This window comes from Chelonoidis abingdonii, chromosome 1 (genome assembly GCF_003597395.2).
Source record: "Chelonoidis abingdonii isolate Lonesome George chromosome 1, CheloAbing_2.0, whole genome shotgun sequence".
NCBI classification, from domain to species: Eukaryota; Metazoa; Chordata; order Testudines; family Testudinidae; genus Chelonoidis; species Chelonoidis abingdonii.
This window is the reverse complement of record NC_133769.1, coordinates 305,762,203-305,834,291: the sequence shown is the minus strand read 5'-3', so window position 1 is coordinate 305,834,291 and position 72,089 is coordinate 305,762,203. Positions and strand designations below refer to the sequence as shown.

The 72,089-nt window shown below is 41.2% G+C and overlaps 1 pseudogene; it reads right to left on the bottom strand.

Moving 5' to 3' along the window:
- Positions 1-29,969: 29,969 nt before the first annotated feature.
- Positions 29,970-40,619, bottom strand: LOC116815134 (DNA (cytosine-5)-methyltransferase 3B pseudogene; annotated as a pseudogene).
- Between the last annotated feature and the right edge of the window lie 31,470 nt (positions 40,620-72,089).

Below are 72,089 nucleotides of genomic sequence, written 5' to 3'. Positions count from 1 at the left end.
GAAAGTCCTATCAGGCATCATAGCCGCCAAGCTACAGGACCATATGGGCCAGTACATGAAGCACAGCTCAGAAGGGCATTGGAACAACACCAGAGGCTCAAAACACCACTTGCTCATAGATAGAGCAGTCGCCCAAGACTCAAGTCTAGACAGACCAATCTGAGCACAGCCTGGATTGACTACAGGAAGCCCTACGACTCAATGCCGCACACGTGGATCTGTAATGTCTGGCGCTATACAAAGTCAACAGGACACTAAGGACCTTCCTCAAGAACTCAATGGGACTATGGAAGACAACACTAGAAGTCAACTCAAGCAGCTTGCACAAGTGGGCCATCAAGTGCGGCATATACCAAGGTGATGCACTGTCCCCGCTGCTGTTCTGCATAGGCTTAAACTCCCCCTCAGCCAATAATCACAAAGGACTGGATACGGGTACAGGTTCATGGGAGTGAACTACCATCAGCCACCTCCTCTACATGGATGACATCAAGCTGTCTGCTAAGAATGAACGAGACATCGACTCGCTAATCCACACCTGACGCGGATCTACAGTGAGGACTTATCGGGATGCCTCATTCGGACTGGAGAAGTGTGGCCGGATGGTAGTGAAGAGAGGGAAGGTAGTCTAAAGGACTGATGGGGTGTGAACTACCAGCAGGGCCACATAGCAGACATACAGACCAGCTACAAGTACCGTTGGCGTCCCACAGTCACATGGAAACCACGATGAGGAGGCAAGGAAGACAGCAACATCCAAGTCATCACCAAAGGATATAGACAGGTCCTGAAGAGCCAGCTCAGTGGGAAGAACAAGATCCACGCCATCAACAGATACGCCCTGCCGGTCATCAATACCTGCCGGTATAGTGAGCTGGCCAAAGAGGACATTGGAAGCTGCTGATGTGAAGACCCGGAAGCTCCTCACAATGCACGGAGGTTTCCACCCCAAGTCCAACACCCAGAGACTGTATACAGCCGGAAAGAAGGCGGGGGCTTGGTGAGCGTCAAAGCCACTGTCCTGGACGAACCCGGAACATCCAGGAGTACATCAGTAAGATGCCCAAAGATGAGGCTGGCTGATGAGAATGCCTGAGGCGCAGCAGACATGGGAGGGAGACCAAGCAGAAGAAGTGCCATGGCAAGACAAGACCCTGCATGGGATGTACCATCGACAGATAGCTGAGGTGGCTGACATGGGAAATCTACCAGTGGCTGGAAAGGGTGCGACTAAAAGACAGCACTGAGGCACTGATCATAGCAGCACAGGAACAGCACTGAGCACCAGATCCATTGAAGCAGGGGTCTACCACACTAGAGAGGACCCAAGGTGCAGACTGTGCAGAAGAGGCCTCAGAGACAGTCCAACACATAGTGGGCAGGATGTAAGATGCAAGGCAGGAACGCATAACACTGAACGGCACAACCAAGTGGCTGGCATTGTTACAGGAACATCTGCACAGCGTATGGGCTAGACCCTCCCAAGACCAGATGGAGAGATTCCACAGAAGGTTGTGTGAGAATAGCAGGGGCTAAAGATTCTGTGGGACTTCCAGATCCAGACACGACAGGCAGGTACTGGCCAATCAACCAGACATCGTGGTAATAGACAAGGACCAGAAGACAGCGGGTGGTGATAGATATAGCAGTGCCACGTGACAGCAACATCAGGAAGAAGGGGAATATGAGAAGCTGGAGAAGTACCAGGGCCTGAAAGAGGAACTAGAGAGGATGTGGGAAAGATGAAAGCCAAAGTGGTCCCAGTGTGGGTAGGAGCACTCGGGGCTGTGACTCCTCTAAGCTGGAGAGATGGCTCCAACAGATCCAGGATACAAACATCGAGCTCTCTGTCCAGAAGAGTGCAGTGCTAGGAACAGCTAAGATACTGCGCAGAACCCTCAAACTCCCAGGCCTCTGGTAGAGGACCCGAGGTTGAGGAAGACACATATCACCCATAGGGGTGAGAGGGGAATTTTTTTTTTTTTATGCACAGAAATATTTTAATGTACCCAGAAAGAGATCACAATAAAGAGGTTTTGCTATGCATAGTTATAATGAGAAAGAATATTAGGCTTATAACATTAAGAATGCAAGCATCTTAGCTTAATTATCTGTCTCCTATTTACTGTATAGCACCTAGAAGGCTAATAGATGTTAAAATAGTTAATACATAATATTAATACAAACAAAACCGTGTTTCAATCCTAACCATGAAGTTTCTATTCGGCAAGTCCATATGCAGACTAAGCATATCTCAAAAACAGCTTGAATAATTGCCTTCATATTTAGTTGGAAAAAGAAACATTTATAGGCCATTCTGCAATAAATCTATTGCTATTAACAGTTAGCAGTTAGCCCTCACACCGGCAACCATTGGTCACTTTAGGGTCAAAAACACTAGTATTTATCACATGAGATGAAAGAGAACTCCTGTTACTGCCACAAAGAACAGGCGATCCCTCTAATAATGAAGCTGCAACCAGCCCCAAGAAATCAAACTACTTAGACAACATATGATAATAATTTAATACATAAAATTGTTAACAAAACTTTCAAATCAGTGTAATAGCTGCATGTTCAATAACTAAAAACAATTACTTTTTATTTTCAAATTTTACTGAAAAGTTCTCTTCCACCACAGGAAACGTTGAAATTTGTCAGGCCAAACCATTTCTCAGATGAAAAGTTATAGAAGGGCTAAATAGAGGGTGAAATGCTGGTCCATTTAAGTCATCAATTCATAGATTTTTAAGGACAGAAGGCATCTCCTTTATAACACAGGCCATGTTATTTCTTCCATTGACCCCTGTATTGAGCCCAATAACTTGCGTTTGACCAAATAATATATTCCAGAAAGGCATCCTTGAGCTGAAGACTTTAAAAGATGGAGACTCCACCACTTGGCAGTTTGTTCCATTGGTTAATAGCCTTCACTGATAAACATGTGTGCCTTATTTCTATTTTTAAACAATTTGATTTCATGAGAGTTTTGTCACTATGTCCATTGGGCCCACAATTTCACCTGGAGTTAACAATGCAGCTTGCTTTCAACTTTAATTATAGACACACTTGTTGATTTTGGATTGCATATATGTGGTGAGTGTTGCAGTTATCCCACTGTTCATTCCATCATCTCTCAAACAGCAGCTTGCAAGGGTATTGTAATCCCTGAGCTGCTGGTACTGTTAGTGCTGCTTGGGGAATTTGGGGAGTAGCACAAGGGAAAAAAAGGAAGTGAGCATATCTGTGAAAATAGACACAAGCAGCTCAAAAAGCAAATGCTGAATAAATCTGCAGAGGAAAGATGCTCCTGTGCAAAAGCTCCCACTCAGAAATTTCTGGAGCTGTAAAGTTCCCCAGAGTGTATGCTAGCGTATACTCCCTAATTAGCCTGAAAACAATTCCTTTCTCAATTCTGGTACTTGGATGTCAAGGGTTCTTGCTCTATCAGCTAGTAATCCACTTGTCTGCTTGTCTGCTTTTTCTTCTCTCCCATCTGCACAATTCCTTATTGGTTTTCACACACTGTACACATGCAAACATGTTCTGTGACTGAGATCCTCCATACAGTATCAAAGGTAAACAGATTGTATTTCCCATGGTCTACGTGCCAGGTAGTTAACTGTTAGATGTTGTTACTGCGTGAGGCCCCTGCACATTACATTTACAAGGGACCATGTGATTAAATGCCAAATCAAGAAATTAAAAACTTATGAGTCAGGTCCCAAATATTATGAAAGTTTAAAAATAAATACATTTTGGATTCTTATTTTCTTTCTAGTTATGAACTTTATGACATTTTCAAGCTTTTTCTGCAACCAGGAGGACTAAAAACTTTCTTTTTTTTTAAATGAAAGTTGAGAGTCTCATATGATCACATGACTCCAGGACCCAGTGCTTAAGAAAACACCAAACAATGACAAAATGGCTAGAGTTGGCAACATTGAAAAGCCTCTTGATTGCTTTAATTTCCACCAGCAACTTTCACCAAATTTTACACAGATTATAGTCACACATATCCCTATTTGGCTCAACCATGCCCCTTTCACAGCTTACTCCCTTGTTCAAAGAGACAGCCAGTCTAAATGCAAATATTTTTTCACCAGAAAGGAATTACCTATGAGGCATAGATTGGGATTAAACCATTGGTTAAGTTTAGTCACCCAATTTACACAGGTTCAGATGCTTACACAACACAACTAGTGCAGAACTGAGCCCAGTTATCTTTCCATTATAGACAAACAGACATAGAACATCCACCGTCTCTGGCTACCAATAGGAAATCCAAGACATGTTTGAGTGTCCTCAGTATAGACAAACTTTGAATCAGGTAATTGATCCTGAAACACTTTTAGGTTTTAGACGTTATGAGGTGTAAAATAAAGAAGATTCCCTATATATTTTGAGGAAGAGAGATCTAGCTAGATACTTATATGGCTGTGATCATTATAGGGTCTGAGTGCCATAGAATCACTAATGGATTGTGATCCTCACCACACCACTGTGACGTACAGAGGTACTATTCTCATTTTACATATGGAGTGCAGGGCAGATCGAGTGATTTGCCCAAGTTGAGAGAGCTGCTGTGTGATTGAGTTGAGAATTGAACCAACATCTTCCAAGACTCAGTCCAGTGCCTGTTAGACCATTAAGCCTCATATGAACTAACAATCTTTATGGTATGGTTCTTTTATGTGGATGAAAAGTCACATAGATTACACTTCCTTATTCATATGGCATATGAAAATAAATTACATAATCCCAGATAGAATTAAATAAACACAGGAAGAAAAGAAGTAAATATAAATGTTTGATTCGTGTGTACCATAGATTTTATACCATTTCATTATCATATAAATAGCTCACATATATAATCTTCTGTATGTAAATTCTGATTAATGTTACAGTAAAAATTAAGATTAATTGCAGGTGCTCTGGAAGATTTGCTACTTTTTAGCCTAGTTACATTATGTTCCAAGAAAGTTTTGGTATTCTGTTCATGATTTACAATATCTGCTTACTTGTATTTTATAGAATGCTAAACTGTGTAAACCTGCTTTTTCTGTCTTATCTTTTGAGGTTTAGAAATTTTTTTTGCAAGGTTTGAGACTTCAGCACACACACTGATCTGCTAGAAGACTGAACTGCTAAGTGTTTTGCAAATTAATACATGATAGCTGAGAAGTTCTAAATCTGCATAAACCTATAAAACTTCACAGCTAAAACAGGTTACAAAAAAGAAATTGAAGGGCAAACATGTTTTGTTGTCATTGAAGGACATTAAGTTTTCTCACAGTCATAAAGGTATCTAGGGACATATTAATTCTTCCTTTGGATCTTACACATATAGATGTACTGCATATCCTTCTGTGTAGGATTCAAATAAGGCTGTAACCGAGAGGAGGCAAAGAACTTTATCTAGCATATTTAACGAAATGTGCAATGAAAAACTAAAAGCCTGATTCTTCACTGCCCTCCACCTGTTTGTAGATATTTATCCCAGTGTACAGTGAATGCAAAGTGCATGTAAAATACAATCAAATCTGAATACAAGGAATTCTACATTTACAGAATGCCAGATGCACAACTGTGCTGAACTACTAAAAGGTAAATTTCAGCACACAATCAACTCGTTTCATAGATATACCTGGAATAGTATTTATTTCATAGCCCAGGGGAAGATTTGGGTCACATTATTGTAATTTGAAAAATAATCCATCAAATTCATCCCTGGGGTAACTCTATTTAGTAGAGTTAGACCAGGGATAAATTCAATCCCATTGTCTTTCAGTGGCAGTTCCACTGTGAAATTTCATGTTAGGCATGAAGCTAACTTGGGTCTCCACACCACTGCATTTGCCCTTTCTTCTCCTGTTTACCGTCGATTTTCCTTTAAATGTCATCCATCCTGATGCGTCAGATCACTGGGAACACATCACATTTCATTGCATGGCATTAAGACACTCTTGACACTTGGCATCCAAAATAAATAAGCATAGTGAATCTTCCGTCAATAGCGCCAAGCACCAACTTAAGCTCAGGAATGAAATTCTCCCCAAAACTGAATAAAATATGAAAAGCATTTATCCCATTTTCAGTGAGTAAATGCTGTGTCACAAAGTTAGTGCCGTACTTAAAAATCACACAATAGCATATTAATGAATAGTTTTTTCCTTAATTCTACTTCACTCTCTTTAGTATTTTATGATGCACATCATGTAAATGTTCCTCTGGGGTGAAATAGCAATAAATCTTTAATAAACTGTGAACAACATTTCTGTTGGAGTAACAAATACTTTGCTACAAAAGTGTTACAGATAAATTATATTTAAAATAAAGAGAGCGATATTATTAAAAGGTTTGCCTCTTTCACCAGAGATATGCCTCACATTTGAGTTTGCCAGGAATTAAACACCAATAAATCTTTAATGAGGTATGAATGAATATACCAATCACTTGAGAGTTATTGACACATCAATATCCATAGGATAGTATCTTATTAAACTATTGCTGTGCCTTCCTTGTTAGGCTTTATATATTCAGTATTAATAATGCATGAGCATTTTAAATTCATTTCTGTTGTTACATCCTGTCCTTACTCCTGCAGCAACATTACTAAACCTGATTTTATAAATATCATTTTCTCAAGACACATATGTTAAGGGTGACTGATACTGAAGAGTAACAACTTTAGCCCAGTTTAAAATTCCTGATTTATGGCTGATACATAATGTATGGTTTAACAAACAAATGAACATTTTTAAATGCTCTTCTTACGAGGTGGGCCCAAGAAGGAAGCATAAATCTCTCCTTTGCAAATTTGAGACATATTTATTGATTACAAATTTGCTAAGATACAAGAGCGCTACAGGTGTGCACGCTGATCTTATCAATCTGACAGCAGCTTTCAGAAAACTCCCATTGCAGTAGCATCCACGTCTCTCTTTCGCTTCCACCTGTCAATTGCTGTTATAGTGAAATCATGCTCCTATACTGATTGAGAGCACACTGTGTCCCTACAGATAGGGAGAACTCTGTTCCCTTTGGCTTCTGTCTTCCCCTGACACTGTGCCACTTTCAACTGATTTCTACCAGACCAAGACAAGGAGAGGTTCTTCAGTGACACTGCCCTGCTGCTGTCCTGCCAAGTCATTCAGTCAAGCATGTGAAGCAGAGTTGGTGAGAAATGAAGCAGTATGAGATTTATGCTTAGCAGATGGGAGATTTAAACTACTGGTAGGGCTCTTATTCCCATTTTATGGAGTCTGAGTCCTCTATGGCTTGTTTTAGCTGCTCGCCTACTCATTGTATCACCCTACACCATATTTCTATTATTTATTCATAGACTCTGCGCTGGCAGTTGAAGGATTCCATATCACTTTATAACTATTGATCAATTATTCTTCACAGCACCTGTGTAGGCTAGGTCAGTATTATGTCCCATGTCACAGATAAGGACACTGAGGTACAGTGAGTTTAAGTAATTGTTCAGGTTCACACTGGTAGTCCCTAGAAGACTCAGGATTTTCTGAATCATAGCTAAAAGAACATAGTTAAAATCATCTGAATCTTTTGTTAAAAATAAATCTTTCCCCTTCCAGATATGGGAGTTTTATTGTTAATTATTAATACATCTCTCTCACGATTTAACGCTGTCCTCAGGAGCCAAAAAATCTTACCGCGTTATAGGTGAAACCACTTTCTACTGAACTTGCTTTAATCCACCGGAGCACACAGCCCCACACCCCCGGAGAGCTGCTTTACCGTGTTATATACGAATTCATGTTCTATCAGATCGCGTGATATCGGGGTAGAGGTGTATTATTATTATGACCACACTTTACATTAAAGGATACATTTATCAATAATTTATAGACAGTTAATAGATCATTAATATTTGTTTTAATAAATGGTTAATAGTTATAGAATATTGGAGAGTCCAAATGGTCAATGGGTTGCTTAGAACCTCTATAATAACATCTATCAAAGTTTAGTATATAATCATATATACCACACAATACTCATATCTGTATCATACCTCGGTTTCTATTAATCATTTATTAACCTTTTATAAATGGAACCTTAATATAAAGTGTGACCATTAATATTATTTAAATTGTAGTAGCCGAGACACCTCAATTACGAATGTGCTAGGCTTTGTGCAAAGACTCATAACAAAAAGACAGATTGTAAGTTCTTTGGGGCAGAGACTAAGCCTAAGGTAAGAGACAAAAGATTGGGGAAGCACTTGGTATCAGTGAAAATTATAAGCAGTGTTGTAAGTAATAATCACAGCACCCCAGTTGCCTTCTTCCTGCACCTCACAAAGGTACATTGTGTGTGTCACACAGGGAAAGAGACATTTTTATTCAGTGATCAGTCAAAATTTGGAACAAGCTACCCAAAACAGTGTCAAAATTAGTATCAAGAGTAAGTCTGTGGTAACTCAGATGAGAACAAAACAGATGGAAAGGTTTCTTCCTCTTGAGCATCTTTCCTCTGGGTCTGCTGTGTGGTTCTAATGGCTATACTGTTGAAGACAGTGAATCCCTCTCTCTACCAAGGTCCAGCCAAGGTTTGCACAGTCCCACCCCTTGCTGCTATACCCTGGGCTCCTTCCGGCCCAGCCTTTCTCAGGCTTTCTTCCCCACAACTTCCCTGGGTTGACTCAGCTTTCAGTAATAGAATCCCATGGCTTATTCTCCCCTGCAGACCCTCTCCAGGCAGCTCCCTTCTGCTACAAATTCCCTCTCTTTAACCATCCTGTTCCTATCCCACAAGCCTTCATGATCAGTTAAGCCTGAATCTCTGTCCAGGTGCAGACAGGTAACATAACTGGGCCTCTCAGGCCCACATCAACCCATTCAGGGCCTGCTTGGATACACATCCTATCACACCCCCTTAGAAGGGCAAAAGCCCCTCTGGGCACATACACACAAGAAGGGAGAATGTGGGGCTGACAGGTGGCCATGCTCTTATTCTTCCCTAGTTATCTTGCCACTCACCCCCAATGTACCACTCTGCTGCTCACCCTAACCCCCGTGCTTCCACCTGAGCCCCTCCAGCCTCTCTTCCCCTTACCTACCACCCATCTCCACTTCCCCTTCCCACATAACCCCTCTTCCTTAGCTGCAACCCCACACCCCCTCCCTCTATTTCTCTACTCTTCTGCCCCATAATTTCTCATCCTCTCCCAGGAAACAATATAACGTGGGGGTGCTGGGTGGTGTTGGTGGCCTATGGTATACAAGAGGTCAAACTAGATGATCTAGTGATCCCATCTGGGCTTAAACTCTATGACTATGTCTATAAGCATTCACATGTCTAATTTTTTTTCCTCAAAGACTTTGAGGGGTTAGAATGCACTGAGGAGCTGGCGTTCACCTGACCCCCAACTTCTATCCACACCCATCACGATCCATCCCCCTTCCCATAACTCTTACTCTTTTACTGCAGCCCAAAACCCCTCTCCCCCCCCTCCTCAGCTCCCTAATATGTCTCCCCTCCCAGGAAGTATTACATTCCCCCCAAAATAAAACTGCCACCCACGCATTGAGACCATTTTAATCCACATCACATCAATAGTTTGTTCTCTAGCTCTGCACAAAAAAAAACCACTTTGAAATATTTTGGGGAGGGAGGGGCGAGTCCAGGGCCACTTACCCTACCCTGCACCTCCTGAGGCACACCACATTTCAAAGAAATCGGATTAAGCAAGTTGATTTTAGAAGACTTAGAAAAGGTTGACCCTATAGTCAGTGCTTAATTTGTGCTGGGGCTTCCCAAGGCTGAGCCCTGCCATCTGTGGGCTTGGCAGTTCATAGCCCCAGTACCTCTGGGTTTGCCATGTCAATTATGAAAGTAAAAAATTTCATGAGTCCCTGCACCTCTTTCATTACAAATTAAGCACTGCCTATAACATTTAGGCCCAAATGAACTAGGTCAAGGGCTCTCACTTAGTGCTATACTGCCGGGATTCTCCCACAATTAATCTACATTGTCATTCCATAAAGTTTTATCAAGAATGCTGTAGTAATTCTAACAGAATTTGAACCAAGTGCCTGATCAAAGAGCTGGTAGAACAGAGTTTGGATAGATGGTGGGCAAAGCGTGAGGTGTGGGGGAGGCCTGGATGGAGATTATCAGTTTCAGGCTCTGTTCACTCAGCTCCCTTCAGACACCTCCAACAGGTTACTTATCCCACCTCTTAAGATGTGATGCAGCAGCCATCTGCTGCCAATGGCTTCTGGCACCTCAGATTCAAAACTCATTTATTATGATTCACATAACACAACCTGGGGGGCACCTCAAACCACAGTGCAGAGCAAAGTTTATAAAAACTGTTGTGAGTATATCTTGCATGCAGCTGGATCCCACAGCAAGCCAGAACAGATCTAGAACAGCTCCAGAGGGCTATTCATGGGGTTGACACAGTAAGCTGTAGGGAGAGAGGGAGAAATGGTGTGTTGGGGGAAGGTAATGTCTCTCAGGAAAGGATGGGGATAAACTGCCAACTGTCCAGAATTGCGGCATTTATCGTCATGTTTACATCATTTCAGTTTACACGAGTGTGTAAATAGACAATACTGTACATAAAAACAACCTATTTAAATACATACAAAACAAGCTGAACTCCGAATATTAATCCGTACGGGTGACTTTAAATCTTATTAAAATATGTGGAATCTGTTTGGCCCACACAAGTTGTACATAGGTTTATGTGGCCCTCCTGTATAATAAGGTGGGTATCACCATTGTAAATGAAGGGAAGTATGACACTGTAGTATTGCTGTAGTTAATGCTCAGGGATTATTTCCTTTCACCATAACAGGTGACCATGTAAACTACTGTTTAGATACAGATCCGTTGAGGAATTTGGATATGATTTCAGAGATCAGAGGGGTAGCCGTGTTAGTCTGGATCTGTAAAAGCAGCAAAGAATCCTGTGGCACCTTATAGACTAACAGACGTTTTGGAGCATGAGCTTTCGTGGGTGAATACCCACTTCGTCAGATGATTTCAGAGAGGACATTTTCCTGGTATACTAGACAGTTCTGTCAATAACTGTGGTATTTCTCTTATCTGCTCATAAAATCCCAAATACTGTGAGTCTTTTTTGAAGTTATTTGAGGCTTTGATTCCACTTTGTGTGAGACTAGCTTGTTTAGCATGTTTAGTTTAAAGTTGAGAACATTCAGTTCTAGTATCTTCCTGCATGAGAGGGAGTAAATTTTTTATACTCTGCTCACTTCTAACTGTGGTTTCTGCAGAAGGAGTGAGGTGATATGTAACAAATTTACTTTCCCGAACAAGGGCTACAGAGAAAGGAGGAGGGATACTTCAGCAAACCTTAGCCCATGTTTATTTGCAAGTTTATTCATGCAAAGACCTACTGTTCCAAATGAAGCAACTTTATGGAGGATACATGCTTACCCTTTTATTATTCTGGTTGCAGCTGTAGTGTCTGGTTTCCACTCTATTACTAGTAGGGGCAAAGGTGAGTCCATTGAATTTACTTTGTAGGTTCTGTCTGTGTCTGATAAAGTGTTTCAACTTCCAGTTTAAAAGATTTTATTTAATCAGTTCCAAGAGCTGAACAGCCACTCCTGCATATCTTTTTAACACTGGGCAAAATAATTTTAAATGCTCAGCTGTAAAATAAAGCATCAGCACAAGAAATGCGGCATTTAGTATATATTTAAAGAGAAGTGAGTGGCTTTAAGTGTGAAGAAAAATGTAATAATAAAAATTTGCATTTCCCTTAATACATTCATTAAGCCTCACAACAGCCCTGTGACATAGGTACGGTTTACCATCCTCATTTTACAGATGCGGAAACAGAGTCACAGCACATTTATTAGATTAATGATTTGCAGGGCGAAAAATATGATCTAGGAGCCCTAAATCCCAGCCCCCTGCTGTAACCATTGCACAGTGATGATTTCTTTGAGGTTTAACTAGTGCCATTTGGGAAATTCTCTGTTATAATTAATTAATACCAATAGCGTGTTTGGAAGAAGTCTCTGGCCATCGAAGAGGTTAATGGCTTTTGCTGTGCTGCAGACTGTGGCAAACTGAAACTTCATGGCAGCTGTAGGGGTAAGTACAAAAAGCCAAGGTCACTATCATCTAAGTGAAAATTCTTGCAGCACCACCAGTATTTGGCCCTATGAAACACACTATTGGAGTTCTGATTCCATGCCTCAGTGATCAATGGTAGCCACTTACACCACCCTGCACTTTACGTTGTCCTGCAATTACAACACACTTATCCTTTATCACCTTGTGGGTTCACATCTCACTGCCAACACCAGTATAACAAATCCATGACCAGCTAGGACTTCCACTACAGTCATCATGCTGCCACAGCCAATCGGAATTCCACGGGGGGGCCAAGGAAAGCAGTTGGATCCTGTTGCTCCGAAGGCAGAGGACTGTATTACTTGAACCACAGGAAAATCTGTGTAACTTGCCATCTTTAGGAACTGACAAAGTGCCTCACCATGGTATCCAAACATAAAAAAAGTCTTAAAAATACAGTGAGAGGCTGGCACTTAGTTCAGTTCTCTGTCTTGCTCTAGGTGAAATCTTGTCCCCCTAACTTGAGCGCATCTACCATTCTTTGTCTTGATGCAGGTTAACTCATACCTGTTATTACTGGGCACATTTCCCCCTCTCCTGAAACTCGTTAGAGAAGGAGGTGAGAGCGTTTCACAGTATGACCTGAAAACATCAAGGGTTGGACTCTCTCTGATATCCTTTGGGAGGTTGTTTTAAAGTTTGGGACTAGCTGTTAGTTGAGCTGCTACTAATCATCTCCTTTATACAATACATCTGTACGCTACACCTTCAGCACATTACATCTTGCTCTGTTTTTGCCGTCTATTTATGTCCAGTTCTTTCAGCCACTCTAAGGATATCATTGGAACAATTCCCATAGCTATAGAACGTAAGATCGGTATACAGAAATGAACGATCTTCAATATATTAATAACATTCTTCATATTTCAACTTTTTGTGTAATTGCAGTGACTATTTCATAATTAATATACACACCAATCATTATTTTAATGTAATTTGCCAATCAGAGTGATTAATTGTAGGTCAAGGCAGAATTCCATTAGTATTTTCATTACTGTCACCAAAAGAGGTAATGTCAGTTAAGTAATGGATGCTATATACCCTGCAAATGTCCAAATAGAAAATGTGAATTAAGATCTCCATTTAAAAGCTTGTTGAAACAGAGTGTGTATATAAATACACAGAAAGCATGGTGCAGATTACATTCTCTTAAAAATTAATAATTCATTTAATTTAGGCATTTCTACGCATCTCACAATAACTAAAAGCTATATCAAAATTCCATCTAGATAGTGAAGCTATGAGACCTCTATCTAGTGGAACATAGTTAATTCTGTTCACTCTTGTGGCCCCACTCCTTCCATTATCCAAATCAAGATGACTGTATAAAATTACTTTGGTGCAGTGTTTTTCCCAAAACCAGAGGGTGCTCTCCTGTGGAAGTTCTAAATTCTTCCATAAAGAATTCTTAATTCTTCAGTTAAGTCTGTCCAGGACTTTTGGAAATTTGGCACTTAACATCGACTACTTCATATTGAATGCTGAGCGTTAGATTTTTCAAAAACACACCTGTGTTTTTGCATGCAACATGAACAACTGCGACTGCAGTTTGTATTTTCCCTCATTCTTAAATCACAATTGTGTGTCCATTTACTTATTTTGCACTTCTTTTATACATGCAGTTAAAATATCTGTATGTTTGGAAAGTCTGTTATTTACTATTTGTAAATATTTTGCAGTGTTAAAAGGCCCATATTAGCTTCCTAGTCTGATTGTGTCAGACACTGTACACACATACAGTGGGTCCCTAGCCCAAAGAATTTACAATCTATTTTAAGGCAAGACAGAACACTTGAGTGTGATAATCAATCTGAGGAAAGGCAGAGGATGAGGTTAACAGTAAGATCCTATGTTACACATGGATGGTGTCAGATCATGTTAAAAAGGTGTGGTGTTGTTGTTGTTGTTTTAATAAATAAATAAATAAATGTGAACTATCCCCCAACTACTGCTCAGTCAAGCCAACTCTTGTCTGACATCTTATAGACATCATAGCACAAATGAAACTTGAGAAGGGATTTGAAAGAAGAGAAAACAATGAATGCTCTTAGGAATTAAGTTGGGAAAGGTGTTCAGTATACATTACAGGGTAGTATGGAAAAAAACATGGGGACATTTGTAGGAGAAGCAGACAAACGTTCCTATACTTCTGGCATCATTGCCAAAATGATGAAAAAAAGCGGATAAGTAGAAAGGGACAGTTGAGAAGAACATTACAGAGGAGGAGAAGGAACAAGAATTATTGCAGTGGAAAACAGAGATTCAGCAAAGAGATTGAAAGGGAGTTGGAGAGATGACAACAGTGATTGATGGGTAAAAAGCATGATTTTAGCAGCTATGTCTTGTATGGATTGGAACAGCACTATGAGCATCTCAAGATCATCAAGGTGAAAGAGGCTGTTGTAGTTAAGAAAGGTGATATTAGATATGTAATTTTAGAGTACTGCACCTACCTCGGAATTCCCATGCTAGTTTTATCACCTTCTCCTATTTCAAAAATAATTTTTTTCTCCCCTGTTGCTGTGTGAAAGACCCCCAATAAGGGAAGCTAACCGTACAATGGAACAATTAAACTGACTGTACACAGAAGAGCTGTCACTTAACAAAGAAAAACAGAATATATAGAGTTTCAGTTAAGATGATCAGTTTCAGTTAAGGTATTTCTGATAATAACAGAAGACAACATATATTCATCCAGACGTGTGATTTCTTTTTTCAAACTGATCTCCCTGTAATGAAAGCAGAGTGAAATTGGGAAGCATCCAGATAAAAGACAAAACATCCCTGGAAAGACCAAAGCAGTGCTGAGACTACTCATCATTTTCTGGTAGCCAAGCCCTTTCCCAATCCCTGATCAGCTTTAAATTCCACCCTATCATGTGGCCGACAGCATGAAACACGTTTAAATTCATAATACAATAGATTAACACAATTAGACCCAAAAATTGGCGAATGAGATCATTTTATTGAGTGTATTGGTCTCAAGCAAAATTGGCAGACAAAGAGTTGCACTGTTTCATTTGATGTCTCATGGAGGAGAGAGAAAAAGAACATTAAGTGATGCTTTGATCTTTTCCTTATCCTCTTCTGTCACCACCGAAACCCTCCAATTGTGAAAGCCTTTCATGCTGGCTCTGAGATTTTGAGGGATTACATTTTCCTTTTTTGTCCCATCAAAACTGACTATTATGGCACCAGTTGAAGGTTTGGACAGAAATCAGTTACTTTAGGAGAAAGACTGTACATTTATTGGGCTAGCCACTCGAGTCCATAAAACTGTCTTGCTCCTGCCCCCCATTACAAATGATCAGGCCCAGAATCAGTGCAGCTATGTGAGCTCTAAAGAATTGCAAACGTTGCCAGCAATTGCTTTTGTGTGGTCATTTCATTTCCTTAGCATGTTCATGTGCTAGGAATTATTTGGGGGCAGTTCTATGGACTGTGTAATACAGGAAGCCAGACCAGATCAGGGATCGGCAACCTTTGGCACGTGGCCTGTCAGGGTAAGCACCATGATGGGCCGGGCTGGTTTGTTTACCTGCCGCGTCCACAGGTTTGGCTGATCGCAGCTTCCACTGGACGTGGTTTGCCAATGGAGGCTGCGGGAAGCGGCGTGGGCCAAGGGATGTGCTGTCTGCAGCTTTCCAACAACCTCATTTGACTGGAACGGTGAACTGCGGCCAGTGGGAGCCGTGATCGGCCAAATCTGCGGATGCAGGAGGTAAACAAACCAGCTGGCCCACCAGGGTGCTTACCCTGGTGAGCCGCGTGCCAGAGGTTGCCGATTCCTGGACTAGATGATCACAATGGTCCCTTCTGGCCTTCGAATCTATGAATCTAGGTACATTGAGGGACTGGAAAGCTCCAGCCCCCTAAGCAAGAGACCAAAGCAGATCAGGTATTTCAAGTGATTAGGTGCAATGGCTTACCTAGGTAACTGTGTGATTGTATTATGGTTATCCTTCTTCTCCCTCTTTCCTATCATCTGTTACACTCATGTCTAGTTTCAAATCAGAGTGTAGGTGGCTGTCTTCTTGCGTGCTTTTTCAACATCTAGTGCAATCGAGACTCTGGTCCTGAACAGGGTCTTTCGGCACTCCCACAATACAAATAATAACTAACAGCAACAATAAAATATGTTCCTGAATCATATTGAGGATTCATAAAAGGGCATAAAAATATTAATCCAACCAAATCAATCTGAAAAACACAAATATCTTTTATTAGTGTCATTCTTGGCTCACAAATAAACAAATCCCCTTTGGGTATGTACAATAAGTATCAAGTCTCAATGGAAATTAAAAGAAACAATATTTTGTCTTAAAGTTCTACTAACAACATCCAGGATACTACAGTACCATTTTTTCATAATTTAAAGGTTGCAAAATGCTCCCCCTCATATAATCAAGTTCATTTTAGATCTAATAGCCAAACCTGTCCCAATTTCATTGGCCTTATAAAAAAAAAAGTCCCTGCTTTCATTGCCACTTTATCTAACTTCAACCTTTTATTGTATCCTGACTGCCATATTTGCAATATATGTCTTATTCATAGAATCTTAGAATCATAGAATATTAGGGTTGGAAGAGACCTCAGAAAGTCATCTACTCCAATCGCCTGCTCAAAGCAGGACCAACACCAATTAAATCATCCAAGTCTTTGCCTTATTCCCAGCAGTTGTCTTAGTTCTCTCTATTAGTATATTTGTCAACTTTAGTGCTTTGTTTTATTGTATCCAGTAGGTGTAACCACACTTTGTAATTTTTCTTATTCCTTCACAACTTGTATATTTTTTGTTATTTTGCCTTCTTTCCCCTCCCCCCTCCCCGTATTTGCCTTATTCCCTTAATATTTGCTTTCTGTTTATACATACTTCCACTAGTATTTTTTTTCTTTTTTGATTCCTCCTGGTTTCTTCTGTGGTCCCGCCAGAGTAGGTTCTTAGTCCTACTCTGTTTAACACTTTTATCAATAACCTGGAAGAAAATAAAAAATCATCACTGATAAAGTTTGCAAATGACACAAGAATTGGAGGCGTGGTAAATAATGAAGGGGCAGGGCATTGAGCCAGAGCGATCTGGATTGTTTGGTAAACTGAGCACAAGCAAACAATATGCATTTTAATAAATCTAAATGTAAATGTATACGTATCAGAACAAAGAATATAGGTCATACTTACAGAATGGGGGACTACTATGGGAAGCAGTGACTCAGAAAAAAGATTTGGGGTGTCTTGGTGGATGATCAGCTTCACATGAGCTCCCAGTGCAACGCTGTGCCAACAGGGTTAATGTGATCCTTGGTTGCATAAACAGGAGAATCTCGGGTAGGGAGTGGAGGAGTTATTATATCTCTGTATTTTGCATTGGTGTGACTGCTGCTGGAACACTGGGTGGAGTTCTGGTGTCCACAGTTCAAGACAGATATTGATAAACTGGAGAGGGGGCAGATAAGAGCCACGAGAATGAGCAAAGCATTAAAAAATATGCCTTGCAGTGGTAGACTGCAGGAGCTCAGTCTGTTTACCTTAACAAAGAAAATGTTAAGGAGTATTTGATTGCAGTCTATAACTACCTACACAGGGAACAAATATTTAATAATGGCTCTACAGTCTGGCAGAGAAAGATATAACATGATCCAGTGGTTGGACATTGAAGCTAGACAAATTTGGACTGGAAGTATGGAGTACATTTTAACAGTGAGGCATAACTACCCACTGAAACAATTTACCAAGGGTTGTGGTAGATTTCTTGTTTTTCTAAAAGAGATGCTCTAGGATTTAATTTAGGGAAATTCTCTGGCCTGTGTTACACAACAGGTCAAACTAGGTCACTCGTGGCCCTGCAATCTCTGAATCCTCCCTCAGGAATTACCTTATTACCCCTGCCAGGTATTTACATCACACTCACTATTTGTCTCTTTGATATATTTGTTTTAATATTTATTTTGCCTTGTCTTCCTCCCTTCATGATAAAGCCAATAACAGTCTCTTTCTGCCTTTCAGTTTGACATGACTCTCACAACAATATATACAGAAGTTTATAGTGGTGACTTTGCATTTGACTAGTAGCTCAAACGCAAACTCTTCACTCCTTTCCAATATATCAGAGACAAAGCTAGAGTGGTCGGGTAGGGCGGGGGGGAAGAAAAGGAAACATCTGCATCAAGACTTCACTTTCTTATGTCTGCTGCTACTGATTTTTAAAGTTCAGTTGGGATCTGAGGTCTCAGTCTAAGAGCTAGACCGGGGTTAGCAACCTCTGGCACACAGCTCACCAAGGTAAGCACCCTGGTGGGCCGGGCCAGTTTGTTTACCTGCCACCTATGCAGATTCGGCTGATCGTAGCTCCTTCTGGCCACGGTTCGCCACTCTGGGCCAATGGGGGTGGCGAGAAGCCATGGCCAGCACATCCCTTGGCCTACGCCGCTTTCCACTTCCCCCATTGGACCGAAGCAGTGAAGCACAGCCACTGGGAGTCACAATCGGCAGAACCTGAGGAGGCTTACCCTGGTGAGCCGCATTCCAGAGGTTGCCGACCCCTGAGCTAGACTGTGATAAGCAGCACCATTCACAGTAAGAGGTAACACAGTTCCTCACCACACCAGAGGGAACTTCCAGGGGCAGAATGCATGCTGGGAAGAGAACAGCCATTATTATAAGCTATTGTGAAACACAGCCTATTCCATCCTCTGTAGAACAGTTCCTTTCACCTCCTACCCTCTTCTGGGGTACTGTGAGCCCAGAGGAAGTAGGAAATGTGATTTCTCAGAAATTCATCCCAGCCCTTATGCAGATCACACATGGAGGACAGAAGGCTCTTTATGCCCTGGCCTCAACACTGTCCAGGTGGGATCTTGGTATTAATAAATATTCTCTAATGTTTAATAATGGGCGAACCTCGAGACATTTTGATGGATTTGATAGCTGCTTTCAACTACCTGAAAGAGGGTTCCAAAGAGGATGGATTTAGACTGTTCTCAGGGGTGCCAGAAGACAGAACAAAGAGTAATGGTCTCAAGTTGCAGTGAGGGAGGTTTAGGTTGGATATTAGGAAAAAATTTTTTCATTAGGAGGGTGGTTAAGCACTGGAATGGGTTACCTAGGGAGGTGGTGGAATCTCCTTCCTTAGAGGTTTTTAAGGTCAGGCTTGACAAAGCCCTGGCTGGGATGATTTAGTTGGAGATTGGTCCTGCCTCCTGAGGACCCTTCCAACACTGAGATTCTATGATTCTGTGAGCTGGAATGCTTATCCAAGTTAGCTCTCACTTTTGGCAGTTGTGTTCCTCCTTCCTTCTACTGTGTCCACTTCTTCTCCTGCCTCCCATCCTTTCCCTTTCTTGCCCACCTCCCCTAGTGTGATCACTGTAACTCTCCCACTATCCCAACACAATCACCTCTGGCATGAACTTATACACACTTCTTCATTCTTTGTTCCTCCTCACAGTTCCCTCTCCTCCCCTCTGCCGCTCACCTCTCCTTCATGCTTGTTTCCTACTCCTTGGTCTCAACTCCTTACTCCCTTTTCTAGATACTCAATAGATTTACTTTTATTGAGCTCCATATTGCAGTAGGATTGTAAGGCAGTCAACAGGTTTTGAGCCGTACTGAGTCTAGGCTGAATGTTTCGTGAGAGTATTCAGCACTCAAGGGTTCCCTAGGACAGAAGCACATCTCAGGATATCACTGATTTCAGGAAGCCTTGTGACATCAAATACTGCAAACAATGGACGTGTTAGGAAAGTTGAGGTTGGAGGGGTCCATTAAGAGCAAAATAAGGGGAGTATTTATCTAAATAGCTTCTAACTGAGTTATGGGTTCAGATTACTTTAGGCACTGATCTGAGGCTCAGGGAAACTGTTTAAGAACCCTTTTTGCCTGCCTCTACTAATAATCCTGAGCAACTCACATATGCTATCCAAACTCTAGTGCAAACTGCCTTTTCAAAAGCATCCTTTCTGGAAGTGTGGGTGGAGGTATTAAATAATCAAACCTAATATGACACATAAAAAATGAAGCAATAATTTTTTTCCTGGTTTCTCAAGTGTCTACTTTTGTTTTTGACATCTGTGCTGCTCACATGGATATGTTTGCCTCCACATCACAATGCTGCATGCTGCTTAGGTGCATTTCACTGTGTCAACTGACACCCCCTGGGGCAGATTCAAGGGTCTTAGTGTTAGTGCTTGTCATATCAAAGAATTTTTGTTTGTTTTAGTCTACAAGAGAATGAAATATTGGAACAAAAGGTACTTGCCGTTGCTGTACTCTTATGTACGGAAGCTGTGAAGGGGAAGATGCTTCCAAGAATAACAGAATGTGGAACAGGACTCTGCAATCCATCAATACTTTTCTCTCAGCTGGAGACGGGGTGTTAAACAGATGTGGAGGGATTTCTGCAGCAAGATTAAAAAGAACCTGGACAAACACAAAAGGAAATTTTACTCTATTGAAGTAAAATTTGTGAGAGGGGGGATTGAGAGAGGTACTACAACAATTGTGCATCTTCCCCCCCCCCCGCCAAATAATCCCGAGGACATACTCATATTTCTCCAAATGAGGCTATTTGGCATTAGATGTAAAGTACAGCACCTCAGAAAAACATCATGACTGCAAGCATTTAACCTTAGCGTAGCAACCTTTTCTAAAAAGCAAAGTGAATTTCAATCTTCATTCTGTTTCTGACATACATTATTTTTAGCATTTCATTCATACATTCTGGTGTTTGAGAGATACCAAGTCTATAAGTTTTCCACTTAGTCCTGCAGCTAACACTAAGCCAAAAAAGATTTCATACAATTATATGACTATAGTAAATACACTAAATATACAAAATATTTGAAGGGCAAGTGCACAAAAACAAAGACAAAATGCTATCAGAACTATGATGCTTACTAAAAGTAACAAGGCAGGGATAACATTGGGAGCCATGGCCAAAGAATTAAAAAACAAATAACCAAACAAACAAAATCCCAGATTCCAGTGTTTTGGAACTGACTAGCTCTGTCCATTAATAGAAGTGAATACATGCAATTAATACATAATTAACTAGATTTTTTTAGTTTTAATTGCATTGTTAAACAATAATAGAATGTCAATTTAAATGCATTATAAATATTTTTGATGTTTTTCTACATTTTCGAATATATTGATTTTAATTACAATACCGATTACAAAGTGTATGGTGCTCACTTTATATTATTATTATTATTACAAATATTTTCACTATAAAAAGATAAACAAAACAAATAATATTTTTCATTTCCCCTCATACAAGTCCATTTGGTCCTCCTTCTTGTTCAGCCAATCATTAAGACAAACAAGCTTGTTTATATTTATGGGAAATATTGCTGCCCGCTTCCAGGCCCGGCTCCAGGCTCCAGTGTGCCATGCGCATGCTTGGGGCGGCATACCGCGGGGGGCGCTCTGCCGGTTGCTGCGAGGGCAGCAGGCGGCTCCGGTGGACCTCCCACAGGCATCCCTGAGGAGGGTCCGCTGGTCCCGCGGCTCCGGTGGAGCATCCGCAGGCACGCCTGCAGGAGGTCCACCAGAGCCGCGGGACTGGCGAGCAGCAGAGCGCCCCCCTTGGCGTGCCGCCATGCTTGGGACAGCAAAATGGCTAGAGCCGGCCCCACCCGCTTCTTATTTACAATGTCACCTGAGAGTGAGAACAGGCATTCATATGGCACTGTTGTAGCCTGCTTTGCAAGATATTTATGTGCCAGATATGTTAAACGTTCACATGCCCCTTCATGCTTCGACATGTAGGCTCTAAAGTTTTACACTGTTTTAGTTTTGAGTAGAATTATGTAAAAAAATAATTCTACCTTTGTAGTTGCATTTTTGCAATAAAGAGATTGCACCACAGTACTTGTACACGGTGAATTGAAAAATACTATTTCATTTGTTTATATTTTTTACAGTGAAAATATTTATAATAAAAATAATAATTTAAAGTGAGCACTGTACACTTTGTTTTCTGTGTTGTAATTGAAATCAATACATTTCAAACTGTAGAAAAACATCCACAAATATTTATAATAAATTTAAATTGGTATTCTATTTATAACAGTGATGATTTGTGAATATTTTTTTTTAATTTTGCAATGAATTGAGACTTTTAAAAATTGTTTGGCACCCTGGGTGCTAACACATTGGCATGGTATGCTTCATGTATTGGTTACATATAAGGCTATATCTAGAGTAAAATATTATTCAGGAAGATGATTTGAAAGTGTAGTATTCAGCCATACTGTTTTCGACTTATCTGAATCTGGCATACCAAAGCCAAGGCTGTACACCATAAGGCAGAAAAGAGTTTCTAGTGAATTTTAATATTTGTTTCTGATAGATGAGTTTGAATAAAAAGTCAATTTTCAAAGAGCTGTCACTTGATTCCTCATTGATTGCATTCTTTAAACACTTGGACTTTGCTTGTTTCTAACAGGGTCTTGGTAACTTCTGGAAATCTTAAAATATATAATAGTGTGACTATATATTGAAAAACATGGTGAAAAATACCCATATTAATATTATCTTCCTGTCCTTTCTCCTGATCAGGGGAGATGAACAGTGGGTGAAATCCTGGCTCTATTAAAAATCAGTGACAAACTTCTGTTGGGCCAGGATTTCACCCATTCTTTAACTATGTAAGTCAAGCCAATACACATTATGAGGTTCTAGATTGGGGCATTCATTTTGTCTGCTTAACCTCAGAATGTGCCCAAAGGGAAGCATTTGATTAAAGTTGGCTTTTTCCCCCCCTCACCTAGCTGAGCAATAATTAAGTTACTTATGAAGAGCAAGACATATTTTGGTATCCTTAGATAGAAACAGATAGTAGATATATTACTGTCTTCGCATCTTTAGACCCAGTACCATTATGTATAAATTGGAATTTGATTTAAGAATCCAATTTATAAATATAAGACTTTAAACCAATACTTTGGTTTGAATTTCTAAGCCATGATTAATAAATCTGTCTAGTAAATCAGTTTTCTTTAACAAATAAACTGGAATTCATAAAATAGATCTTAATACCCAGACTACATAAAACCCTGACTTATAAATCACAGATATGACTTAAAAAACAGTCATGTTGTTTATAAATCAGCAATGCTACTTCGAGAAGTATCATGTTGCTGCAACAAGGTATGAGACAAATGTGCCTTGCATTATATATGTATATTTAATTTAGGTATTTAAAGTAAAACCAATTATAAAGCTACTCCTAAACAGTGTGAAAAACAGCACTGTACCGAGATTCTGGAGCAGGGAAAAATCTTTATTGGTATTCATATATATGCACCTTGCCATTTGTAACTGTCTTTGTACTCTCCCCTCTGCACAGGCTGCCTATCATAGCAGTGGTATGCTGTCAGGCTTGTTGCAGGTCAGCTGCTTGTTTTTCTCCTGTTTCCCTTTTTTATCTATGCCCTTGCCAGTCTTACTAGCAGCAGAGGAAGTCATTCATTCTTTCTCAGCCACTTTTGTTGACATTCGTTACTTTAGATATTAAGAATGAACCAAACTCTAGGATCTCAACAGCCCCAAACTTTGGAGAGGAGGGAGGAGGAGAGTGGGAGGAAGAAAGAAAGAATAGATGGGTTTCAAAAACCAGATCAGAATTCTAGAATTTGGATACATCTCTAATATTCTCAAGTTCTGCAATCTTTTCTCATGTTGATCAGTATTTTTCTATGAATGGTCCCATATATTGCAATGGGACTACCAAACAGTAAGATACTATTAAATGAGTATAGTGGTGGCAAAATCTGGCCCTTTGACTTGAACCAACACATGAGAATTCAGCTGGTAAGCATGATCGCTATTCTGTACTTAAAGAGCTTGAGAGGTTTTTACTTTTGTTTTGTTTGTTTAATCTATGGAGGGAACAAGGAATACATTTCAAGTGGTTTATAAGGTTGTGAACTAGAAAACGTTTTTAAAAAGAAAATACTGAGTATTTGGGCAATAAGAGTCATAAAACAGCTTCTACAGTTCCTTCTCTCTTTTCTCCTTTCAGATGTCTCAAAATAGCACTTTTATGTCATATTCTCTGCTCAAGGTGTTTTTCCTTCCTTTCTCAGGAGTTTAGAAAAGTATGTTTGGGTCTATGATAGGAACTAATTTAAATTTTGACTGCTGTATTTAATCTGGGACACATACATAGTTATCACAAAAAAGGCTTTTTGTTTTGGTGATGGAATTTTAATGGCCGAACCCTCCATTTTTGTAGGGACAAAGTTTGTTTTTGCAAGTATTTACACCTCTAATTTGTACCCACAGAACATGGAAGCCAGAATCTGAAAACCTAGCCCAAAGAATATGTTTCAATCGATTTGAAACATACACTTGTAAATCTGAATAAAGTTATACAAAAAAGTTTAATTGCATAATTTTGTCTCTTTAATATATTAACAGAGAAATCATCCTGCATAAGAAGAATGGTCTTGTGGTTAAGGCACTGGACTGAAACTAATGGATTTTGGTCTGTTTCCCAGCTCTTCCATAGAGAACTTGTGAGATCTTGGGCCAAATCGCTTCATCTATCTATGCCTGAGCGTCCTCCCTGTCAAATGGGAATAATAATGGTAAAGCTTTTTAGCAATGCTTTCTTTCTTCCATTCTTTGTCTGTCTTGTCTGTTTGGGATCTGATCCTGCAAGCACTTAAACATACGAAGTATCAGAGGGGTAGCCATGTTAGTCTGGATCTGTAAAAGCAGCAAAGAGTCCTGTAGCACCTTATAGACTAACAGACATTTTGGAGCATGAGCTTTCATGGGTGAATACCCACTTTGTCGGCTGCATATAAGTCACTTTCAATGGGACAAGATTGGAGCTGTACTGTGTGTCCGGACAATACCTACCACAATGGAACACTGATCATAGCCTGGCTGTCCAGGTGCTACTGTAATACAAATAAATAAGCAAATAATAATGCAAAACTGATCAAGAAAATGTAAAGCTGTAGTACAAAGAAATCGCTTTGTGCATTGATACATCACACAGTGGCAATAAACAATGTAATCAGGGAAAGAACGAGTACAAAAAATGAAAAAAACAATACTGCTACTAAAAAAGCCATTGATAGACCATCTAAAACACTATGTGTAGTTCTCAACACTGGTCAGGAGAAAGGATTGTCGTCTGGAAGATGATGTCCAATAGGATCAGAGAGTAAACCAGATTGGAAAAAAATCAAAACTATGAGGAAACATTAGGGTGTTGGGCTTATTCTCAACAGTACAGAATAATTTGAAGTGCCATCTTATATATTTTATTATGGACATATCTGTTTCACTCATATTGTAATGGCATTACTACCAATATCTGTAGATTTACCAAACATAAATTTTCTTTTAATGACATTAAACTATTGGGACCCATATAAATGTGTTATAATCATTGAAATTTTTCAACTTAAACTTTTCACATAACAATTCGAGGCCCCTTTATTAAGCTGTGTGAGTTGATTATTGAAATATATTGGGTTTTATTATAAAGTCAATGGAATCAGTGCCTGTATTATACTGTATTGCAGACTTAACAACTGAGTTATGACTAGTGCATTCACAATAAATATTGTCTTCATGTATCTTCATATGTATATGCTGATTTTCCATATAGTATCTATGAGCCAATACTACTCTTTGGGGTAGGCATCTTGTGTTGCTATAGATTTCTGTAAAGTCATTTGAAGAGTTGAATGCTATCAGAGTAGCCAGCAAAGGAATGTCCTTCAGATGATCAAGCTACTTCAGAGTGATGCAGGCTGTCCATCTATATCAAAGGTTGTTTACCCACTATCCCTAGTTGAAAGATTCTGAACAATTTAAGAAGGGGAAGCCATTGCACACATACCTAGCCATGGCTATATTTAACTAGGAAGTCCAAACAGAACGTCTATTCAGAAATTGTATGACCATAAATAAAGAGATGTACCATTGTTTATCAAGCACTGAGCTGAAGAATTCCTTTATTTTCAACTTAATAAAATCAATTAAATAATCTGATTTTTCAAAACTGCTTCTTAGGGAAGAAAAACCATTAGAAATTTGCAAGCAAGAGAATTTAATATGGCTTTGGGTCACCCACTTATGTCAACAGGACACACTGCAATTAAAAATGCTATTTCATTAAGTGTCTTTAATAAATTAAGTTATAAAAAAGTTTGATTTGCATAGTCTTTATTTAGACCTCATGTGAACAATTTAGTTGTGTTTTCTGACTCATTCTTTCAAGAATTATCTGTTTCCATGCATAGGTGAGGAGCTAGTAGAAATCTGGGGTTGAGAGTAGGAATGGGAGTGGGGGTAATAGGAGCCTATGTAAGAAAAAAACCCCAAAATCAGGGCTGTCCCTATAAAATCGGGACATCTCATCACCCTAGTTGAGAGAGAAATCCAGAGTTGAGAGCGAAATCCAAAGGCCAGTAAAGTCAATGAAAAGTTTTTCCAACGGTAGCTTGCTTCACTAAGAATTTTGGTAGAATTTCCAACCATAGACAAATATCCCACATTCATTTCAGTACCTCTCAAGAAAGAAAAGAAACAATATGTGTACATGGGAAATAATTCAGAGGGATGAACCATAACACTGAAAGTCAACTAGCTCATCTCACAAATGAAGCCAGATTATTATTTGGAAAAAATAAGGTGTTATAACTAGGGCTGTCAAGTGATTAAAAAGATTAATAGTTATTAATCGTGCAATTAATCACGCTGTTAAAAAATAACAGACTATCATTTATTTAAATATTTTTGGATGTCTTCTACATTTTCAAACATATTGATTTCAATTACAACATAGAATACAAAATGTACAATGCTCACTTTTTATTTATTTTTATTACCAATATTGGCACTGTAAAAAATAAAAGAAATAGTATTTTTCAATTTACCTAATACAAGTAACGTAGTGCAATCTCTTTGTCATGAAAGTTAAACTTAGAAATGTAGAATTGTGTACAAAAAACCCCTGCATCCAAAAACAAACCAACGTAAAACTTTAGAGCCTATAAGTCCACTCAGTCCTACTTCTTGCTCAGCCAATTGCTCAGGGAAACAAGATTTTTTACATTTGCAGAGGATAATGCTGCCTGCTTCTTGTTTACAATGTCACCTGAAAGTGAGAACAGGCATTTTCACGGCACTGTCATAGCCAGAGGCACAATATATTTACATGCCAAATGCACTAAAGATTCATATGTCTCTTGATACTTCAACCACCATTCCAGAGGACATGCATTCATGCTGATGATGGGTTCTGCTTGGTAATGATCCAAAGCAGTGTGGACAAACATATGTTCGTTTTTATCATCTGAGTCAGATGCCACCAGCAGAAGGTTGATTTTCTTTTTTGGTGTTTGGGTTCTGTAGTTTCTGCATCAGAGTGTTGCTCTTTTAAGACTTCTGAAAGCATGCTCCACACCTCTCATCCCTCTCAGATTTTGGAAGGCACTTCAGATTCTTAAACCTTGGGTCAGTGCTGTAGCTATCTTTAGAAATCTCACATTGGTACCTTCTTTGCATTTTGTCAAATCTGCAGTGAAAGTGTTCTTAAAATGAACAACATGTGCTGGGTCATCATCCGAGACTGCTATAACATGAAATATATGGCAGAATGCAGGGTAATAAAACAGACAGGGACATTCAATTCTCCCCCAAGGAGTTCAGACAAAATTTAATTAATGCATTATTTTTTTAATGAGCATCATCAGTGTGGAAGTATGTTCTCTGGAACAATGGCTGAAGTATGAATTGGAATAGGAATCTTTTGCACATTTTGCAGGTAAATATCTTGTGATGCCAGCTACAAGAGTGCCATGCAAAAACCTGTTCTCACTTTCAGGTGACATTGTAATTAAGAAGTGGGCTGCATTATCTGCTGTAAATGTAAATAAACTTGTTTCTCTTAGTGATTGGCTGAACAAGAAGTAGGACTGAGTGGACTTGTAGGCTCTAAAGTTTTACTTTGGTTTGTTTTTGAGTTCAGTTATGTAACAAAAAAAAACCCTGACATTTGTAACTTGCACTTTCATGATAAAAAGATTGCACTCCAGTACTTGTAGGAGGTAAATTGAAAAAATACTATTTCTTTTGTTTATCATTTTTACAATGCAAATATTTATAATAAAAAATCATATAAAGTGAGCTTTATATCCTGTACACTTTGTATCCTGTGTTGTAATTGAAATAGATATATTTGAAAATGTAGAAAAAACATCCAAAATATTTAATAAATTTCAATTGGTATTCTATTGCTTAACAGTGTGATTAATCACAATTAATTTTTTTTAATTGAGATTAATTTTTTGAGTTAATCACATGAGTTAACTGACTTTCCACAGGTTGGAAGAACAATGTATTCTACAGAACCGTTTTTATTCTATTGCATATAAATAACTCTCTGAAAAGTGTTCCTTTTGGTCTGAATTTTTGGTCTATGCAAATTCCTAGTTTATTGTATTGTTTTTTAATAGCTTTAAAAAAGTTGATTGAGCATGTTTTTAGATATGCAAATGAGAAAAAAAAGGGACCCTTTAATAATGAAGACATTTTAGACTTTTCTAAGCAGATCTCTATAGATCCACACATTCAAATGCAAGTTTTGGTTGATATATGTTGACTAGATAACAGGCAACACACAAATCTGCTGGCCTTATTAAAGTCAGCTGGAGTTTTCCCATGAGTAACAACTGCTGGATCGAATCCTTAGTGGTTGTAAAAGAGCTGAAATATGATAGACGGACACTTCCTGCTGTTTAGAGTCCCATTCAGTGGGACTTCTGCCCTTGTCTGGATTTCATGCTAGTAGATCACAATGAAAGATCAGAATTGTATTAAATTACAATTAATTAAAGATGCATCTCGGAACTAAGGGTATGTCTACACTAGGAAATTAGGTCGATTTTTTAGAAATTGATTTTATACAGTTGATTGCGTATGTCCCAACTAAGCGCATTAAGTCAGCGGAGTGCGTCCTCACTATCGTGGCTAGCATCGACTTATGGAGCGGAGTCTCTGCTGCTCATTGGAACTCTGGGTTAAGCTCTCAGTGCCTGATGGGACAAAAACATTGTTGCAGGTGGTTTGGGGCACATGTTGTCACTCACCCTTCCCTCCGTGAAAGCAACGGCAGACAATCATTTTGCGCCTTTTTTCCTGGGTTACACGTGCAGACACCATAGCACAGCAAGCATGGAGCCTGCTCAACTCACTGTCACCACTGTTGTTATGAGCAAGTCTACTGTGAGGGCTGCTGTGATCAGGGCCGGTGCAACCATTTAAGTGACCTAGGCGGTCACCTAGGGCGCTAGGATTGGGGGGGCGCCATTTTTTTCAGCAGCGACTGCGGTGGCCCAGATCTTTGGCCGCCCCGGTCGCCGGCATTTAGGCGGAGGGATCTGCGGCAGGGGAGCGCGGGGAGGGCCATCTGCAGCAAGTAAGGGGGAGATGTGTGTCATGCAGGGGAACTCCCCACCCCAGCTCACCCTTGCCCCACCTCCTCCCCGAGCATTCTGTGACTGCTTCACTTCCCCCACCTCCCAGGCTTCCAACGCCTAAGCTGATTGGTGCCGCAAGCCTGGGAGTAGCGGGAGAAGTGAAGCAGCGACGTCGTGCTGGGGGTGCTCATGCTCATGAGTGGAGCAGGGGTGAGCTGGGGCTGGGGATGCCTCAGCGGGGAGGGAGGGGAGGGCACAAGGTGGGAGTTTCGCATAGGGCATGAAACATCCTTGCATCGGCCCTGGCTGTGATTCAAGTAGCCAATGCAATCATTGACATTCTGTGATCAAGAGTAGTGACTCTGGGAAATATGCAGGCCTTTTTAGATTTTAGGTGCATCATATTCCTGTCCTTTGTCACTGATGAAGAAGTATTGCAGCCATGCATTCCAGTCTGGTCAGTGCTGTAACACCCCATAGCACCTCTGCAGTTGAGACATGTAACAGCTCCAGGGGTCTTGCTCTTTTGCCTTGGCAAAGGTACCTTGACCTACTAAGACCTCCAAGCATTCGACATAGAAGCATCTGCAGCAGCTGGCATTACTACAAAGCAGCAGCTCCTTACCTTCTCGGCAGACCTTCTCAGCTCCTTACCTTCTCAGTAGGACTGGTACCCATCCTCATCGCACATGTAGAAGAGCTTCAGGAATCGATCCCTGCAAGTCAGGCAAAGGCCCCCCTCAAACAGGGTGGAATGTGTTTGGATTTTTTCTCCCGCACAATAAACAACTGTCTTCAAGGCTCCTGTTTTTGTTTGTGACTTCTGAACCCATTTGTTCTCTGCTCTGGTCCTCATCCACTCACTCCTTGCTATTGATGCAGAAGTTAGTCTTTAGCCGCTCGGCTGGAGGTTCTGGGAACGTCTTCCATGCCCAGCTCCTAGAAACCTCCAGGGCATGGTGTACGGCTTATAGATAGACCAGCTTATTAAACATGGAGTGGTTGAAATTCTGCCTAAAAACCATCAGATCCACCAGTTTGTCTGCTGAAACCTATGAGAACTCTCCCGTCCCCGAACCATTTCACCCAGCACATTCTGGAGATTACCTGACATTTGGACATGACTCTGTAGGAGACGATGATTGCAGGCCACCAGGAAAAGCCTTTGATCTTCCCCCACATGAGCTCCCCAATTCCAAAATCTTTCCCATCCTGGTATTCCACCACTTCCCCGGCAACTCTGCTCTCCTGCTCCCCAATGAAGAGCTCGGGGGATCTGTTCTGGTCCTCCTGAGTGCTGCTGGCAGACATGGTATTGCTGCTCTGGGAGGACTCCTTGGAATCCTCCTCAGTGAGGTCGATCAGGGGTACCTGGACGGACATGGCCACCCTCCTCTTAGAGCACCGAATGGGAGCCAGAGACTCCAGGTCATTTTTTTCTTTAACGTTCGTATCATGGAGATTCAGTTCTGCTTGGAATATCATGCGAGCTGGAAGCTTCTGCCTCAGGCTGCTCTCCCAGCCAGCAGCACCACGTGGTCGCACCTACCCCAGCCTACCCCTTGCTCCTATGGCTTATGAAGCCTGGACAGTAGTAAGGAGCAGTTCAACTATTGGCTGAGCAAGTGCAGAATGGTGGTAGAATGTGCCTTTGGATGTTTAAAAGCTCGCTGCCACTGTTTGCTGAGTAGGTCAGACCTCAGCACAACCAACATTCCCATTTTTATTGCTACTTATTGCATGCTCCATAATATCTGTAAGAGTAAGGGAGAGACATTTATGGCGGGGTGGGAGGTTGTGGAAAGTTGCCTGGCATCCAATTTTGAGCAGCCAGACACCAGGGCAAATAGAAGAGCCCAGCAAAGCACACTGCGCATCAGAGAAAACCAGTTTCATAACTGGCCAGGCTTAAGTGTGACAGTTGTGTGTGTTTCACCTTCATGCAAACCCACCCCCTTTGTTGATTTTAATTCCCTGTAAGCCAACCACCCTCCCCACTTCCAGATAAAGTAACCTTGCATTTTTTCTTTATTAATTTAAAAAAAATGAGATAACAGACAAGGTAGCCCAAGTGGGGTGGGGGAGGAGGGAAGGACAACGACACACTGCTTATTGTAGCCACACTAAAAATCAAACTGTTTGAATGACAGCCTTCTGTTGCTTGGGCAATCCTCTGCAGTGGAATGGCTGGGTGCTGAGTGTCTCCCCTCACCCTCGTTCTTGGACATCTGGATGAGAATGCTATGGAACATGGGGAGGAGGGGAGGCAGTGGATGCAGCAGGGGTCTGTGCTCTTGTTGGCTTTTCTGCAGCTCCAACAGACGCTTCATCGTGTCCGTTTGCTCCCCCATTGGCCTCAGCATCGCATCTTGCCTCCACTCTTCATGCTCATTTAATTCTTTCCTGGCTTCTGCCACTGAATGCCTCCATGCATTAAGCTGTGCCCTATCAGTGAGGGAAGACTTCATGAGCTCAGAAAACACGTAATCGCAAGTGCATTTTTTTTCGCTTTCTAATCTGCGATAACCTCAGGGATGGAGATGATAGGAGGAGTGTAGAAACATTCTACGCTCTGTGATTCTGAGGGGAGTGCATGGTCACCTGTGCTGCTGAGTGCGCCATGCTAACCAACCAGGAAATTAATTTCAAAAGTTCCCAGGCCTTTGCCTGTGTACCTGGCTAGTGCATCGAGTTCAAAGTGCTGTCCAGAGTAGTCACAATGGAGCACTCTGAGATAGCTCCCAGAGGCCAATACCGTTGATTTGCATGTACACTACCCAAAATTTGATCCAGTAAGGTTGATTTTAGTGCTACTCCCCTCATCAGGGAGGATTACAGAAGTCAGTTTTAAGAGCCCTTTAGGTCGACAGAATGGGGTTGGTTGTGTGGACCCAGTCATTTTTAAATCAACCTAACGCGGCTAAATCTCACCTAACCGTATAGTGTAGACCAGAGCTAAACTGTACTGCATCACCCAGTGCATTCAGAAACAGATAGCTCATTCTGATATATCTTCAGTAAGGGCTCATCTACATGGTAGATTAGTCATCACTAGAGGGGTGCAAATTCCAGTCTGGACTAGTATGTGTGATGGGGCAAGGCCAGATAGCTACAGTAAAGTACTGAGGAACAGGTATGCTGGCCCCAGGCTAAACAAATCCCTGGTCCCATGGTAACCAAAGGGCAGTTGCTCCAAGTTAATCAAGACACCCGGGGCCAATTAAGATCTTTCTAGAAGGCAGTGGAGATAGCTACATTGATTGAGACACCTGAAGCCAATCAAGGGCTGGCTGGAACTAGTTAAAAGTCTCCCAGTTAGTCAGTGAGGTGCGCGTGTGAGGAGCTGGGAGCAAGAGGTGCAAGGAGCAGAGAGGGAGAGGGAGAGGGAGAGGGTGTGCTGCTGGAGGACTGAGGACTACAAGCATTATCAGACACCTGGAGGAAGGTCCTGTGGTGAGGATGAAGAAGGTGTTTGGAGGAGGCCATGGGGAAGTAGCCCAGGGAGTTGTAGCTGTCATGCAGCTGTTACAGGAGGCACTATAGACAGCTGCTATTCACAGGGCCCTGGGCTGGAACCTGGAGTAGAGGACAGGCCCAGGTTCCCCCCAAACCTCCCAACTCCTGATCAGACACAGGAGGAGTTGACCCAGATGGGGAAGATCACTGAGGTGAGCAAATCCACCGATAAGCGCAGGACCCACCAAAGTAGAGGAGGAACTTTGTCACACATGTCACATACTAACTGGCCTGGGTGGATCCTACTTGCATGGACTAAAAGCTCCCTAGTGTAGATTAATGTAGCCCTGTTTCAAACACCACATTAATGCACACTAGGGAACTTTTCATGTGTGCGAGCAAATGAGCCAGCTAATGCTGGTGCAAACCAGAATTTAAACACCTAGAATGCAGACTAACACACTGTATAGATAAGCCCTTAGTTGAGATTCTGAAGAGTACACATAACAGGATTGTAAAGATGGAAAGTTTGTATGTTGCTTCAGGTAGCTAATGAACTGCACATCTATACCAGGGATTGGAAACTTTTGGCATGCGGCCCATCAGAGAAATCCGTTGGTAGGCTGGGATGGTTTGTTTACTTGCAGCATCCACAGGTTCAGCCTATCACAGCTCCCACTGGCCACGGTTCACCATTCCAGGCCAATGGGGCCAGCAGGACGCAGCAGCCAGCACATCCCTCGGCCTGCGTCACTTTCTGCAGCCCCCATTGGCCTGGAACGGTGAACTGGGGCCAGTGGGAGCTGTAATCAGCTGAACCTGTGAATGCTGCAGGTAAACAAACCATCCTGGCCTGCCAGTGGATTTCCCTGACAGGCTGCATGCCAAAGGCTGCCAATCCCTGATCTCTACAGTAAACAAAAGGTGCAGCAATGATTCTCAGAGCTTGGGTCAACTGATTTGGATTCATGACTTTCACAAGAGGTAAAATAGCAAAATACACATTTCTGCTTGGACTGAAGCCTGGGCTCTGAGACCCATGCTCCTCATCAGGTTGCAGAGCAAGGGCTGAAACCCAGGTGGGAACATTTATATTGCTATTATTTAGCCCCATAGTGTGAGCCCAAGTCAGTTCACCCAACTCTGAAATTCACTGTTAATGGGTTTGTGTAAAAGCATTGCACCCACCTCTCATGAGTGCCCCTTCTGCTTGGGTATGCCTGCAGCCTTTAAACAGTCCTGGCCCTGGTATCAGACCATCCCCCAGACTTCTTTCCTGGAGGCAATGGTTTTGCCTTCTTGGTCTGTTCTGGCCCCAGCTTTCCAGCTGGGCCCCTTAACTGTTCAGTTCCCTTTCCAGGGCTGATTATAGGCTACTTCCTCAGTGACCAATGCAGGGATGGACCTGGGTCCACCCATTACTCTGGGTCCCAGCCGAGGGACCCTAATAGTAGTAGGCATATGCCATCATGTTCCTTTAGCAAAACTGCTTTCAGTTCTCAGGCCACTCCCCCATGGTCCCAGCCTTCACTGGTGCTTCACTCTTAGCTCAGGGCTCTTTTGTATTCAGGCTCAGAAGCAAGCCAACAGCTCTTGCTCCCCTGATTCCTATCAGCACTGAGCTGTCCATGGTACTACAGTTCCTTTGGCCAGCCAAGAGCACAAGCTGCCCCCCTCTGGCTCCAACAAGTAACTGACTATCATCTGCATTGAAAGGAACTCAAGAGTGTTGAAGCTAAATACAAGGTGGAACAGAAGTTTAAGATAAGTAGTTAAAACATATTGTAAGAGACCATTCAAGGTGAAGTGGCAAGTTAACTCTGTAGTCAAAACACACAAAAGGGGTGAGGAGTTAATGAGTTACAGATTGTTATAATAAACAATAAATCCAGTGTCTTTATTAAGACCATGATTTTTAGTGTGTAGCAAAGTTATAAATTTAAGCTTTCCAGCTCATCTTTTGAAAGTGTTGTGCAGATTTCCTTTGAGTACAAAGACTGAGAGATCATATATGAAGTGATTCTTTTAGGAAAAGTGTTCATCCACAGGTGATATGGTATTTTTGTCTTTTATCATTTTTCTGTGTGAATTCATTCAATAGAGTAGTTGTTATTGGGGCATTTAGTGCACTGGATGATATATGCCATATGTTGTGGTAGCATGCGTAGAACCCATGGATCTTGAAAGGTGAGTGGGGGGCGGTATTGATCATCATATCCTAGAACCAACACAGCTACAATAACACTGCAAGCATGCCAAACAACTAACATATAAGCACATTTATACCAGTATAGCTGTGTCTACACTAAGAAGGGTTGTATTATTTTAATTATACCAGCATAATTAAACAGAATGAAGTTGTCTAAGCACACAAATTGTAAGTCCCACTGCAGCCAATGGAACTTCATTAGGTACTTAAATCTTTTCTGAACTAAGCCCTATGCAAAATGAAGGTGGTGGAGAATTAGGTTCACTTGTGTACCAATGTACATCCCATCTTATTCATCAATCTGCTGTATTGCAGTCTTACATTTAGAACATAAAAACCAGCATTTTCAGCACTGCAGTATCATTTTTAGACTGCAATCAAAGAGGTGATCATTTCTGGAAAAATCACTCAGCCAAAGGATATGGCACTATGCGGAAGAGGGTCAAGTAATTAAATATTTTCCCTGCCCTTATTTCAATTCATGGCATGATACAGCAGAGTTGGAGGGCAGCAGGAGAGTGGGAGGTATATAAGAATCAGGTTGATCAGAGACTTATTCCCTATGGACTAAGGAGAAGTTACTACAGAGTAATTAGAACAGCTGGAGCCAGTTAAGGTCCCACCCAAGACCTAATAAAAACCCCTGCTTCAGTCAGGCAGGAAAGCTGACTGCAGTTTGGAGGAGCACTGGTGTTGACCAGAGGATCAGAGTACCAGGGAGAGGGAAACTCTGCCCAAGAAGGGCAGAGGGACTCCCCCAGCATGGAGGACCGAAAGAAACCCAGCCCAAGGGGAAAGAGGGAAGAAGCCTGTGAAGCTGAAGGGGCTGGGGCTGAAGGAGGGGGTGAACCTAGGTCCCTCCCCCACTCCCCTTCTCTCCCACTCCAGGGCATTAGTGGAGTCCAAGAATAGGGGCAGGGGCAGTTCCCTGACCCACCACACCAAGCAAAAGTGCAGGACCCACCACAATAGCATTGACCATTTGCCACACAGGGTATCATTAATTCTGTACTTGTGATGTTATACAGGTGACTAGAATGATGAGGTCATACTCCTCATAGATGAAGAATTCAAGCCTGCTCTTACTAAGATCAATAGCAGGGTTTTTCCCTTGGCTCCAGCTGGAAAGGGAGAAGACCAAGAAAGAGAGAATAGCGAGTTAAACATCACATTTAGCCCAATAAAGTCTGTGGTTGAAGACTGTGCCTTGTGAGAGAAGAGACCATGAAGTACAGTTACTTTACTAATTAACCTCTCATTATTGGTTACATCAGCTTAGAGGAGCAGGAAATGCTGGATATGTTAATTCTTGTAATTTAATTACCATTACTGATTTCCATTACCATCTCCCTCACACTTACTGCTACTCATTCATCCTTCACCTCCAATGAGAAATGGATACCTTCAGGAATGAGATTAAGAAATCAGGAGCTAGAGACTTTCATCCCCACAGCTGTGTTTACATACCCATGAGAATGTCAATGTACAATTAGAAGCCTTGCTGGGTGAACATCTTTATGAATTGCATGAATCATACTTCCAAAGACCCTCAGTAAATTATTTTTACAGTTATTTCTAACATAGAGCTTAACAGTTCTAATGGGTGACTATTCAGACCATTCTTTGAGATCATGATGCTGTATCATGATTCACAACTACGAACAGAGGACCAAGTTTGGAATCCATTTGAAATACGATAAAGTCAAAATTTGCCAATGATGTCAAAGAGAGATCAGTATGAGACAGGTTTGCAAGATTTCTTTTCCATCTGAGAAAAAACAGAGTCAGTGTCATTCCATATAGTCAGAATAGCTTAACCCATCCCTGAACAAAGCCTAACTAACCAGGCTTTGTTTTCAGAAATCTGTGTGGATTGCAGCAAAGAAATCTAATTCTGCAGCCTGTAGGTAGGAGCTTGAACAGAACATAACTACCCAGAAAGTGACATTCTAGTGTATGAGTTGCAGTAGTCACTGTTGTCCCTAATTCCCACCTTCAATATGGGAATTTAGGAACACTGGATCCACTTAAGCATGGATTCAGTGGTTCCTCCTCAAGCCCACCCACAGTACAACCTTTGACCCTGATCACTTCAGGGTAAGCTTCCCCAAGCAGCTGCTCCAATACAATCCAAATCTGCACAGGATGAACAGGACTGTTGTGGTTCTTGTGTATCAGAGGGCTACATGCAGACTCATGCACCCATGTGAATTTTATTTTTAATGATACTCTGTTACAGTGTTATTTCACAGAAATCAGGCCTGATTGGGCAAAACTTTCATTGACATCAAATGAATTTTTGCATAAGAAAGGACCACAGGATCAGTGTTCTTCATTGCAAAGCAATATAACATTTAGATTCTCTTCTTAGTACAATATCTTGGCCTCACTAGCTGATAATACTGAAAAATTCAATGAAAGCTAAAAAACATTTACTTCTGATTACTGTTTGTTTCATACATAAGTTTGATAAATAGATTTGACTGGCTTTAAAAAGTGAAAATAATATGTGTTTTGATAATCTATTTAAAAGTAGGCATGTTCTGGAACTGACCTCCTTCTTGTATAACATTGCATAATTACAAACAGAGGCATATGAAAAAGAGGGCAGAGTTGGAGGGAAAAAAAAAAAGATAATTGCCTTGTGACTTTTCCACTGAGTAATCTATAAAGAAAAAAAATAGTATGAGCACTTTCATACTATTTTACTACATCATTTTGTCTTTGACAAATGTGCATAGCTTTAAACTATTGGATTATATATGTCCCCTGTAGCTGCTTTTGAGAAGAAAGTTAAAAATTTTTTTTTTTAAAAGCACCAAATTTGATCCAAAATTTAGACTTTGTAGAAATGGCTTTTATTATATTTTAATATTTCTTGATCCAACAGGAATAAGCTGTTTTTGTTAAGATAAATAGCACATAAAGCATTTGTGAACCAATATTGTAGTATTGTGCTAGTGCGGGGTTGGCAACCTCTGGCATGCGATTCGCCAGGGTAAGCACCCAGGCAGGCCGGGCCAGTTTGTTTACCTGCTGCGTCTGCAGGTTTGGCAGATCGCAGCCCCCATTGGCTGTGGTTCACCGTCTCAAGTCAATGGAGGTGGCGGGAAGCCGCGGCCAGCACATCCCTCACCTGCGCCTCTTCCCAGTGACCCCACTGGCCTGGGATGGCGAACCGCAGCCAGTGGGAGCCGCGATCGGCCAAACCTGCCAACACGGCAGGTAAACTAACTGCCCTGGCCCGCCCGGGTGCTTACCCTGGCGAATCGCATGCCAGAGGTTGCTGACCCCTGCACTAGCACAATACTACAATATTGGTTAACAAATGTTTTATGTGCTATTTATCTTAACAAAAACAGCTTATTCCTGTTGGATCAAGAGATATTAAAATATGATAAAAGCCATTTCTACAAAGTCTAAATTTTGGATCAAATTTGGTGCCTTTAAAAAAAATAAATTTTAACTTTCTTCTCAAAAGCAGCTACAGGGGACTTATATAATCCAATAGTTCAAAGCTATGCCAGAGATTGCCAACCCTTCTGCTAGTGCATTAGAACATGAAAGCAAAATTCACTAAAAACCTGACAATAGGAAAAGTGAAACTGACTAATTTATTTTTGTTGCCAAAACAAGTAAACAAATAGTGAAAAATTATAAAAGATTTCTCTTCTATTATAATTAAAGGAATTTTGTTTCATTTGACAGATACCAGACCACATCCTGAGCAGTTGTATGTTAACATGGACCCAGTGATGTTTCATACAGTTTAAGGCCAGAAGGAACCGTTAGATCATCTAGTATGACCTTCTGTATATTTCAGACATTAAATTTCACTAAGATATCCCAGTATTGAGCCCAAACCTGTGTGTCTGACTAAAACATATTTTCCAGTCTTGATTTTAAGATATCAAGAGATGAAGAATCAACCACTTCCCTTGGGAATTTGTTACAATGTTTAGCCGTCTTTAATGTTAACAAATTCTGGCTAACTTCTAATTTGAATTCATCTGACTTCAGCTTCCAGCCATTGGTTCCTCTTATACCTTTCTGCACTAGACTAATGAGCTCCTTAGTACCCAGCATTTTCTCCTTCTGAATGTATATACACTGTAAATACCTCTTTTTGATAAACTACATAGATTGAGCTCTTTAAGTATCTCACTGTAAGGCATTTTTTCCAGCCTTCAAATCATTTTTAGGGTTCAATTTGGTATCTTGTCCAGTTTGTCCAACATACTTCTTAAGATGTTGACAACAAAACTGAATGCAGTATTCATCTCCCCAGTCATGGACTCATGAAATCATAAAAATATAGAGCCAGAAGATATCTCAAGAGGTCATGAAGTCCAGCCCCATGCACTAAAGCAGGGCCCTGTAAACCTATTAGACCATCCCTATTGGGTGTTTGTCCAACCTTTTCTTAAAAACCTCCAATGAGCGTTGAGTATTTTGAACGTCTGCTTTATCTGCATTATTATTAATGTGCAGTAAGGAACAAAAGAAATCCTAGAAATGGTATCCAGCCTAATATTTTTTAAAAACTCCTTATTGTCCTTAGCCTGGCCAACCATGGGTTTTTCCCTGATGTTCTTAACTTTGCTCATCAATTTTCTGAACTTGCCAACTTCTGGTCTATATTGATTGATATCTATATCTCCTTTTCTTTCATTTCTTATACATCGCCTTTTTATTTCTAATTTCTGTCTTCCCTTCCCCACTGCACCAAGACGGGCTTTTAGACAAAGTTGCTCTCTTTCTTGATTGTAGAAGCATGGTTTTTCGGCCATCTGCAACTCGTCTTTAAGCACTCGACATTTGCATTCATTTTAATGTCTAAACTTTAAATCACTTTAACTCAGAGGTGGGCAACCTGCAGCTCGCAGGCTTCATGTGGCCCATCAGGGTAAATCGCTAGTGGGCCACGAGACAGTTTGTTTACATTGGCTCTCTGCAGGCACAATCACCCGCAGCTCCCAGTGGCTGTGGTTTGCTGTTCCTGGCCAATGGGAGCTGCAGGAAGCAACAAACAGCATGTTCCTGTGGCCTGTGCGGCTTGCCACAGCTCTCACTGGCCGGGAACGTCAAACTGCAGCCACTGGGAGCTGCGGATGGTCAATGTAAACAAACTGTCTCATGGGCCGCCAGTGGATTATGCTGACAGGCCACAGCTTGCCCGCCACTGCTTTAACTTACAATTTTCATCAGGTTTGAGAAATAAGCCCTTTTGAATACACACTCACTCACTCTCTCTCTCTCTAGTTTGTACTGTCCTCTGTTTGCCCATATTGAACACAATCAGGTCACGATCACTAGTCCTTTGGCAACCACCAACTTCCAGTCCACTGATTAATTCATCTTTATCCATCACAAGGAGTTCCAAAATAGAGTTACCTCATGTTAGGTGCAATATCTTTTGTGTTAGAAAATAATCATCTATAATATTTAGAAACTGTAATGATGTTTTACTAGTGGCTGCACAACTCCCCCCCCTTTCCAAATTAAAGTACCCCATGAAAGTACAGTTGCTCCTTCCACACAAGTGTTTGAGTAACTTATCCTCTTCCCTGGTATGGTTCAAAGGTCTGTAACAGATACTCACTAGTAGCCGCTCCTGGACTTAGTACATGAATGCACATGAATCAAAGATCCTGTGGTTCTCAGTTATCGATAACTGTACAAAAAGATAATGGTGTCTTTAATGTAGAGTGCCATGACTGTTACCTATGCTAACCCTCCTGAATGCAAGGTTTATATGCCATTTATTTAAGGGCTTAAGTGGTGTGTATGTAATCAACTGGTCAGTGTGTTACATATCCCTCTCTGTGCCTGATCCATAGACAATGAGAGTCTATTTCAGCCCCAGCCTCAGCACATGGCTCCATAACTTTAAGATCTGGAGATTCCCAGTGGGTCAGCCAAGATGGTAGTCATCACATCAGTGGGGGCTGTAACAGACTCTCATCATCTGTGACAGCTGAGAGAGGAATTCACAACACCATATCACCATATCAGTCTTCTGCATAAAGGTGAATTTCAGCCAAGAAGAGAGAGACTGTTTCAGCCTTAAGTGGCAGTATGGAACAAAGTACAAAGATGAAAGTGCAAAAAGAATATGAAGGGACCGTCAAAGTGGGAAGCTTGAGAGGAGTCTCAGGATCAGAAAAGGGAGTACAGTAAGCAGAAATGAAAGCAGAGCATGGTTGGGGAGGACAAGGGGCTTGAACATGAAGAAGGAGATGGTAACTGATGAAAAAAATGAATTGGGGAGTTTCATGGTCTTAGTTTCAGGAGATAAAATTGATTTTCACACCAGGATTCTGGACAGATTGGGAGGGGAGGAAGGCAAATAGCCTGTCTTTTATCATAATCTTAGTGTTTCTATTTTTTTACTGTTATTTATACTCCTTTGATTATTTTGAAAAGACCGGGGGGTTGGGGGGAGAGAAGAGCAGAGAGAGTCCCTCTTGCCTTAAAATTGAAATACTGGTATTCATAGTAATAATCTACTCTAGTCTTTCTAAACTGAACAGAAAGGCCAGCACTCTCAGAAGAGTTCAGACCCCAGGCCAGCACCAAATTAAGTGACAGATATTCAGAAGAGCTCAGCATATTGGATGTTGAGTTTTTTTCAAAATCTGGCCCGAAGTGTCACAGCAGCAACTGAATTCCTTTGGAAATCTGGACCCAATTGTAGGTGCTGAGCACATGAAAAAAAAATTGCACCCCATGTTTCAAGAGCTATTGTACTGCTAATTTTCACAGGGCTGTGGATTTTCTCAATGAAAGAATCACCTAAAAGTAGCATGTACTATTTACAAAATCTATGACATGGAATTATATACCTAGATCTTTTCACTTTGCACTGCATGACATTTTGATTAAAAAATAATAATTATATAAAATCGACATGGCATACATGAAATGGATTAAACCTGGGTTAACTAATAGATCTCAAAATGTAACTCTAAACAGGAACTCAACATCAAAGGACTGTGTTTGTAGTGTAGTTGTTGGCCCTATGCTATTTAACGTTTTTATCAGTTATATGGAAGAAAACATAAAATCATCACTGATAAAGTTTGCAGATGACAAAAAAAATTCGAGGAGTAGTAAATAATGAAGTGGACACGGCACTGATTCCAAATGATCTGAATAGATTTGTAAGCTGGCAACAAGTGAAAAATGTACATTTTAAAATGATTAAATATATACATCTAGGAATAAAAAGGTAGGCCATACTTATAGAACGAGGATCGGCAACCTTTGGCATGCAGCCCATCAGGGAAATCAGCTGGTGGGCCAGGATGGTTTGTGTACTTGCAGTGTCCGCAGATTCAGCAAATCACGGCTCCCACTGGCCATGGTTCACCATTACAGGCCAATGGGGGTTGCGGGAATCTGTGGCCAGCACATCCCTCAGCCCACGCCACTTCCAACAGACCTCATTGGCCTGAAGCGTTGAACCACGGCCAGTGGAAACCACGGTCCACCGAACCTACCGACACGGCAGGTAAACAAATGGGCCCGGTCTGCCAGGGTGCTTATCCTGGTGAGCCGCATGCCAAAGTTTGCTGACCCCTGCTCTATTGCATGAGCTAAAAGCCAACTGACTGTTAGCTAAGGCTATAGAGCAGACTCATTAATCTCTCCGTCTCTCTCTCTAAGTGGTCTCTGTGCCACTAGATGGGACAGAACACCACACCCAGAAGGTGTGTGGGTTACATCTGCAATTCAAAAAGGTTGTTAATAAATTGGAGAGGGTTCAAATAAGAGCTATGAGAATGACTAAAGGATTAGAAAACATGCCTTATATTGATAGACTACAGGAGCTCAACCTATTTAATTTAAGAAAGAGAAGCTTAAGGGGCAACTTTCATAGTCTATGAATACCTACATGGCAAAATATTTGATAATGGAATCTTCAATCTAGTAATGAAAGATATAAAATGTTGCAATGGTGAGAAGTTGAAGTCATAGATGTCAACTCAATGCATGCTCCGGGGCTGGAGCACCCATGGGGAAAAATTGGTGGGTGCTCTGCACCCATTGGCAGCTCCCCTCCGCAGCTCACCTCCGCCTCTTCCCCTGAGCATGCCGGAGCTCCACTTCTCCCCCTAACTCTCAGTGTTTACCACCATAAAACAGTTGTTTTGTGGTGGCAAGTGTTGGGAGGGACATGGGGAGGAGGCGGGGCTGGGGCTGGGGCTAGGATTTGGGGAAGGATTCAATAGAGGTAGGAAGGGGGTGGAGTTGGAGCAAGGACTTTGGGGAAGGGGTTGGAATGGCGGTGGGGCAGGAGTAGAGTCAGGGCGGGGCCGGGTCAGGGGTGGGTTGAGCACCCTCCGGTGCTGGGAAAAGTTGGTTGCCTATGGTTGAAACTACACAAGTTCAGACTGGAAATAAGGCATAATTTTTTAATAATGAGAGTTATTAACCACTGGAACAATTTACCAAGGATTCTCCATCACTGGCCATTTTAAAATCAAGATTAAATGTTGTCCCAAAATATATGTTCTAGAAATTATTTTGGGGAACTTTTATGCCCTGTAGTGTACAAGAGATCTGACTACATGATCACAATGGTCCTTTCTGGCCTTGGAATCTATGAACTCTCTGAACCAGTCAAGAAAAACAAATTGATGAAGGCTTTTTAGTGCACATGTACATCACACTGCATTAACATGATATTCTGTAATGGCTCCAAAGGGATGCTACTTCAGGTTATCAAGTCAATAATGAGCAAAATTAACAATCTCCTGATACTTCACAAATGGTCTTACATTAAGTGTATGCTATATTTAGGTACTTGTGCTGTAATGCATGTTTGACCTCACAGTCCATAGCTGTTGCAAGTATGCCCAAGTTTCCGCCGAGAACAAACTTTTATAGCTCAGTTATTTAAAACAGGGGTTTGTAAAGGAAATGCTGACAATCATCACTTTAGCAGTATAACCCACCAAAAATGCTAACAAACATTTTAATAAACACATTAACTATATAGTGCTCAAATCATAAAAGGTTTTACGACAAGAGTGTTGTGGATTTTGCTACAGGATTTAGAATGCACCTTCTGTCTTGGAATCAAGAAATTACAAACTCAAATTTATAGTCATGGCAGATAATGACATTGTGAACTAGTCATGTGCAAGAATCAGCGGGTATTATCCAGTTTTCATCCACAGGATGTTAAGGTCCAGATGTCTGGTTCAGCTCATAACAGAGCTAGAGATCAATTTGTAAAATAAAATAACATAAATCAGATGCAGACCTGGACTCAGATTTTGAAAATCCCTTGAAGTTCCAGGCTGTTTGTGTTTAGTGTTTTGGCTTGAGCTTTCCCTAGTCAGACATTGAGGGTGAAATACTGGCTCTATTGAAGTCAAAGGTAATTTTGCCATTGACTTCAGTGGAGCTAAGATTGCACCCTGACTGTACATTACCAGAATAGATGTGAAAAATCACTGTTGTAATGATGTATCCATAACAATATTCATCCCCAGAATTACTTGTATAGCTGTTTCACATGCAAGTCTTCCATTAATTACTGTAGTATTTAATTAGGTAAACCATCTTACTTCATTATTCAGGTTCCCTTGTAGGTATTTTTTTCTCTCTCACACACACACACAAGGCTCCATATGAACACAGGAAAAGTTGGCAGGGAATATGGGCAACATTAATGCTTGATTTGCCAGTGACTGCCATAAGTTTCAAAGTTGGGCAAATACTCAACTTTCTCCTAGACTTCCAAAACACCTTTAGATTTGGAAGTTGGGTTTTCAAATTTATTTGAACTCAATAATAGTTTGTTTCCTCTTTGGCATCAGCTATAGTAATAATTGTATTAATGGAATGAAAAGGAAAGGACAAATGATCCCACTTTGAAAGAAAAAGGATCCTCTTATGCTAGATCTCCTGCTGGGAGCTATTCATCACTATAATCTGTGACTCATCCCATCACTATTATGTGATAGTTCAAAAATAAGGTAAGGAGCAACAGAAGTGCTTGAAGGAATTAAAGTGTTATTAATTTATTGCTTCTTAATACACTAGCCATAATAGTCATTCTTGGAGGATTATGTATATTACAGCCATTATTTGAGACATTAATACTCTCTACTTGATATAGAATTCTCCAATGCATCTGCAATAGATTTTCCCCCTCTACATGCCACCAAATTATTCCCTTCCATCTTTGTTCTTTTGTCTCCTACACAACTACAAAATATGCTTAATTTGCAACAGTAACATGTCACTCTCCTAATTGAGGTTCCCAGGGAACCAAAGTGAGATAATTTAATTATACTTCAAATTTACTCCACCTCAAACTCTTTAAATCATACTAGTAGACAGACAGCAAATCATTATTCTGATGTAAATATGGTATCATTCATCCACAATGCATACAGCAATGAAACATTGACAAGTCAAATAAAAAATAGCTTCGTGGTTCAGTTCTAAAAACATTCATGAACCAAGAAGTAGTAAGGACTTCCTCTACCTAACCCTATTTGTGATGTGGCAAGGCACCTTCTCAGTCTCACCAGCCTGTGCTGTTTTTAGTCTTGGTGAGACAGGCTTGGGGTAAAACAGTCCCTCTTTGCTTCACAGGGGCAGTCCATCCTCTCAGCCAGTGTTTTGGGCTGTTTTTCCTCCCTTATGGGAGGGAATGCAGCCTCCCCTCCAGGAGAGGCTTACGCCCTTGCTGCTATTTGCCTACTGGTAGCTTGAATTTTTTTTTCTCTCCTCGCGTCCCCCCTTTCTCACCACAGGGGAGGGTTTAAAAAAGTCTCAGGCAGCTCTTGGTACCAACTGATCCTAACTGACCTCAGGTAACTCTCTCTCAGCTGATCCTAATCGATCTCTGGCAACCCCTTCTCAACTGAACCTGATTAACTTGTAGTCACCCCTCCCCAATTTGATAGGGAGGAGGGCTTTTTAACCTTCTGAGACAGTTTTCTACCCCCTCACCCCCGCTCAGCCATTTGTCCTGAGTTTATCACAGTGACTAGCACGTGTATAGAAGAGATGTACCAAATCAACTAGCAAATTTTGGTCACCTCCAAATCAGAGTGTGCCTAAAAGCACAGAAATTGTACTCCCCCCCACCCTCACCAGGAATTTAGAGGGTGCTTCTATCTAGATATTTACGAAACCCCCATTATCATAGTCTGAGCACAAACATTAGTGCCTTCATCAGTTGCAGATGTAGCACCTTTTGTTGCATTCCCATCAGTGCAAGATAAACAGGGTGAAGCCAGAGCAGAGTTGATGGCACATCTCTGTGATTCAGAACTTGGGACTCCACTCTGAGTCACTCTAGAATGAATGTCCAGAATGGTATTAGGGGACACTGTAGGATATAGTATAAAATGGAAGTCCCGGTCGCTCATGGTCATTAAAGCTTCTGTGGCACTTTTCACAAGACTTCAGGGGTTAATTCTAGCTAATTTCAAATGAGGTTAATCTTGTAACAGATCTGGAAATTCATGGTGGTTACTATGATGATTACCAGGATCAGTTGAAACTTCAGTGACGCAGAGGAGAGAATTCAGATCCTATTGCTCCTTAAACACAAGTGTCCACCACTCAAGGTACTGAGTCTCCATTCACTATAAGGATTATAGATCCTATGAAACACAATTTTATCCAAAATAGAGCAGTTCTTCAGACTCAGTTAAATAGCAAGGATTCAAAAGCCAGCAAAGTATACAAATAATGCTCAGCTCTACATCACATTTACATCAGATACAAACAACACATCATTCAGTTACTTGTGGGCTTGACTGTAATTGGCAACTGTATGTAGAGTAGCTGTATGACTGAAGATGAAAAAACTAAAGTGATGTTGGTGGAAGAGGAAAACTCTTCATAGAAATTTTCACTTCTTAATATCACCCTCCAATGAGGGTATTTGCCCTCACACTGTTAAGACATTAGGCTTAAAATTTATTTGAATCGCTGCTTTCAGAAACTCAACTTGCTATGACCCAGGGGAGGGGATGGAAGGCAGACTTTCCATATACAGCTGGCATGAAGAACACACTCCTACCCACTGGATTTGGATTTAGCAGCGGTGAGCCATACTTTTGTGACCTCCAGATTAGATTACTGTAGTGCACTGTATTCATATGCAATCACTAACCTCAAAAAGCTGCAAGAGGGGGAGGTGTCATCACCCAGCAATGACTGACTTTGCTCAGAGCTTGGAGATGACAGCAACAGCGTCCCTCTTCATCACTCCTCTAAATCCATACACAAGGGAACAAGTCAGTGGAGTCTGTTTCTGCTAGTAATATCCCATTAGCATCCAGTGAACTATCACTCTGCACCAGACAAAAGCACAACAAAAAGTTTCTCATGGCAAAAATCTAAAACCCCCGGAGATTTAAAGATTATTTCCTTAAGAAATACAAAGATTGAGAGTCTTTGGTAAAACTCCCCAAGCCAGACAAGGAAATCTAGATTGTACCAAAAGACGGAAAAGCAAACTAAGACCTTGTCTGAATTAAAATCTAATGTGAGAGAGCTTCTGTTTGAAATTGAAGGTATAAGATTTGATGTTGTACATATGGAAGTTAACAGCAATTAAAAACAAAGTGACTGACCTAGGAGAAAGAACAGGAATCAGAAGTTGAACTGGAAAACACCTCTGAAACTGTCATTCACAGGCAGACTAAAATTTTAAGAAATAGAACAAAATGGAAAAGACTTATACAATGAGAGAGATGTCTTCAAGAAGAGAGAGAAGCACAATAATTTAAGATGGGCGAGCATATCAGAAGGCCAGGAAACAGGCAAATCTGTCAAATGTGATACAAAATGTAATTAAGCATCTGTTAAAAATAGACCCATCAAAAGAGGTGCTTATTGGAAGGGCATACAGGGGCCTGTACCATTTGTCTGTAACGGGTGGCAAACCCAGAGATATGGCTGTCAAAATTCATTATTACCCGCAGAAAGAGATTCTCATGCGACAAGCAAAAAGATTTTTCTGAAAGAGGTCTTAAATCGGTGTAATGTTCAGAACAAATACCTAGGGAGAAATCCTCAACTGGTGTAAATTGGCAAAGGTCTATTAACTTCAATAGAAGTAGGACAATTTACAGTGGCTTTCAATCTGGCCCCTGAATTCTGTGGTTGTTTTTTTGCTAGTTTGTTTGTAGTGTTGTTGTAGCCATGTTGCTCCCAGGATGACAGGGAGAGACAAGGTGAGTGAGATAATATTGTTATTTAGGGGTTAATAACAATACCAAAGAGTGCGCATTCAAAGTGTTTATGTGCGGGAGAGATCAGATGATAGGAATGGTGTGAATTTGTTATAGAGGAACATCCATGAGGCCTTTGAACCTCAAGAAATCCCCAGTGAAAGGCTCAACTATAGTCATTCAGATGTGTCTGTTGGTTAATAGCTCTTATCCTCAAGGTGTATGTAGCTGGCTATACCTCTCTAACACTGCCTTGGGAAGAGGGTGGGCACTGCTTCTGGGGACAGAGTCTGAAGCACAATCTGAGGCTCCCCCCACCCCTTGTGGGGGGAGTTACGGTAGTCTACACATAAAGTCGATATGCTTCTGCAGCCCACAAAAGCAAAGTCCTAGGCCTTTGGAAAGCTAAAGGGGCGGGGGGCAGGAAAAAAGCACCAGCCTTTCTCCTTTCTGAGAGGGCTTGGGTGGCCAAGGCTCTCAGTCCATTTACCTGGCCAGCAATCCCTATTTCTAGGAGCCGGGGAGCTCTAAACTGCAGACCCACTTCTTCAGAGAGCCTCCCTACACTGAGCAGAGATCTTCCCTTTTTAGGACTAGCCCAACTCTAACCTTGTCAAGCCCAACAGGCTAACCAGCTTCAAGCTGTTTGTTCCCAGAGGACCTCTTTAACTCTTTCCTGACTGAGATGCGGGTCTGTCCCACTACAGGGTACTTACTTGTTCCTGCCAAACATAAGGCCATTCAGTGAAGAATGGGGAAAGTACAGAAAAGGAGCACTGATGGAGTAACAGTCACAGCAGAATAGGGGAAGAGGGAAAGGAACTTAAATAGCAAAAGCTGGCAAAACAATTATATGTTCATGTTTCCAACTATTGGAGATATGGTTGCAGGTCCCTTCTACAATAAGTGAGGCAATTAGAGTCTATGAAAGAAAAAAAAACAGAACGGGTGTGTTTGAGAACATTACCTGGGAAAACAGACTTGTGTTAAGAGGGCAGACATTGGATACAGTGATTAAGATCATTAAGAATAAAACCCTTAAAGCCTGTGAGAAGTAGATATGTTAAGAAATGGCATTAGTACAAAACATGAGTCCTAGGCAGTCTAGGTAATTGTTAATCTTTTGACAATGGTACAGCAGAAGTATGATTTTACCAATGCACTCTATTGAAAGAAATAGGATTATACTTTATTACAACATATATCAAGATATACCTGAATAAGGAAGACTGGTGACTATGAATAACCTCATTACATTAATCTCCATTAATGTAAAAACCTTAACAGTATAATAAAAGAAGAAAAATTCTACAAAATGTGCGGCGTTCCTACCAGACATCAGGAGACATACTGAAGAAAGACAAGAACAGCTATTTAGGGGAAATAAGTGTAATTAAGCTTTTAGAAGGGTATGAGAAGAAGTAAGGAAAGCAGATGGTATAACACTAGCCAAACATACATCGCTTAGAAGAAGAAAAAGAAGAAGAAGAAATCAGTTGATTAGATCTGAATAGGGTATAGTAATCTCTGTTAAGGATGACTCAAACAAAGAGGACTATAAGCTTAGACAATGCCCCAAGTTCTGGAAGCAGATAGTGAGTTCCATCCCATTGCACATACCTAGCCCACAAACCTACATGCATGCAAGCTCCAAGTCCCAGGGTGGTTGACCTCTGCAACATGAGGTGCAGCTGCAGCCTGTTTCCAAACTTCCAGGTTAGACAGGCTCCCTCTCGATTGGTTAGATTAGCCGTTCAACTAAGCTGGCAAAAAAATCTAGCCCTTTCAGGTTAACAAAAGTACAAATTAGAACAGGCCTTCACCCAGCCCAGGCCACAGCTCCTCTTTACATGTTTGCTACTAAGACTTTCATGTCTTAGTAGCAAAAGTTCCCCAAAGCTCTTCTCCCTTTGGTTCTTGGGATTTAAACTAGGCTGTACCTGAACAGTTCTCTGGTCGCTCTGACTCCTAGGCTCTCTGCCAGTGTTAGAAACTCCCTCTCAACTGCAGTGGGGACTTCTTCCCTCATTCCTTTTGCAGAAAGCTGGCACCTACAGCACAAGGTCATTGTATTCACCCTGTTCTGGAGTCTGTAACTAGGTCTCCTCTCTGACTCTCTTGCAGGCTTCTTGATCACACAAACTTCAAAGCAGGCCTCGTTCCCTTCCAGTTCCCTCCTTCTTTCCTCTCCCATGCAGAGGCTCATTACAGGTTTGACCTGTTCTCCTTCTTACTGGCAGAAAGGCTGTTTTTTATATCCTTTCTCAGCATGCATTCCATTTCACTTAGTAATGAATTTCTTCTTGAACAAGATTGTACCAAGACAGAATCATGCATTAATGGGCCCGGCCCACCATACCCTTCCACATTTGAGTGCATAAATTGGTTAATTGCACTTCTACCCACCCAGTTTGCCCTTGCAAATACCTGTTTCTTTGCAGAAATGCAAATTTAACACATGTAAATTTTGCATGTACACATTTAGAAGTTGTTTTGAAAATTTAACCCCAGGAGAGGTGATCACATTATCCCAGAGCAATTTGTTTCTTTCCTTAAAAGCAAAAAAGTTTCCAGATCTACAGATGAAAGGGGCACTTCAGTTAAAGGTCAGAAAATCCAGCTGTAATATGGCTTTGACTAGTGCTTTAGATCTCAACATTAAATTCTAATTAAAAATTGAGTTAGAAGCATGAAATTCTAATAAGGGAGCTGAAGGCTATAGCTCTCAATGTTACAGCATGTGTTCTCTTATTTTAAAAAAACAGTACATCAATTTTCATATATTTTGTAGAATTCGTATTATTCCCATTGATAGGTGTACCTAAGTAGTAGGGGAAATACCTAAACAAGGGTATATAGCAGGAGTCGGCAACCTCTGGCATGCAGCTTGCCAGGGTAAGCACCATGGTGGGCCAGGCCAGTTCCACGTCCACAGGTTCGGCTGATCACGGCTCCCACTGGCTGTGGTTCACTGATCCAGGTCAATGGGGGTAGTGGGAAGCAGAGGCCAGCAAATCCTTCGGCCTGCGCTGCTTCCCACAGCCCCCATTGGCCTGGAGCAGTGGGAGCCATGATCGGCTGAACCAGTGGAGGTGGCAGGTAAACAAACTGGCCCAGCCTGCCAGGGTGCTTACCCTGGTGAGCCATGTGCCAGAGGTTGCCGACCCCTAGGATATAGGAAAATGAATCCCCTTGTTAGTTACTCAAATTACATTGTCTGCATTTACTTTTGGAAAACTCAACCTGAAAATTTCTCACAAAGAGCTAACTGAGGAAGACTGGCTTTTAGTCGTTTATTTTCATGGCTAGTTTGCTTGTCCTTTGCAGTTTTCTCTGCTGTCACTAATTATCCGATGCTATATATACACCTTGGAGTACCTCTACCCTCACAATAGTCTGCTAGGCCATTTTATGTAATGCTCTGATACCATCTTATATGAGCTGTCCAGACATTAAAAAAATAATAATAATTAAAAGCTTCCTGACAGTGACAACTAGAAAACTGATGTCCAGATGAATTGATGGAAATTCAGGCCATGGAGAAATGTAAAACTGGATTAGACAAAGCTCTAGAACAGTGGTGGGCAACGTGCAGCCTGCAGGCCACATGCAGCCCATCAGGGTAATCTGATTACGGGCTGCAAGACATTTTGCTGATGTTGACTGTCCTCAGGCACAGCCCCCGGCAGCTCCTAGTGGCCACTGTTTGCCGTTCCCAGCCAATGGGAGCTGTGGCAAGCGGCAGACCACAGGGACATGCTGGCCACCACTGCTCTAGAAGGTGTAACTTGTAAGAAATACATCGGAGGGACCATGAATTAGTCAGCATACCCTCACAGGTCTTTTCCATCCATAGGTCAAATCTTAAAGTCTTTACTTAGTCTTTGTTCATGTCAAACTCCTATTTATTTCAAGAACTTCAGGATTTGGCCTTATGATTCAACATTTTGCATTTTCGGTGTTTCAGGACTATTACAAAAACAATAGTGTGAATCTCATCGTAATTTGGCTGAGATACTTTGGCTGAGTGGTTTGGAAGCATTATATGACAAAATTTGAAAATGAATTTCTGACAAAAGTTCTTTTCCATCTGTGGGCTAATTCCTCAAGTATTTATATAGTTTTCACTCTATTCTTACTCTGTAATAATTCCCATTGATTTCCAGGACTTCAGGGTTTGGCTGTATGATAATATCTGAGGTACTCAATAATGATGAGATGCACACAGTAGTGGCATACAAATACACTGAACCAAAATACTTCATTTCTGTAATAAAGTCCTCAAATTCAGATATTGCAAAATATTGAGTCATAGGGTCAAATGTCAGACCTTAAAATCAGTGGGAATTATGCCTTGGTTAAGGTGGAATACACTCTAAGTAAAAGTTTTGTAACTATACTAGATGAGACAATGACATAGGTATAATATAGTATACAAGTAGTTTGGAAGCACCTGTATAACTAAATGGGAAAGAACTTAATCCACAAATAAGTGAAATACATAGGTGCTTCCACCTATAGTGCACTCGTAAACTGTATGATACTCTACCATTGCTTCCTCTAGTGTAGTTATAATCTCCCAGATGTTCACAAAAGAGGGAAAGAAGAACATTGTAGGGTAAATCTTAACTCACTAGGCAGCTGTTAGGATGACAAGAAGTCTCTCTCAGCTAACTTGTTTGTAGTTAGTGGGATCCCTTCTTGAAGATATGAGTAACAGACATGTGAAAGGACTGGAAGTGTTTGGACGGGGATGCTAAAGAAAAAAAGGTTCAAAAATAAAAGGAACATGGATTGTGTTAAATTGTAGAGAGGCATGGGAAGTGTTAGTCTCAGCAATTGATGTGGAAGCAGAACAAAGCTATTTGCGTTTTCTTCAATCTGTACATAACAAAGGGTCAGATTCACCGCTATGCTCCAGCTGCTTTGTGATCATAACCCTACAAATCATTCAAAAACCAGTTTAATAGAACGGGCTTATTCCCTGACGGCAACACAAAACTGAGTTAGCTGTACCCCTCACACGGCCAAATCTGTAGTGCAGATAGTGATTCTAGACTGCTTTGTGCTAAGGGGAGTCATCTGCACACAGTGTGTCTACAATGCTACGAAGTCAGAATAGTGCAAGGCACAAGAGAAATGAGATAAAGAGTTTAGTTTTCTTCCTCTGCCAAGCTGAAGGGGATCTGAGGAAATAAAATGTAATAATCTCAGCCAAATCGGATGAAAAGAAGAAAAAGCAAACAGAGACCAGTTGAAAACCTTCCTCTCTAACCACTGTATTGCCTAATAAAATTCCTCTGCTGCTCTGAGATGTGCTACCAATGCAGCCAACAAGCAATGAAGGAATACATAATATAGCAAAAAAGAAAAAGAAAAAAGGCCTTTTGATTATACAGTATTAATACATTTCACAAAGAGATGGGTTTCAGCATTTGAAAAAGTATCTGAGACACTGGGGAATATTTTTCCATATTAAAAAGGAAGGATATTTTTTTTCTTCCAGTTGCTATATTACATTACCATTTCAGCACCCGGAGGAACAACAGGGAAGGCATTTAGAAATATCCTGGGAGTTCACTAGATTGTTGGTGGTATTACGTTTTCTTAACTCTGGTAAATTTTGAAACTTTTTTTTTCATTGCAGATTCGTGTCCAGAGGATGTTTCCACATGAGCACAGAACATTTCAGAAAACTAGGGCAACATCCCTATACTTGTGGTCGAAAACACTGTTGGACATATCCTGAAATCACTTTGTGGCAGTACAATTCAGGCAAACCCAGCAGGCTAGGTTGAAGGGATTGTGTTTTGCTTATTAAGGCACAGAAAGCTTGTAAGGCACTTATGTTTATTTCAACATTGCATAACTCTGAAACAGCAATGAGATCCTGCTGGTGGTGGCAGCCTGCAGCCGCCAGCAGTCAGAACCAGTCTGAAATAGATGACCTTTGTTCTCAGCTACCCCATATCCTTGCACGACAATGATAGCTGCTCCACAAAGTAGGCATGGTGTCTGCAGGAATGGGAAGGGAACAATCTCTGATGCAGAAGCACGTAAGTGAATTCTCTCCCTCCTCTCTCGCATATTAAGAACACTATCCCTGATGTTAGGATCCTTAAGGAGAGCTGGTGGTGGGTCTTACTACGCTCAGAGTCTAATAACTCCAGAGGGTTGTGGGGTGAGAGGAAAGGGAAAGACTGGGTTCTTAGACCTCTATTATCCTTCATAGATGTCACTTTATTCATACAAATAATCCCAGTGGCTTCAAAGCAAGTGAGAAAGTTATGCACAAGCCAAAATCTTTACAGGTTTCGGGGAACTTAGTTTTTTGTTTTAAATCTGAAAAGTAAAGATCTACCTGATGGATATAGTGGTGATTCAATAGTGGGACTCTCCCCTTTTTCCAACCCTAGCTGCTGGATGATGAACTCAATATAGATTCTGTCCAGGATTGGACATTGCACTACTACCATTGTGACCTGCATATTTCGGATCATTATGTTCTCTAGAATATTGTGCGGAGGGTACAATTAGTGGGCAAAAACTTTGGTTATGTCACAGGACAAACATGTTTTCCTTTTGGTTTTGGTAATAATGAAAAAGAAGTGACAACTGGGCCAAAAGTCATCTAATCAGAGAAGGAAATGGTAAGGCATGGCCTGCATGTGTGGACAAAATAATAAGAGGCCTAAGTTTCCAAAATGATGAGTTATTACTATTTAAGAATTTCCCCAGATGTCAAGGCTTTTTAGTAAATGAAAGAACAGAGGTCTGAGAGAATAAAAATCATTAGACAATGGCTAGATTGCTCAATAGTCTGAAGAAATTCAAGAGGTGCTGCAGATTTTTTCAAGAGTCTACCACTTGTGTGGAGAAAGAGACTTCTCCTTTTTCCATGTCTATGAACAAATGAATTAAAAATATTACATTAATATCAATCATTGGTACTATATGATGTGCTAGATGCAGTAGTAAAAGGAGCAGCTTAATGGAATCTAATATTATAATTAAAATGTGTACAAAAGGAAAGTCAATTGTAAGTGATACAGCTTTGGGGAAAATATTTTACACTTTAATGACAGGGTTTACCTCATGGGCAATGTTGTCAGGAAAGAAAGAGGTTGCATTCTTACTGATTACTTTTGGTTTAAGTGATAAAGTGAAGAAGTAAAGCTAATGTTTGCAATCAAGCAAACTTATGCTATCAAGTTAATGAAATATTTCAGTGCTGAAAGCAGCAAAATATAAAAGGAACTGAAACCAAACAACATGTTTATAAGGACACTTGATAGCAGAGGAATAATCAGAAATCACCTATTTAATAATGCATAGACTCAGCACAGCCATACGTACTAAGGTCCTACCACTGTTATTAAAACAAGGAGAACAGAAATGGAAGATTTACAGTGTGAAAGCCAAAGACACCTGGAAGGGAAAAGACTGAAATCTTGGGTCAACCACTTAGGGACATCAGGTATCTATCTCAGACAGGCACCTGTAACTATCTGTATTTTCCAGCAATTCAAGTTGCCTGCTAGCACTAGAGAAAAAGACTATAGTCATGTCCATCCTTTGCTTTACCTGTGTTTGCAGTGTCAACTCCTGCTGTGAACTGTAATTGAGCTGAAACCTGATGGCTGAGCAAAGATCTGGTGATAAGTAACAGACTTGTGTTTGGATGGCAACTCACATCACTCAATTGGCCACTTTCTGAAACTGCGTAGCCAACTAGTAAGGAAGTGTACATGCCTGTATATGTGTTTCAAGGGTTGTTAGAGGTACAGTGTGTCTTTGTTTTGTAATGATTTCAATCAAGATTGCTGTAAAGTAGCTTTGAAATTGAACAAGTTACTGTTGTTAAATAAGATTGTAGAACTGTACACCTGTCTACCATAACATTTCATACTGCCTTTCAAGTTCTAAGTGTATACAGGCATAAAATAAGAAAGTGTGCAAGCTTCTTGTACTGCACTCAGTCTATCATAAATGTATGAGTTTATTACAGGAAGTTAGGTGTGTTAGTCAGATCCTAGGACTGATATCATTCATTGGGAAATAGGTTAGAAGTGTTGTACCCATACAATAAAAACCAACAGGATCTTTTAAAAGGGGAGGAGGCAAAATGTCATGTTTACTGTGAATACAGAAAGAAGCACAATAAACAAGTAATCGTAAATATTCTGTCCCATGTACTCACACAAAAGAAGCAAAGCAAGAAGGCAATTATATTTACTACATTCCATTTACTCACACACACATACACATACAAGTTCTGCAAAGTTGCTATATAGTTACCAGCCTAGAGGTTGTTCATGCCAAGTTACTGGCCATGTAACCTGGGCGCAAGGGTAGAGCTGAGCCTTTGTCAGATGCGCATCCGATGCTCCTGGAGGGTGATTGCAGAACCAGACTCAAAGTCCTTCATTTTGAGGGTCTATTTTTATAGGAGTTTATTCCTATACCAGTCTATGAAGGTGGCTTCTTCATGCTGCTCCTGAATCAGTCAGCAGATGGCACATCCATGATGGCTCCCTGACAGCTGCCAGATATTATCTTGTTCTTTGGTTCTCTCATCCTCGGGGCTGTTGAGTGGATTCCAGTCTGCCCTCCGGGGATCAACCGGTTATCTCCACTTAGCTCATTCTTCAGCCGATCCATACTGAAGTTACAGCTCCTAGGCTGGCACTCCTAACCATTCATCTTCTGTTCACACACAACATCCATTCACATGCATGCTGTAGCTTAATTTCAACATATATCTCTTTTGACTTTAACCACTCTTAGGGTATAATGAAACTGCTTAACCCCCTTACCATATAACATACATAACAAGCAAGATAAAGAACACGAGAAGGGTGGGAGTCTCTGTGAGCTGTTTCTGCAAGGTCTTAGCTTTTCTGAGAGCAGACTCTCTGTTCCAGGATGTGCTGACACAATTAGCAGTTCGGTCTTGTAAACTGCTCACAGGGAGAAGAAGAAAAAGACCTTCTAATTAACACCACTTTTGGATCTCTAAACTATGTGGGGGGTGGGGGCAGGGAGGGGTACATTCAATCTATCTACCGTACATCTCCTTATGGCATTAATACAGAAATCATACAGAATACAGAAATCATACAGAAATCCTTTGGTATAGTCCGACAAACTACTATAGATCTATTGGAAAGAAGATCTTGGTGAGCTGGAATGTAAGTAACTGACCATATTGTTTTGTGATCTAGTTTAGGATTTTTCACCACTCTGTCGTGTTAGCAACACTGGAACTGATAACAAGTTGGCACAAGTGAGGCACTCTTTTGAGGGATTCTTCGTAAAAAATGTAAACAGTCACCTTCCCAAGCCAATAATTTAGTGTGTTATTTTCTATTGTGGTTGTATAATTTGATTCTAAAAACCTAAATAGTTATATTGATGAATTTTCTAATTTATGTAGCCAAGTCATAGTCCAACCTCTCATCGTGGGTTCTAACTGGAGATTTCTGTAAGCAAGAGGTAGCAAGATATTATTGCAGTGCTTTTGATTTAGCAAACTGGATCAAGCTGATGAACAAAGACTAACAGACTCAGTGAGCTCACTTTAAGCTTTTGGAACTCTGAGTTACTTTTCACTGTGTGTTTATAATCTCATTGTTCAGATTTAATTTGTTTCTTTTGTTTATACGTAAAACTGAAGACAAGGTATGTGGATTATGAAGTAGTCTTGATATTTAGTAGAAATTAAGCTATATTATCATTATAATATTGTATAAAGCTGATAATTAAGAATTAAGTTAATTATTTTTTGACTTTATTGTAGGGAGGTTGACCCTGTGCAATCCTTGGTGGAAATCCCCAAATGACTGATTTTCCGTGTGCTTTCTCTAGGAATTATGTTGAAGTACTAGGAGAGGGCTGATAAAGCAAATTCTATCCCACCTGAAGTTTACATATGCAAGAGGACTTTAATAACCAGGAGTGAAGGGAAAGGCTATTTCCCACTCCTGAGCCTGCCACTCTTCCCAGTACAATTCTTTTCAAAGGGAAAAGCTGGGTAACAGAGAAATAGGATAGGCTAAAGAAAAATAGTATTAATCTTTCCTGTTACTGCTTATTTCCAGTCTCAGTCCTTCTATTGTATTTCCTACACTATTCCTAAGGGCTTGGACTGGTCTTTGGAGGCAGCATTGTAGTGGATAGGGCACTGGACTAGGTGTCAAAAGACTTGGATTATATTCACTTCATCAATTTGTTCCCCTCCCTCCCCCATTCCTCTTAGTTTGCTTTGTCTATTTAGATTTAAAACTTTGTCACATGGACCTATTACTAAGCATTAGGATACTTTTGTCCTTTTTTACATCTTTTACTACACTTTTTCTCTTCACTCTCCTTCCAGTTTTCATGATGGCTAAGACTTTCTGCTTTTAGTTTCTTTGTCTTCTGTTCATTCCCTGTTCCTTTTGCCTATTCCCTAAGTTTAGATCCTGTTCCCTCCCCCCAATGTTCATCATTCTGTCCTTCAGTTTTTTTCTTTTCCAACGTAGCTTATTCTTTCAAATTGTCATCTAAATTGTCTGTTCCCACAAAGTCTCTTCCATATGATTTCTGGTTGCCCATAATTGTTGGAATGGAGAAGGACTTGATATAATATGGAGTGTGATTTGCCAGGATGGCAAATTCTCAGCTAGGGAGAGGATGTAGTAGGGTCTGGATGAGCTCTCCCCTAACAGCAAGAGATGAGATGAGGGAAAAAACTTCAAGAACTGATCTAGTTTGCATAGACACACTTACTCCGCCTAGGTATGCAGCATGAAAGAGCTGCTTTGCCCAAATTATGACTTTTGGCTAGTGTTGGAATGTGAGTCCTTCTGGTGTTGGGTGCAGGGGTGATGAAAGGTGTTGTCCTGGGGTGTGTGTGTGCGTGTGTGTGAGAGAGAGGGGAGGATGACAGGGCTGTGTTTGGCCTGCCCTGGTGGAGAGGGTCACCTTCAACTGAACTGCAGTAGCTAAGCAGGGGGTAGGGATGCCAAATCCCAGTGAAAGGGAAGAGAGGATGGAGACAGGCGTTTGCACCTGGTAGTATTAGTTCTACTTAAAGAGTCCTAGATATGATTTGATCATCCCCGACTGCACTGTTCAAAGACAGAGTTGATTAAACTCAACTGAGAATCTTTGGTTTGGCTAAGTGACCACTACAGCTGAAATCACTGATGACGATGACCAGATCTAAGTGCTAAGTCTTAGATCTGCAGCAGTGTTTTCTGATAAAGAAATGCCCAGCCTGCACCAGCAATGGGATTCTGCAGAGGGTAACACTGTAGTACAGTAGAGTTTAAGAATAACTTTGAAGCTGCTTAATAAAATCCCCAATGTTTGATGGGGTAGTTTTTGAAAACAGGGAGAAACTCCATTCCTGGAAATACCACTGTAGTTTCACTCTCATCACCACCTAGAGTGATAGTGTCCTGTTTTCTTTTGTGCTTCTGTTATATTAGGATGTTCATTTCTTTTATTTTTTTCCCCATCACAATAAAGCTCAAGTTATTTCTCTTGTCAGCATGCTGACTGAAACAGCATGGTAATGCAGAAATAACAACAAAATAAATTGGCAACAGACACTTCAAGTACATTTGTCAGATACCAACTATGCAACATCCACAAAATAAATCCCTCTATTAATTATTAGTAGCAACGGGAACTGAAGTTACTGACAGAACAATTTCAGACTAGTTGAACAAGTGATCGATGCTAAGAAAAAAAAACAAGGATTGGGCCTTATTGCCTAGGGCTAGACACAACAAACACATCTGATGCATATATGACAGTGGAATGTTCATTCAATGTCCAGGACTCCTCAATCAATTTGTAAACAAAACTCAAGCATCTGATTTACAGTAACAATACTATTGCAATTAAACACTATTTTCTGTAGCACCAGTCTTAAGTTAGACAGGTGGCTTCCTCCAGGATCTCTTAACCCACTCTCTATTTACAGACTCCTAATGAAGAACTCTGAATGGGAAGGTGCAGTAGTAATGTAGAGCAACAGTGCCCACTCTTCTGTTGTATTCGTTACAAAAGGGCAGAAGGATAGGAGAAAATGAACAAAAATAGTTCAGTACCTTGTGGTGTATAGTGAGCCAACATGCTAATGGGAAATAATGAATACAAATCTGGACCTCTCTGCTTTTGTTTTAAAAAACAAAACAAAGCCCCGTCACCTTTTGTACAGTTCTCTGTTTAATATACTTGTCCTGTGTTTTACAACAATTTTTTTGAATTTTAAATGTGATTGGATTATTTATCTCCTCTTTAAGATATTATATGAAATTGGAGTGTGTTGGTTTTTTTAAAGAATGATCCTCAGCACCTTAGTAAACTCCAGTTATGTTGGAAAGACCAGTTAGTCATACAAGTTTTTCTAGTGCTCCAAAGATTCTCCTTAATGAACACTATTTTTATTATCCATTTTCATTCAGAAATTTCTTTACTTTTTTTCCTTTTGATTGTTAGAATAAATTCTTTGGGAAGTGAATTCATATCATACTTTAAGCATGTAAGCTTCCATAACAGTTTTATTTTACTTATTTTCAGGACCAGCGCTAGAGTTTTTCGCGCCCTAGGCACACAGCCATTTCGTCTCACCGCGCGCCACTCCCGGGGCTCCGGTGGAGCTGCCGCAGCCATTTCTGCAGAAGGTCCATTGGTCCACCGGAGCCGCGCGGGACCAGCAGACCATCCACAGGCATGCCTGCGGCAGCTCCACCAGAGCCACAGACCAACGGACCCTCAGCAGGCACGACTGCGGCAGGTCCACTGGAGCCGCCTGCTGCCCGCCCCCGAAAATCCTGGCGCCCTAGGCGATTGCCTAGGTCACCTCAATGGAAGAACTGGCCCTGCTTATTTTATCAGCTTCTTTTATATAAGGGACAGAAGACACAAATTTTAGCAAGCTACAAAACCTCAGTAAATTGTCCTTATTATAGTGCATACAGCACTGACACATTAAGCCACTTATTTATATGAACTTCTTCCTTTACTGGCAGTTGCAAAATAGAGTATCATGAACATCTTGTGAGAATCTCTAAACTGGTTTGTCACTCAGCAGGGAAATAAATGTCTTCAGTAACTTTATTGAAAGCATTTTCTTTAGTAAACACAATAAAATACACGTAGAGACGCACAAGCAATGAAATACTGGAACATCTGGTGATCTGCAGGTAGGCTGAGAATTCAGACTTAAAACAGGTGCGTCAAAGCAGGTTCTTCACTTCTTAAAATGCATTATATACTCTACGTTAAAGTAAAATCACATGACATAAATCAGCACAGCTATATATTTCACAATGAAACAAGCAGATATTTTTGGAGTTTTTAATTGTAATGAATATTTTGTTTTCATAATCACTGTTTAAAGACTGCTTGACTACTCCTCAGTCCCCCATATTCCGCCCCCCCAAATATCATGCATGTGAATATTAATGAAGTATGCTAGTTCAGACAAGCAAAGTTTAGACTCTTCCTTAGAGGCCAGATTTTTGAAGAGTGCTCTGCACCCAGAAATGAGACTAATGGTAACTGCCATGTGCTGAGTTTTGTTTGAAAAAAAATTGCCATTAACACTTTTAGGAGCCTACCTGGGAGCTCTTGGGTCAGAAGCTCTTTTGAAAATTTGGCCCTCAAAAAAACCCACATGAGCACAAAATGGGAATTAAAGTCTTCCAAAAAACAGAATCACTTGGTTATTTTGATACCCAAGTTTTGTTTCCATACAGAACTTTGAAGAAAAAGGCACCAATCAAAAAAGGTTAGGAATAAATTATTGAAACATTTCATGATTTCAGAAAGGTTATACTTTGTTTAGTACATAAATTAAGGTTGCCAAAGGGGTTCCCAGTATTCTAACTTTAACTGGATTAATTATGTTACCTCTAGTGCCCACACCATTCAAAAAGCACGTGTATAACTACAGTTCAGTGACCTTTAGTGCTAAAGTATCACTGTTTGCAATGTTTTGCTCATATTCATGCTTATTGTTCATATATTACAGAACTCCAGATAGGTCAATACTGTTCTGAGAAAAAACATAGAGGCCCTAACAAAATTAATATATCTGTAACCAAAGCCTCAAGTTTTAGAAATAAGATGCCCAAGCATTGCATTTGGCCATCACCACATGATGTTTGTGTTGAGATATGATGTCTGCAAACTCAAACTTGAAAAGTTTGGGTTCAGTCAGAACAAAAGAAAGCAGCCAGGGAAGTTTATATTTGCCCAGCCCTAGTCAAAATCTACTATACAGCACAACTTGACCCTGGTCCATATAACCCTATTGGCCCAGTTAATACAATCAGAAAGACATGGCTAACCATCTCAGGGGCATTGCCTCTCCAACTTCCATATGTCTCTTAGCCGTGCTAGTATCATTTGTATCCTGCTTCTGTTCACTTCCTTCACTGCAATAGGAAGTTGTGATTCCCCTGAGTGCAGAGAGTTGTCTTATCACACTGGCTTCTGTTCAGCACTTTTAATACTTTATATAGTGCCACCATTTGACCAATAAAAGCAATAATCACAGTTCTGTTGTAACCTTCAAGCTGCTGTTGTTTATACCGGAGGGCTGGACAAGCATACAGTTGGCCTGAGCAAGTCTAAAGACAGCTTTGCACTGCCACTTCTTCTCAAGTTACATGTGTGCTAAGGGCTCAAGTGTCTGCTATAAATGCCTCAACAAGCTGAATCACATCTGTTCTCCTCACTGGTTATGTCAGCTTCAAATTGGATTATCTGAACTGGCTGTTAAACAAATAACTCAACTTGTATTCAAAATGGGAACTACCAAAGTAATTCGTACCTATCACCGTACTCATAGGCCATCACCAGAACAACATTACTACTGTGATGAGCAGTATTTGCTGGTGGCATTACTTAGCAGTTAGGGGACTAAGCCTCTGCTCAGCCTGCCTTCAATATTTCCCCCAGGCCACAGTCACATCCCATGGCAGTATGCCTTTTGTTGGCTGTAGACTCAACCCACCAGTCAGGTCACCAATTAGTCTAATCTGTTTACAGGTGACAGAGTCCACAGGAAGATATGCATCCCCGCCTCAACCCCATCCTCCTGCCTGGGGGGGACTTTCAGTCAGTCTACTGAGCTCTGTGGGTCTCCAATCCCAGCTGCAGGGGTCTAAAGATCTTTAGTCTCTCCTTTCTTCCCCAAAGGAGAGTCTGGAAGTGAGGGTTCTCATCAACTCCTGAGAGGAGGACTGGTAGAAAAACTCAGGCCCTCCCACTTGACTAGGCTTTGGCCCAGAGCTCTGTGAGAGGTACCAATGTCCAGCACCCAGGCTATCTCCCTGGGCCACTTCCTACCACCCACTCTCTTGCTAAAGTCATATAGTTTGCCTCAAAGCAGTAAAAGAAAAACTGAACTTTCACCCCCACCTCCCCCCAAGCTCAGCAGGCAGACTTTCTACCAGGCGAAAAGCTTTCTGCTGCATTCTTCTTCAGAGCTCTCAAGGTACGTCTCCCTCCCTGCTCTGTCAGGCCCCTCTGAGCTCTCTGGCTCCCTTTTAACCTCCACTTACAGATAGAGCATGCTCTGTAGGTGGAGCTGGCAGGGTCACCTGGGCCCAAAGGCACTTCTTAAATCCTTCACTTCCAGGGTGGGTTCATACATCTCATCACAATTACTTTGACTTATTTTCAAAATATTACAGTTGCATGCAATATACAGACAAGGCTTGGAAAGCAATCTTATCAGAGGCCATGACTGCAAAATGATTAATTCTAAAGTGACATTGAGCAAGATCTGTTAACAATGGCAATCTCAGCAAGAAATCAACAATGTAAAACAGTATTCACAATAAAAATAAAACCATATATTTATCCATTAAGTGTCTGTCTTAATAGTCACAAGCTAAGAGGGAGTCACATGTTTAGCATTTATCATAAAATAGCTGCCATTATTTTAAAATACATTTATGTGATCCAGTGCCAAGTCAAGAGTACAGAAGTTAAACAATTTGCTTATTTTTTCTGTGTAAAGATTTTGACCAAGGTTGGAAAATAAATAGTGCTGACCATTACACATTATCCAACATTTTCATGGCAATTGTTGGATAATGTGTGACGGTCAGCACTATTTATTTGCATGACAAAAAGAGAACTGGATAAATTCATGGTGGTTAAGTCCATAAATGGCTATTAGCCAGGATGGGTAAGGAATGGTGTCCCTAGCCTCTGTTTGTCAGAGGATAGAGATGGATGGCAGGAGAGAGATCACTTGATCATTGCCTTTTAGGTTCACTCCTTCTGGGGCACCTGGCATTGGCCATTGTCAGTAGTGTGGCAAATTACCGGTACTGTTATGCTGGGTCTCGCACTTTCTCTTCTTTGGGGAAGGTTCAGAGCACCATTGCTTGCCTCTGAACTGGTATTTTAATTATCCCACTAGTGTCCTTGAGGAGGGGAGTGGAGATGGAGGGACCTGGGCCCGCCCTCTTCTCCAGGTCCCAACCCAGGGGCCCTGAGGTTTGTTGTGAACCACTTGAAATAGCAGTTCCTTCCCCTGGGCTACTTCCCTCTCCTGCCCTTCAGCTTGTGAAGGGCCTTCTTGCCCTCCTTCTATACAAGCCAGGTGCCCCTCACCTAGAGTTTCTTTTGGATTTCTCAGCCCACCGCAGCACTCCTCCAAACTTTCCTTTTGTCTCTCTTCAAAACTGCTCTCTTCTCCAACTCCTTCAAACTGCTCTCTGCTCCAACCAAACCTTCCTGCTCCAACTCCCACACTGTCTGACTGAAGCAGGGGGTTTTATCACATGACTGACTGCTGGTGCTCTAATTGGCTTCAGGTGCTCAATTAATCTATAGCAAACCTTCCTCCCCTTGCAGGGAATAAGGATCTCTGCTAACACTCTCCTGCTGCCCTCTGGCCATGCTGTATCACAGTAGACAGATACTGGGCTAGATGGACCTTTGGTCTGACTTGGTACGGCCATTCTTATGTTCTTATAAAAGCAACTTAAAGTCTGCATTAATTCACATAATCCTGACAGAAGTAAAATGTTTCCTTCAGTTATAGCAGTTTGTGTTATAGCCGGGACAAGAAAAACACTAATGTTTTATGATCCTGGAACATCAAATCAGGCTGCTGTTGCAATAGTTCCTAAAACCAATTGCTTTCCGGAGAGAGAGAGTAGTTCAAGGCTAAAACTGAACTCCCCTACTTACATTAGGGTGAAATTCATTCCTGCACAAAGGACCAACACAAGGCAGGGCTTAGCAGGCACTTAACTGGTACACAAGCTTTATCCTAGTAGTCTATTACAGGTGGATGAATGTCACTCAATAGCTAGCACTTACTCACATGAGTGTTCACTAGCATCTGAAAGGGTTTTACAATCTGACCCTTAAGTCCACTTTAGTGTGGCATAGAAGAATAGACTCACCCTCTGTGGCTAGGCATAGCACAGTAGAAATTTCCTTTCTAGGGTCCCCTGTCAGAGGTCACTCTGGTCCTTCAGGTGGTCTATCTCTTCTCTCAGTTCAGTCCGATGGCCAGGTCATGGATTAGTTCCACACTCCTTTTGAAGTAATACTGCCCCAAGTTCACCTAAAACAATACCCAGAGTTCAGTCTTTTCATCCCCTCTCTGGGAGTTACTAAGACCCACAGTTCTGTAGTAGGGATCTTCAATTTTTTGCCACTCAAAAAATCTCAAGTACTTCTAATTCCACTCAATTTTCAGTACTTTACCAATCTCTATCTTGGGCTTGCTGTATTGAGAACTCCTCATCTCCTGGTACTTCTTCAGTCGGAGCTTTGTACTGAACCCTCTTTTGGGCCTGCTGAAGTGAAAATCGCCATCTCTTGTAGCCTTTACCTTAAAACTGTGTGCACCCAGCTTTTTCCCTCCCTCTAGTAGGCTTCACTGAAACGGTTAGCTTCTTTTGCAGGTTCCAGGCAGCCCCTCCTTCCTCAGGGCTTTTGCTGGAAATCAGTTCAATGCTTTCAATGATCTTTCTTGCTCTTATTTTAGTGTTTCACAGGCTTTCTCTTGGCTCAGGCCCCTCTAGTTCTGGCTCAAAATCTCCCAGGCTTCTCTCAGCCTTTAGCCCAAGGGAGTAAATGCCCAGCTATCTCTCACTTGGGTCTCTTGGTTCTTTTCCTTGGTCTCTCTTCCATATCCTTGTTTATCTTTTATGTAGACGCAGGTCCTCTCTAGCTGTGATTGATCACTATTTATGCTTCACAACCCTCCAAGTGCCACCCCGTAGCCTAATTGGACTGAGGGTCCTGTTAAACCATGCTTAACCAGTGTGGGGTTTACACATCCCATCACAAGCCCTCCCCCTCAAGACAGTGTCAGCCTGGGGGTATGTGTGTGCACCCCTTGTCCAGGTTCTCATTCTTTGCATTCCACTTCATCAGTAGAAGTTTCTTTCATACTGAAGGGCTCCCTGTATCAAACCCTATCTTCTCGTCTTCCAGGAGCTCCACTTGAAACTCCAACCAATTCTTCCTTTTCCAACTTTGCTTTCCTCCCCCTTCAACTTTGTATGTGAGACCTGCCTCCGCAGCTGCCAGCCTCCGTTGCAGGTATTAGACCACAACCATTTCCTCAGTCCTCTTCAATACAAGCCAGTTTCTTTTGGGGAAAGGGTCTAGTACACTGTAGTAATTGCCAATAAATAAGCATAATATGTCTAAATAGAAAGATTCTTTGATTAGTTCAAGTGTTGCTAATCATATGGGCTAGCACCTCAGCTGGTGTAAATTGCCATGGTGTTGTTGAAGTAACCACAATTCATGTAAACAAGCAACCCAAAAAACATTAATCATAAAAATTGCCTAAGCTTACTGCAGCAACAGTAGCTCATGCCAAGAATCTCCTATATCCAATAACACAGAAGGGAGCAGGCTCAGCAGCGGGTTGCTCTACTTGGTAGCACCAACTACGACTGTGCTTTTGTAACCCTTCTGCCCCTCTGAGTTGGCAGCAACAAGGGCCAGGTTCAGTATCCAGGGGTTCCATTTCAATAACACAAGGCATAACCGGCTCGAGCCCCCACCAGGACCTGGGACACTGGCATACCCACCCTCCTGGTGCCTCTAGAGGCAATTACTTCCCCTCTCGCAGCACGGAGTCTGAGTGTAGTTGAAATCTTTTAATAAAGGAAGGATCAATGCGCATCCCATTGGAGAAACACCACAACAGAGTTATAACACAAACCATAACCACCCCCATACATTTGGCAATTGTCCTTTTCCCCTATAGGGTGAAATCCATTCACTCCAAGTCCAAACAACCAAAAGTCCTGGTCAATGCACCCCAAATTCAAGAGGCCTATCGTAGAAGGTCCCTCTCCAGCCTGGTGAAAGGGGCCACCTTACGTGTCTAGGGCCAACTGCCCTTCCTCTCCGTGGGTTCTGCTTCCGCCTTCTCCACGAACTGCTCCGCCTTTACCAGCCGCTCCACTCTGCCTGCCCTCCGGCCTCCTCACAAACTGCTCCGCTCCACAGCTGCCTCTGAGCTGCCTCCAGTGGTCCAGAAAACTGCCGGGCTCCGCTCGCGCTGTGGGCCTGCTCCACACGCCCCACAGCTACTCCGCTCTGCAGCCTGCTTCACTCACCAGGCTGTCCGTGCTGGTTCCGGTCCAGCCGTCCCATAAAAACTGCTCCACGTCCGCCAGCTGCTCTGTTCCACAGTATAGCTTCAGGCTCCCCCACTATTAGCACAGTACTCAGTGCTCCCAGCTCAGTAATTTCAGCTCTTTGGTGATTTCGCTCTTAGTATTCCTCAGCACATAGTAGGGAGCCCATCGAGGGCACCATAGCCAAAGTGGTTCAGCCTCAGCAAACCTGTATCTAGGAGTCTTAAGAATAAAAAATCCACTCTGACATTCCACAGTGGAGAGAGGAGGGGTGCAACTGGTGCTCTAGCTCCACAAGGAGCTGCACCTACAGGCCAAAAGGCGCTTTCCCGCAACCTCTCTCTATTCACACGGGGGTTTATGGAACCCATGTCCCTTGTCTGCAAGTACCACCACTGAGCTATGGTGCATTTGCTGTCACAAAGCTAGATCCCAACCAGCTGCGGCAGTCTGGGATGGTTAGGCGTGCCTATGCAAATATTTGAGATTTCGCATTCCAGACATTCTTTCCACACTTCCCATATTTCACCACCAGATGTCAGGGTACAGCTCATCCTGACTCTGCTTACACTTTTAAAAAAAAATATTTCTCACACTTTTTCAGCAGTTTTTATTCCAAACCCAGTTTTTATTCCAAACCCAGTAATTCAATACAAATTCAATTTTAAGAAAAATAAACTCAGTTTTTGTAAAGTAAGATAAAAATATAACCCAAGTATTTTTCTGATTTTCCATCAAAAAAGTGTCAAAGGAAACAAGTATTTTCCATGAGAGTTCTTTTTACCTTTGAAAAAGAATTTTTCCCATAACAGAAGTTGAAAGATTGTCAAACAGTTCTAGCAGCAGATTTATCCAGGAGCAGTCATGGCACAGGAAGTGGAGAGCAGGAGGGAGAAGAAAGCCAGTTTCTACTGTCAGCCATTTTTATTATTCTTACTACACAGCTTATGCTGCTTTGCCTGAAGTCTCTTCCTTCAGGGTCTGGTTTATTGGTATTAAACAATAAAGTATTCACTCTTGTTTCTAAGCTTCCCATAACCGCCTTTGAATCAGGGCCTTGCAGCATCTCCTTAACAAGACTTCACAGTAATCTTGCTCCTGCCCCAACTCTCTCTGAGTAGGAAACTCCATTGCAGAGTGTTGGACACTTCTCTTTGCCAAGCACTTACCTTTTTTGGTTAGTATCTGCAGAAACACTCCTCTCAGGTCTTTCCTAGTCACTCTCAGACCAACCCTACGCACAACTTTATATAATCCCCACAGCTAGTCATAGATCCCTCACCCTCACTGAATATCTTTGCACTGAACATCTTTTCACTAATTGCAACCAACTGTGCTCCTTCTCAGACAAAAGGATTAACTCTTTCCTGCAAGCCTCAGGTAAGTTGCCAGCCTGAGTCTAGCATTTTTAGTATTTGCTCATACCTACGTGAATTAATGTAACTCCCATCCACATCTTGCTTGAGAAAGGAAAAGTCTAGAAGGGTTTGAATTAGACTTGTAATACAAGTTCCTACTAACAAATAGAAAAAACATAGATGGTTAATCCATATCTTTTGTTTTAGAAAGATTCCTGCAGGTGGTTGGGGAAACTTACTTTATTGATCAAAGGATACTAAAAATAAACACTTAAGCCCAGATTCTCAAAGGTTATAGGCATCTAACATCCATTGATTTCAATGAGAGTTAGGTTCCTAAATGCCTTTGAGGATCTGGGTCTTTTAGTCCTACTTCTCATCTTATTTACACCAGTAGTATACCAGTAACTTCAAGGAAGTTACTCCTAATTTACACTAGCATAACCAACAGATGATTCGGGAACTTTAGAACTAAATTAAGCTCTTATTATTTTGAATGTTCCATTTTTCCTTTAGTGACTGGGGGGCAGCGGTGAGATTGTTTTGTTTCTGCATTTTTTTCCATTAGTAGCTGTTGCTGCTGGTGGCTGTACTGTTTAGGATTCCTTACAGGAGAGGCCTGCCAGTGTCAGTTATTGACACTGCTGAATGCTTCTCTCAGTGACACAAGGTCATAACTCCAAGGACACCAATCCAGGTGAAACAACCACTGTTTGCCATAATTGCGGAAGTTATGATCATGGCACATATCTCTGCCAGGAATTAATTTTATTGTTGTCTTGAAAAAGCTGATCCTCTAGTGACTCAAACAATGTAGAGTTGTTCAGAGCAGTTATTTCCTAAAATAGATAACGCTACCTGAGGGCCTGATTCCCTGCTTCTTTACACCATTTTTATGCCCGGGTAACTCCATTGACTTCAGTTATGATATTTTGTAGCTGAGAAAGCCTATTACATTTTAACAGTGAATCCTTTTTACAATGTTTTGTTTGGCAATCAAGCATTCTGAATGTTCAGAGGTGTTGTATCAAGGGTAATTATTAAAAAAAATGGAAATTATAGGGAATTTTGTGTGGGAGCCAACACACATTAGCACTCCAGGAATGAGAATGTTTCCAACAGGAATAGGAACTTGGAAAGTGTCTCATACTGTCATAATAAGGTTAATAAAGATCCTTAACTTAGAAAATTCTTTCATATGTGTGCTTCTGTAATTTAGGTTGTACTGTTCAACTTAAAAATGAGCTGCACTGATGTGCTGTAGCTCGCCATTCATTCAGAATGTTCAAATAGGGCCTGATTCTCATACCCCTACTCATCTTGAGTAGAGCCTTACTATGAAAGCAGCCCTACTGGCTTCAGTGGAATTACTTATGTAACAAGTACGCAGCATAGTACAGAATTCGGCCCATACTGAGAAACTATATAAGCTTCATGTTATATAAACCAGGGAAAAACAAACTGTTTTTTGTAAAGTAAGGACTGACCAGAATCTTTAAGTCAAATTCCGACTTAAATGTTCTTGAAAAATGAATCTGAAAATTCACATGAGCAAATATTCGAAGAAGCCAGATTTGAAATGTCCACATGTGAATATGCTTACCAGGAGGGATTCTATAATGAACAAGAAACAGTACCATGTCTAATTAATTTGTGATGGGGTTGCCCTACTCACCGCTGAATGGCAACTCCTCCTGGTGGTTCTGGGGATTAGCTCTGCCAGACCAACACCCCTTTCTGTGGTTGCACTCTGTCACTTTGTCTCTTTTTCATAATGTGGCCCCTTGCCCACACCGAAAGCTGCAGTTTCCTCTTTGTGAGTAAGCCATCTGGCCAGGTCGTTCAGTGGTTTCCCCTTCGAAATCATCTTTCAAAGCTCTTTCCACAAGCAGCATCTGGCAATCCTTATGCTTGCTGCCCTGAATATTTCATTCCAGCAGGGACTGCAGCAGTCTTCATATCCACTTCCCTTAATAACAGCACTTTGCAGTGTCTGGTAAGAGAACCCAGGCCCACCCTCTACTCTGAGTTCCAGTTCAGGGCCCTGTAGTGAAAAGTTAAGATCTTCATCTTCACCAGACCTACTGCTCTCACCCCTGGTTTCCTTCCTACCATGCTTCTTCTCCCCCTGCCTTCTCCCTTACCTCACAGGTGAGATTTCTTCTAATTAGCTTTCTCCAGCCTGAATCTCCCCATAATTGGCTGATTGGGCCCACTTGGCCTAACTTGGCCCTTGGAGAGTCAGTGTAAGGAGTACACTCCATCACACAATCATAACTAAGCAACACAGAACAAAATTCTGATAGTCTTGATTTTACAAAAGTTTCAGAAGAGAACCAAAAATTTGTAAAATGAGAGTTTCTCATAATCATGGGAAATACAATAACAAAGTATTGGACTAGAGGAGAAAAAAACAATAACTCCAGATAAACAGGGAGTTGTATAAAAATCAGCGTTCATTAAATAAAGGGTTTCTGGTATTGAATACTGACATCAAACTGCTAGTAATTAATCCATAAAATAAAAAAATGTAATAAAAATTACTCAGTGATGGTAAGAGATCAATCTAAGGAAATAATAAACTTTGTGTGACTACTCTGCAAGGAGAAAAAGGTAATTCTTCACAACAAATAAT